The following is a 69193-nucleotide window of genomic DNA, read 5'->3' as shown; positions in this document are numbered from 1 at the left end:
AGTTGTTTATCTGACCTTCTGAGAAATCAGAAGAAAGAGAGACAGAAAGATAATAGCCAAATCTCCAAACAGGCAGTCTTAGCCAGCATGATTCAGAAATTCCCTCTGCTTTCACCTTTATAAGAAAAGTAACTGAAATGACCAATTTGCCTTTTGTGTTTTGTGTTTTTGTTTCTGCTTTCCTCAGTCCTTTTCTGCTTGCAAAATCTGCTCATTGGAACACTTATTCTGTTTTACAGAATGAAGTGTCACCCAATTCTACAATCACAAATAAAAGCCAATTAAGATCTTTAAACTCAATTTTGTTGAACATTTGTAGGATACTTGGTAGGGAGTGGGGCGGTGAGCAGAGAAGAGAGATCTCTGAAGGTACTGGGAAGCTCACTGCACTGAAAGGTCCTATTTTCTAATGTTTTGTGAAAGCAACAGAAGAAAGAGCCACAGACTGTGAGACATCAAAGAGAAATCGCACGGGAGCCTTATTAATGGTGGCAAGACAGATTTTCACCCGACTATTGCAGCAGGGAAGAGAGACTCCAGCATAAACAGTGCCCGACTCCAACTAAGACAAAGGTGACTGAGGTTTTTAAAGGAAAAACAAAGAGGAAATAAGAAGGGGTTATGGAGAAATTTAATATTACAGAGAGATATAAGTGAAGAATTACTGAAAGTTGTTTGGCAATGTGGGTTGGAAGTATGTGCACTTTGCAGTTTGGCTGCATTGAGTTTTTCTGAGCAAAGCCTCAGCACAGGGGGTTGGTTACCTTTAGGGTCGTGGTCTAGTGCAGGTGAAAGCCAGGCTAAACTTTGGTCAAGTTCCTTAGCATAATGTCTGGGCAAGTCTTTTCTGGTGCATGAGAGTGCACGGTTCACAGTGGCTGGGAATGCCGGTCCACCCCTCCCTCTTGCATGGTGTAGAAAAAAATATATATTCTTCAGTAGAAACTATGCATTATCAGCCGGGTGCGGTGGCTCACATCTGTAATCCCAGCACTTTGGGAGGCCGAAGTGGGCGGATCACAAGGTCAGGAGCTTGAGACCAGCCTGGTCAGCATGGTGAAACCTTGTGCCTCTAAAAATACAAAAAATTAGCCTTGCATGGTGGCAGGCACCTGTAGTTCCAGCTACTCAGGAGGCTGAGGCAGGAGAATTCCTTGAACCTGGCAGGCAGAGGTTGCAGTGAGCCAAGATCTGGACCATAGAGCAAGACTACAAATGAAGAAGTAAAAAGAAGAGGTCTAAGAGAAAGTGATAGATATAGAACAGATTCTTAATAGATTAGACTACCCGGCATGTAGCTAATAGTTCCCAAAGATGGGAGTGAAATGCAACACAAGAGAATGAAAATTATACAGAAATTATGGGAGGCCACTGTTTTGGATTGAGCTTCAATACACTAGGCTCCAACAAACCAGATCAAACCAAAACAGACACACTCCTGCTAAGTACCATGGAGTTAAACCAAAACCTTAAGACAACAGATAGATCTCGAAAGAGACCAGTTCTTCCTGAAATCAGAAGATTCCCCTCTGAGTCATCATTATAAGGAAGTCCCTTCTGCCTTAACCCTTAAAAAAAAGTAACCTGAAGTTACCCAATGTTAACCAGCATTTTTTTTTTTCATATTATTCTGTTCCTTGTTCCCACCTCATAAAACCCACGGTTCCGTTACTACCCAGTGAGAACTCTCAGTCTGTTTTATTGAGTGGACGCCACCCTGATTCATCAATTGCAAATAAAAGCCAATCAGATCTATAAATAAATTTGTTGTAATTTTGTCTTTTAACAGTTCTGGCGTTGTAGGACTTTTTCCTTAGTTCAGCTAAAAACGGGGTCCTTGTCATGCGACCAGAAAAGATTAGGCTTGTGAACACATAGAAGGGTGAGAAAAATGGAATTTATTGGGTGAAAAGGAAGAAAACTCAGCAAAGCCGGAGCGGTTCCTGTTCACAGGTCCCCATCTCAGACTGAATCCCAGGTTGCCCCGCAGAACCCAAGTGGCCAGACTCCTGCCCCCTGCAAACGGCACAAACCTCCTGAGGCTTCACCCCAGTGCGTGCTCCTCCCAGGGCACAGGCCAGTCAGAGGTCCTAAGGGAGTCCTTTTTACTGGGCTGTCTCACTGACAACCATAAAAGGACCCAAAGGACCCAGCTGATGGCTCCCAGGACCCCGTGCGGAGTTCAGGAGAGGGACTGCTGACCCTCTTGAGGCTCTCTCTTTGCCTCACAGAACACTGAGCATCTTAAGTCAGTGCCTCTCGGGTCAGATGCTGCTTTTTTTTGCATTGGACCACTTGATCTTTCTGGCTTTCAAATCCAGGGATAGTTTATGCTGTGAACTGGTGTAGGACCTCTTGGGGTTTGCAGTGGCTGAAGAGTCACTGGAAGAGCTGCGGTTTTAAATGTCACTGACAGCAGCTGCAGTACACGGTCATGACTGCAGGGCCACCAGCTCCAGCGTTAGGAATTCACAGAAACTTAAGTTCCATCCTCTTCCTTTTTCTTGCACGCTTGGGTAGGGGTTGAAATCATTGGCGAAGATGGCCAGGGGGATCTCAGTCCCAAAGCCACAACTTGACTGGTGGGCATGGATGAGGCATTTAGGAGTTATCAGAGCACTCACTGCCAAAACATAAGGCTTCCATCAGAGGGTAAGCAGGCCACAGGATGGGGCAGTTGACACCAGGCCACCCACCAGCCTCAAGAAAACGTTTATGCAATGAAGGAACACAGCCAAAGCATCCCATGATCCAACCCTCTGGCATTTCCATCTTGGGCTTTTTTCTTGGCCCTGAAAGACCCTGAATTTCTAAATAACTGAGTAATCCACCTTACGGTTACACTTGCCTTTACATGTATGAGTATTAGGCCCCCAAAGCCGCAAGTATTTACAAAAGTGGCCAAAATCTTGCTATAGATATTTCAGAATTACAATGGCCATTACATGGGACATTCCAGATGAACAACACTGCACTTTAAACAGCGCATTTTAAAACAAGGGCTCCCAAAATTAGTCTCACCCAGAGACGCCTACAGAAGCTTCTAAAAAAATTCAAAGAAAATATTTTTGCCTCTTTTAAGAGACTGTTTACAAAAGACAAAGGAAACACTTAAGGGACTAATAAGAAAGTTAAATCTACTAACCTTTTCCATATTTTTCTTTTTGCTTAGTTACTATCCTGTCCTGAAGGTGAGAAGAAAGCTGGGTAGACCAGAGGCGGTAACTTTCGCCTGTAATCCCAGCATTTTGGGAAGCCAAGGCAGGCGGATCATGAGGTCAAGAGATTGAGACCATCCTGACCAACATGGTGAAACCTCATCTCTACTAAAAATACACAAAAAATTAGATGGGCGTGGTGGCAGGTGCCTGTAGTCCCAGCTACTTGGGAGGCTGAGGCAGGAGAATGACTTGAACCCAGGAGGCGGAGGTTGCAGTGAGCCAAGATTGCACCACTGCATTTCAGCCTCGGCAACAGAGTGAGACTTAGTCCCCAAAACGAAAAGAAAGCTGGATACAATGTTTACAAAAGCTAGGCCCTCCGGTCAAGCAGTCATCTATGTTGAATCCAGATGTAGAAAATGCTGTACTTTGGGAGGCCGAGGTGGGCGGATCACTTGAGGTCAGGAGTTTGAGACCAGCCTGGCCAACATGGTGAAACCTTGTCTCTACTAAAAACACAAACATTATTCTTGTTGTTATTTCAAATAAAACAAAATTAAAACAAACAAACAAGAAAACCCACAAAATTAGCCAGGCATGGAGGCTGAGGCAGGAGAATCTCTTGAATCCAAGACGTGGAGGTTGCAGTGAGCCAAGATCGTTCCATTGCACTCCAGCCTGGGCAATAGAGTGAGACTCCATCTTAAAAAAGAAAAGAAAATGCTTCCACCCTGAACTCAGTAATCCAGGTAAGGAACAAAGCTAAATTGAAAAGCCATGTATCTAACTAAACTCATCTCCAAAATATGCCTTCCTGGCCTTCCGCTGGTTACTCTAAATAGGTTTCTGAATTTTCTCCTAGGCTCCCCTGTGTACTTCCTTGTAAAAGCCTGTAGTGAATTTCTGTGATTTTATATTGCCTCTGCGTCCATTTTGATTCTTCCTGTTTCTTGCCTGACTGGCACACCCAAATCCAAAGCTCCTCCCAGTCAGGGCTCTCCTAGAGAGTGACTAATCGGAATAAACTGGACACAGGTCAGACATAGAGCCACAAGGGCACCTGCCAGTACAAACAAGTTTCCTGTGGGAGGGACACTGGCCACAGGTCAGCCCACCAGGAAACAGAAGTATTCTGTAAGAGGCACACCAGAAATACCCACAGTCAGTTCCCTGGATCTGATCACGGCAGGGCTAGAATTCATAACCCCTCTCCAGAGAGAAATCTCAAGACCAAATTAAAGGAAAATGCATTAAATTCAGTTTTAGCAGAAATGAAGGTTTTGCCCACCCAGATGAGCTTTGGAGGCATTCAGATCTAAAATGCAGTCCACCACCTCTATCAAACTGACCTCTGATAATAGATAACATGCTCTAAGTTCTTTCTTGGGAAAAAACCATTTGAATTTTTTCTCTGTACCTCTGTTCTAGGGCTTTCTCCTTAGTTCAGCTATTGACAGACACTTTGAAGGGTGAGAGGAAATGGAATTTATTGGCCAAAAAAGAAAAAACAACACAGCAAAGTGAGATGGGTCCTGCTAGCAGGCTCTCCACCTCACCAACTGAATCCCAGGTTACCGCCCAGGAACAGGAGAGGCCAGGCTCTTCTCTGCTGCAAACGGCGTGCACTTCCCGAGGCCCAACCCTTTCCTTCCAGTGGGCAGGTGGGCATTATTCAGAAAGAATCAGTTGGGAAAAGGACAGGCTTCTTCCCCGACTGGCAGTCAGGTTTCTCAGCCTTCCGGCTGTTTTCAGCTTGAAAGAAGGGTTTCTAGTGGCTGGGGAGGCCTTGGCTGCGTCCTGTCTCTGTCACCTCCGAGATGTCACTTTTCTTCCTAAAGTCATTCTTTTAAAAGAACAACTTAGGATTTCTGGGCTAACAATTGCTTAGGGAAATAGAAAAGGTAATTGGAAGACTGATAGTCTTAAAGGGGGATGGACAGGCTCAGTGGGTCTGTGGCTCGGGCCTGTAATCCCAGCACTTTGGGAGGCCGAAGCAGGTGGATCACTTGAGTCCAGTTCAAGTCCAGCCTGGGCAACATGGCAAGACCCTGTCTCTATAAAATTTAGTCTAGCACGTGGTGGCGTGCGCCTGTAGTTCCGGCTACTTGGGAGGCTGTTGTAGGAGCGGGGCTGGGCACTTCAGCCTGGGCAACACAGTCAGACCGTGTATCAAAAAATTAATTAAAAGTCTTAGAGGGGGAGAGAAACAATTTGGAAACTGGCACATGAAGCATTCTTAACAAACGCTCTAAGATCTGCTTCTATCTGTATGTCTATGTCTGTATGTGTGCTCTGTATATGTAATTTTTTTTTTTTTTTTTTTTTTTTTTTTTTTTTTTTTTGAGACGGAGTTTCGCTCTTGTTACCCAGGCTGGAGTGCAATGGCGCGATCTCGGCTCACCGCAACCTCCGCCTCCTGGGTTCAGGCAATTCTCCTGCCTCAGCCTCCTGAGTAGCTGAGATTACAGGCACGCGCCACCACGCCCAGCTAATTTTTTGTATTTTTAGTAGAGACGAGGTTTCACCATGTTGACCAGGATGGTCTCGATCTCTCGACCTCGTGATCCACCCGCCTTGGCCTCCCAAAGTGCTGGGATTACAGGCTTAAGCCACCGCACGCAGCCTGTATGTAATATTTTTTACCTTGAATGATACCGTAATCGCCCGGCAGGTTAACCTTGCCTGCAGCCTAGACAGAGCCATTTGTCAAGACAGAATTGCAATAGAGAAAGAGTTTAATTTATGCAGAGCCTGCTATATGGAAAACTGGCATTTTATTATTACTCAAATCAGTCTTTCTGAGAATTTGGGGTTTGGGGTTTTTAAGGATAATTTGGTGGGTCAGGGCCAGTGAGTCCCGAGTGCTGACTGGTTGGGTCAGAGACGAAATCACAGGGAGCTGAAGCTGTCCTCTCGCGATGAGTCCGTTCCCGGGTAGGATCCGCAGGACCAGATGAGCCAATTTATCAATCTTGATGGTGCCGTCTGATCCATCACGTACAGGGTCTGCAAAATATCTCAAGTACCCATCTTGGGTTTTACCACGGTGATATTATCCCCAGGAGCAATTTGGGAGGGTCAGAATCTTACAGCCTCCAGGGACATGACTTCCAAACCACAATTTCTAATCCTCTGGCTAATTTGTGAGTCCTGCAAAGGCAATCTAGTTCTGAGGCAGGAATGGAGTTTGTTTTGAGAAAGGGCTGTTATCATCTTTGTTTCAAAGGTCAACTAAAAGTTCCTCCCAAAGTTAGTTCGGCCTGCACCCAGGAATGAACAAGGGCAGCATAAAGGTTAGAAGCAAGATGGAGCTGGTTAGTCAATCCCTTCCACCATCATAATTTTCTCTGTTATAATTTCGCAATGGCGGTTTCAATCTTGCCAAAATTTATAAAGAGTTCTATTTCATTGGCATAAAGGAAAAAAAAAAAAACTTAGATAAGTATTCTCTCAGAAAAATAAAAACTAACTCAATTCTGTTTTAGTTCATGTAATCTGTGATCATCTTTGGTAAATAAAGCTAGTTTAAAAATCGTTGGTAAAATAGAAATAGCTTTAAAATTGTCAGCATTAGTAATAATGCAAACATACTTTTTTAAACCCAGATTTATTTCTCAAACGAGAATGTTATCTTCCAGGTGTTTAAGGCCATAAAACTAACCTTGATAAGTTTAAAGTTTCAACCTAAGAGCAGAATGCGCAATGAAAATCAATTGCTTGGCTGAACTCAGTAGCTTACGCCTATAATCCAAGAACTTGGGGAGGTCAAGGTGGGAGGATTGCTTGAGCCAGGAGTTGAGGACCAGCCTGGGCAACATAGGGAGACCCTGTTATAGATAGTTAGACAGGCATGAGCAGGGCAGGAGAGAGCTCTCCTCCCACCTACTAGGAATGTCACGTGATGGTTCAGCAGTTATCACGCTGCCTCTCTGTAAGTGATATAAGTTGACAGCTGATGCAAGGGAGAGCCCATTTCCTGATGGTCCACACCTGTTGCACTAAAATGCCAGGAAGAAGCAACTTCCTGGGTATGCACATTAAGAGACAAAATGGCAGAGTGTGACCTTCTCGGGGCACTCCACCAGAAAGGGGAAAAAAGCCTTAGATAGCGATGCGTGCAACCTCCTAAACACACTGCACTTGCTCACCTCCCAAGAGTAAGGAGGGCACCGCGCATGTGGCAGGCCGCCCTAAGGGAATAATCAAGGGAAAGGGACCAGCCAGTAGAGTCCTAGGATCAAGGTTCAACATCACAATTGACCTTCGTGTCCACTTGGGACTCCTTGAAGCATACTTTTCTTTCTTTCCTGTTCTAATGCCTTTTTAAATAAACTTTCACTCCTGCTCTGAAACTTGCCTTGGTCTCTTTTTCTGCCTTATGCCCCTCAGTCAGATTCTTTCTTCTGAGAAGGCAAGAACTGGTGTTGCTGCAGATCTTTATGGTAACTCAGATAGATGCCTTCCACCAATAACAACCCCATCTCTACAAAATGTTAAAAAATAAATTAGCCAGGCATGGTGGTGCACACACGTGGTCCCAGCTACTCAGGAAGCTGAGGTGGGAGGATCCCTTGAGCCCAGGAGGTCTCAAGTTTTGCCACTGCACTCTATCCTAAGTGACAGAGTGAGACCCTGTCTGAAAGAAAGAGAGGGAGGGAGGGAGGGAGGGAGGGAAGGAGGGAATGAAGGAAGGAAGGAAGGAAGGAAGGAAGGAGAGAAAGAAAAGAGCTTGATGCATGTCAGTCATGGAAATAAAAAGGAGAAAAAACTATATTTAACTTTTTAATTTCTTTGCTTCTGTGATATTTTTGTTACTATGTCAAGAAATAACTTCAAAAGATGGCTAGCCTTGTTTCCTATGAGCAATTCAAATAGAAATGCTAAGAACAAGTAAATTGGATACATGTAAATGGGAGAAATGTTTATAAATAAACTCTTCATGGTTTCACATTTTTTCAGAAACTTGAAACCTTAAAGTTATGTTATACTAAGTAATAGAGATTTATCAAATGTCTGAGTCATTTCTGTGTTAGTTTCAATGCTGAAACACTAATTGCTGAACATCAGTTTAAAGTATACATACTTTGGCATCTTGCTTTTGTATGGTATAGAAAAGCTAAATATATTTAGATCTGTTAATAAACATAGAAATTGATGAAACATACGTTTTTAAAAATTATGAGATGGTGTTCATCTACAAAATGCTGACATAAATTGTTCAAAATTCCTTACTTCTTAGATTTTTCCTAGAAATCAAGGTTACTACAAGTTAAAAATTCTGATTAGTATATTGCAATTATAACTAGAAATAGTAAGGAAAACAACTCCTTATGCAAAGAAAGTAATAAGTGAAACTTACATGAAAGATGTGTTTCTATTAAGGGAAAAGGAGTAAATTTTGTCCTAAAGTAGAATGACTGGTGGTCCCACAGAGGAAAGAACAAAAGTATAGGGCAAATAACTACGGAGATATAAGAAGATTGCAGAAGATTTGTTAAAGATGAATCTCCGGAAAGAAATCTTATGTGTGATCAAATTGGGTAAAACTAGAAGGGAATTAGTTGTTAAGTTTTTCTAAAAACTGAGCATTAATATCAAAAGTACACTAATGCAAAACTACAATTTGGTTCTCTGTTATAGCAACAGTTTTCTTGAAGTATTATCTGCTCTTAGTAGGAAATAGTAAAAAGTTTTTCTTTACATTTTTAAGTAATTGTGAAAAGTAAAAAGTTCCTCTTCAAAGTTTCTCTTTTTGTTAAAGAATAAATGTTAGAAATAACAGTTTCTTTTAAAAACTAGCTTCCTTCAAGCTCCCTTGCTTTTTGCTAGTAACTCTTTGTTAAGTCCTGTGTAGCTGTTAAATATAATAAGGGAATAACTATATTCTATGCCCTTGTACTTTAACCAAGTTATTTGTTCTGGCCGATAGCCTGCTCAGACATGTCTGAATATGCCCAGCCATTTCCCAGCTTACAGTTCACACCTCTTCCTTATTTGGAAATGTTATTATTCTCCTAGTTTCCCATAAACAACCCGCTTCCTTTCTTTGTTCTCGATCACATGTTTACCTATTTAGGAAAGTTTTAAGTTTTAGCCAATCAGGATCAGTCTAGATTGTGCAGTCCAGCTATAGCCAATGGAGATAGGACACATCAGTAAGGACCCAATGCATCAGGAATGAAAACTTCTGCTTTTCTTCATTTGATTTGCTGTCCTGGCAATCAGACTTCCGAGAAGCACCCTTTCTGCAGAAAGTAAAATCACCTTTCTGAGAAAAGTTCTTTGTCTGAGCGCTGGTTCTTCTTTTCAGCACTGAGGAACAAGCATTTGTTTCCAACATAATTATTCTGGGAAACTGAAATTTCTTGTGCTTCATGTTGGCTTTATTAGATCTTTGATCACTTAAGAAAACTGAGTTATCTGATTCCATGAAAGGGTCATATATGCAAATTAGCCCCCAAATGCCAAAAGAACCAGGAAACCAAAAGAGGCAAACAAATCCAGTTTGTCAGTTTGGGGAGATTTATGAGGGGAACTTACAGACGGAAGTATGGTTTTGGCCAGCTGTGAGACAGGTAGCTCTCCATACCACAATCCCCCAGACTCAGGGCTTATATCTGGGAGAAAAAGCATGCCTGCTCTGGAAGGAATGTGTAGGTGGCTACAGAGGTCACAGTCCTATCATTTCTGCCACCGGCCTTGTTTTGAAGGAAATTTACAAGGAATAGGTGATCATACATAAAGAATAATGTGGTCAGAAGCCTCAGGATTACCTGAAGTCAGGAATTCAAGACCAGCTTGGCCAACATGGTGAAACATGTCTCTACTTAAAACAATACAAAAATTAGGCAGGCGTGGTGGCAGATGCCTGTAACCCCAGCTACTCGGGAGTCTGAGGCAGAAGAATCCCTTGGACCTAGGAGGCAGAGGTTACAGTAATCTGAGATCATGCCATTGCACTCCAGCCTGGATGATAGAGTAAGACTTCATCAGAAAGAAAGAAAGAGAGAAAGAAAGACAAAGAGACAGAGAGACAGAGAGGGAGAGAGGGAGGGAAGGAGGGAAGGAATAGTGTGCCTGCTAGACATTTTAGGGGTAGCCAGGAGGATTAAGCTTTAAAATAAAGTCACTCTTGTCCTCACACCTCTCTATGAAAGAGCTAAGGTTTTATCTACAAGTATGTAACTTTCCATATTTGCCTTTTGAGCCTCTTAATCATCACTCTGGTTAAGTAACTAATATTTCATAGCTACCTGTGATCCTATTTTGATCAAGTGCTTTAAATCTTTGCTTTTTTGACAAACTTCCCAAAATCAAATCCTAAATTACTTCTTTTAAGAGACAAATTAAACTAATTACGCTTATTTAATATGTTAATGATATGGAAAGCATTGTCAAATAATAAACATTTAATCTTCTTGGAGTTATATTTGCATGGCTATGTTATTAGTATATGTTGCCTGAATTGTACAAAATTTCTAGAAATTTGCCATTAGTCATAATTTTAGTTACTATGTTAAAATACAGGTCACAGCAATAACCACATGTTCTTGTAAGTTGTGTCATTATTATAACGAACTCCCATCAAATCTTTAACCACGGTCATTTTAAGTCTTGTTGTTCACAATTAATTACATTATTCTAATCCTTTTCTGAAAGCTTTTTGCAGGCAACTATAATTCTAAACTGTGTGGCTTCAACTCTAACAAGTACAAGTTTCTGATAACTTTCAGATCATATCGTTAAACTGGCTAAGAATTTCCAGAAATCTAATGAAGAAACTGGTGGGATGATGAAAGTGCTCACAAGATCATATAGACCAGACCAAAGCAAAATGGAGTCATAGCTAAACACCACATAATCAAACGGAAACTTTAAACATACAGTGGGTTTCCAAAACACGCCAGTGTTTCTCAACCTTCATTTCTTTTTTTCCCCTCTAAGGAGCCTTTTTAGATGTCGAATTAATTATATGAAACTGAATAAACTGATAAAGAAGAATTATAGGTTTTTACATTTTTTGTTTTATTTGAAACATTACTGGTTCTTTTGATATTTGGTTTTGCAGATTTAAGGAAACTTTCTGAATCTATCTATAACTTACAGCACGTTGGTAAAGTATACCTTTGTGAATAGAATTGAAATACTGACTATTTCTCCCTACCTGATTCCTCCAGAATTTGGAAGCTAATTGTGAGTATTCTTATTTTTATGGCAATGTAGTTGTTTGGATAAGTTCCATAAGAATCTGCTCCCTTTATAGCATGACACAATTGGAAATGTTGGTTATATTACCAAGGATGTCTTGCTCAGGATGTCATATTTGAGAATGTATGTGAGATGAACCTATAGTTTCTGCAGGCAAAGTCTGAAGTCTTCCTTGGGTTGGCTTCCTCACTTTAAGAAGTTTTAAAAAGTCCCATCTGAAATTCTTTATGAAAAATCTCTGCAAAGCAAACTTAAAAGCAGCCTATGTGGTCAATCCATGTTTTTGTTGTACCTATTCAGATAATTAGGCCACGCTTGATGAGGCTAAACCTATTTTGCAAATAAATTCATCGTATTTTGGTTATCTTTGGAAATGAAGATGACTGTGGATAGAAAAATTATGTTTCAAAAGAAAAACTACAATATACCTATTATTAGATTTTAGCCCTGTTCATTGCTTTCAAGTTTTTATTCTCTAGCTATATACTGGAATAGACCCTGAATTCTTCTAAGTTCCTTCAATCCAATTTTCTCCCATGAAATCACTAAGAACAAGAACTGCTCTGTTCTTGAAGCCCTAGAAGCTGAAGCAGGACAATTCAATGTAAATTTAGAGGGCAGGCCGGCACAGTGGCTCACGCCTGTAATCCCAGCACTTTGAGGGAGTAGTGGGGGTGGACTATGTGAGGTTATGAGTTCAAGACAAGCCTGGCCAATGTGGTGAAACTCTGTCTCTACTAAAAATATAAAAATTAGCCAGGCATGGTGGCAGACGCTTGTAATCCTAGCTACTTAGGAGGCTGAGAGGCAGGAGAATTGCTTAAACCTGGGAGGTGGAGGTTGTAGTGAACCAAGACCACACCATTGCACTCCAGCCTGGGTGACAGAGCAAAACTCTGTCTCAAAAAAAAACAATTTAGAGGGCAGCCCTATGCCTGATATGTGGGCTGCACAGAAAGTTCATTCACCAAAATGCCGAGTGCCATAATCAGAAACATTCAAACAGCAAACCAGGGTAAGAAATTGTTGACGTCTTGCTGTGGACAGCTTTTCCCAAGATGTTGGAACTAGACTCCCCGTTATTGTCCCTCTTACGTTTTCCTTGTTTATACATACCTCTTTCTCTTGGCAGGGTAATGATATAATTAGAGTTTCACAGTAAGTAGCTTCTGAGGGTAACTTGGCAGAGTGTTGGATCTGTCACATCAAACCTAAATCTTTACATGACCTAAGAAATCCTTTAATCCACCCAGTGGCTAACTTTAGCAACTTTCCCAATGAACCCGTTTGTTCAAATTACACCAGTGCTATAGGGTTAGATTTCCAGACCTACTTGTTCTTTTTTTTTTTTTTTTTCCCCAAGACAGAGTCTTGCTCTTTTGTCCAAGCTGGAGTGCAGTGCCATGATCTTGGCCCACTGCAACCTCTGCCTCCCGGGTCAAGCAATTCTCCTGCCTCAGCCTCCCACCTAGCTGGGATTACAGGTGTGTGCCATGGCACCAGGCTAATTTTTGTAGTTTTAGTGGATACGGGGTTTCACCATGTTGGCCAGGCTGGTCTCAAACTTCTGACCTGAGGCAATCCGCCTACCTCGGCCTCCCAGAGTGCTCCAATTAAAGGCATGAGTCCCTGTGCCTGGCCTTCCACTGGTTCTTACTCAGTGTCCCATATAGACCATAGCATAGCTACCTATTAGCTGAACAGGGAAGAGTCTGTGAAATTTCTGACACTTCTTATTGATACTTCTTGTAAATACATCGGGTATTATAGAGACACCATTGCAAAAATTAACCAACAGGTTATTAGGTTAAAATGAGTAGGTTCCTCGTCTGATTTATTCTTTTATCTACTTGATTTTAGCTGGTTTGGTTTATGGGGATCCTGGCTAAAGAGAATATTCCAAACTCTTGGCATTATCCTTCTGATAGTCATAATGGTAGTTTCCATGGTGCACTGTCTTCTCCCAAAAGTTTTAAATATTTGCATTCAGCCATTCATTGAATGTCATATAGTCTTTCTTCTACTGGAATGGTAAAAACTGAAATATGTGATTATGAAGACACTGTAATTTATGAATGACACATTGAAACCACAAATCCAAAATGATAATGAGAGTTAGTGCTAATGCCCTAAATTTTGGTCATGCCCTCAATCTAGGTAAGAAGGCAGGGAAACTGTTAAACAAAAATGATAGGAGGCTATTGTTTTTTGTTTTGTTTTGTTTTTCTCAAGACAAGAGTCTCACCCTGTCACCCAGGCTGGAGTGCAGTGGCACAATATCGGCTCGCTGCAATCTCCAAGGAGGCTGTTGTTTTAAACTGAGCCCCTCCTCTTCCCCAATCGGCCAGAGTCACTTGCTAAATAGCATGTAATCAAACTAAAATTTTAACAATGCAAATAGATCCCAAAATGTGACAGTGTTTCTCAACCTTCTTCTCATTGTTCCCCCTCTAAGAAGCCTTTTTAGACTCTTCCCCCCAACCACATTTTCTCATGAATTTTTAATATCACAGATTTACTGTGTATTTGTTTATGCATTCTATGTGTATCTATGTCTTACATTAGAAGAAAAAGATTCTTTTCTACTGCCCTCCAAGAACCAACTTCTGCTCCTGAGAGTCATTATTGCCCCAGCTGAGAATTCATAATCCAGACAATGATCACCAGTGATTTGATGGTGAACATTGGCATGCTGAGATCTGCTGACACCATCTGAAGTCACCAATCATTCTCTCCCTCTCTCTTTTTTTTTTTTTTTGAGATGGAGTTCTGTCACCAGGGTGGAGTACAGTGGCTCAATCTCGGCTAACTGCAACCTCCCCTTCCTAGCTTCAAGGAATTTTCCTGCCTCAGCCTCCTAAGTAGCTGGTACTACAGGCACACACCACCATGCCCGGCTAATTTTTGTATTTTTAGTAGACATGGGGTTTCATGATGTTGGCCAGAATGATCTCTGTCTCTTGACCTCATGATCCACCCTCCTCAGCCTCCCAAAGTGCTGGAATTTCAGGCGTGAGCCACCTTGCCCAGCCCAATCATTCTTAAAATTGTGGAACAGACCCTATGGGCCTTCTGAGATAAGGTAATAGGAAGTAAACGCCACCACCTAGTAAGCATATTTGCAAAACAAAGAACAACGAACTTGAATCTAATCAAGTTTCCAGCTCTAATCAATTTAGAAGAAACACAAGGATAAACTAGCATGTTAAAAACAGCAGGAGGAAACAATCAGTTAAACCCAGAATATACAGAGTTCTGCAGGATAAAGGACCCGGTTGACTCAACAAATGAAAAACACTGGATGGAAAAAAAAAAAAGAAGAGGAGGAGGAAAGGAAGAAACTAATAGATTAGAAGAGATTTAGAAGGCACATCAAGCAGACGAAGCGTGTGGGTTGTACTGAATGTGTTTTAAATGTGAAGGAATTGCTGAACACAATACAATTTCGTGGAGTGTGCTGATGCCATTAAGGTTTTGGTTTTTAAAAGTCCTCATCTCTCAGAAATGCATTCCATTGCATTTATGGGTGGATTCATATAATGTCTTGAATCTGACTTAAAATATTTTAATCCCCTTCAAAAATGCTTGGGATAACGCGAGAAAGGCAGAAGGTGAAGAATTGTCAAGGCAAGCTTGGTGGTGGTACAGCTGGATGGAGGTACCCTCGATACTATTCTCATCTCTACATCTTTATATGTTTAATATTTTTCACAATAACAAGTTTTTTATTATTTGTTCCACCTAAACATTCTCAGACGGACATAAAATAAAGAGGGTGGCTAATAAACGCCTTGTGGGAATCAGAGTCCCCCAGTCTAGGACCTCAGAAAAATGCCAGACTGTCAAAAACAGTCTTTTCTGCACTGGAAATAACTTGTCTGCTTTTACTTTTAAACCCTGTGGTTATTTTTGAAATGCTAGTTTATTTTCCCAAGGATGCCTGAAACAATGATTGATTTTAGAAAACTATTTCCAGGCCACATTTTCTAGTTGTACTTCAAAGTAGAGTCGTTGCTCAGGCCTCCATTTCCTCAATGTTTCCTCGTCCCCTGCCACTGACCACTCTGCCTCCTTGGGGCTCCTCCCCCTCCTCCAAATACTCTATCTCCCTCTTCGTTCCTCACTCCTCCTCTTCCCCCTAGTCCATACCAGACAGACAGGGTCGCCACTGTTCTGGGCTAGGCCCCTGTTTCTTTTCACCCAGGGACAGAGTCCCCTGACTTATGTTACCATCACTCTGCGGTTGACTCCCACGTCCCCCTCTCCAGCCCAGCCTACTCTCCTGCTGATTCTCCAAGATGTTTACAGCCTGCTGGGTGCCTCCATGACATCCCAGCATCACCTGTTCCGAACTGGGGCATCAGCTTTCTTTCCATGCTACTCCCTTCTCCTGAAGTGACTACCTATAAACAGGGCCATTATACTCAGACATTAGAAGGTGGGATATAAAATAGCTACATGGCATCAAACTTGGGTTTCTGTCCTTTGACCAATTCACTTAACAAATATTTATTGAGTGACTACTATGTTGTCAGGCACTGTCCAGACACAGCAGGCCCTGGGGACATAGCAGTGAAAAAGACAAAGTCTCTGCTCTTACGAAGCTGCCAATAAATAGGCAAGTAAATATGGAACATATCGGGGCAAGGCAGTAGAGAGTGATGGGGTCGATACAAGAATGGCTGCTCTGAGCATGTGACATTGGAGTGGAGATCTGAGTGAAGTGAGGAGGTGAGTCATCTGGACACCTGCAGAGCAGGATTCAAGGCAGAGGGAATAGCATGTGCAGAGGCCCTGAGGCAGGAGCATTGTGGCAGATCCTAAGAGCAGCAAGCAAGGCAGTAAGACTGGATTGGAGTAAGTGGGAGGTGGTAAGAGATGGGATCAGAGGAATATCAAGGAGCTTGCTGGTGCAAGAGTTTATCGGTCTCAAGAAGGGCTCTGCGTTTAGTCCTGGCACAATGGGAATCCATCCGAGGGTCTTGAACAAAGGAATAATATTATTTCATTGATGCTTTTATCACATCCCTCTGGTTTCTGGTTGGAAAATATCCTGTAGAACATAGAAGTAAGGAGACTCATTAATGTATATGTCCATGATACCCCATTCTCATCCTGGTATGTTTATCGTGTGATAGGAATGTTTGTTGTTGTCTTTTGGAAGTTAAGGCCAGTGCATCCTGAACCCCCTGCATGACCAGTTTAGAAGAGGGCACCTGCCCAAGGCTTCCATGCTCCTATGTGTGCTTTGTCCATGGTAGCCCCTAGCAGATCACGTCAGTTGTCACAAGCTCAGGAGGTAAGAAGCTGAGTGCTCCCTGGACCAGGGTCCTTGCATGAGCCATCGTGGGTGCCTGAATCTCTCTGCCCTCAGCTTCTCTCACGTCTGGCTCTTTCTCCTCTGATCCTACCTTAAATGTGAGGCCTTAGAAACGTCTCCTCTGATACCCTATGTAGGTGGCATCCCCTTGTTATTCTCCACCATTTTTCTCTGTCCATTTCTGTGGCATTTATTACACATCACATTCATGCTTGTTCTCTAGTTGGTGGCCCATCTTCTCCCCACTAGACAGCAGAACTGTGACTGTGATCTTGCAGCCATAAGCAGAAAGAAAGAGGTCCTCAGAGAGGCCACTTGGGAGTCCTGACAAAGCAGAGCCTGGAACCAGACTTCTTGTCAAATGACAAGGTAATAAACCCTGATGGTTAGGCTGCTGTTGTTGAGTATTCTGTTACTTGCAGCCAGAAGCATTTCAGTGGGGCACATTCTGTTTTACCAAAGAGAAGACAGAATCTCAGACTAGAGAAGTTACTGGAAGAGATACCTCGGCCTTCTTCCTTGCTGTTCTCCACTGACATGCCTTCCTCTCCCTGCTCCTGCATCCTCCTGGCAAGGACAGCCTTCTCATTTAAGGTCCACTCCAAGCCCCCTCTTCTAGGAAATCTTTGATCCCACCAGCCACAGGGATCTCTCCCCTCCCTCTGCATTGCAGTGGACGGTAGGTGGGGTGAGGAGGATGCAGGCAGGGATCCTGGGCAGAAAGAGCTGCTCCCAACACCTCCTGGAGAGAGAAGACTTAAACATTTGCCTTTTTAAAAGCTGTAATTATTTTTCATGTTGCAATTAGGCTTGGTTTAAAAAGAAACGTGTTAATTATTCTATTTCCTGCTGAGTCTTTGCCAGAGCAGCAGCTCATTTCCCGCTCCCCCAAAGTGCTCAGAGGTTTTGCCGTGCCCAGGATCTGCAGGGCACACAGGGCTTTCTCTGTGCTTGCTTAGAGATCACAGCCAGAGCAGTGCTGAGGTTGCTGCAGGCATCACTGCTCTCCAAGCCGCCAATGGAAAGTGAGGCTGTTGGATGCAGCAGACCTCCCTGTCCCAGTCTCGGGGGACACCATTCTAGGGTCCCTGAGGCAGCAAGTAACTTCCTATTGAAATCTGAGCCCATTTCTCTGGTCAGGGGTGCTCTCACCAGGAATTGTGGGAGACACGGAGGCCCAGGCCTGGGTGGAGCTTCCTGAGATGGCTGTCGTGGGGAACCTTCCTCTGGGCATGACTTTCCCTCCTGTTTCTCATCAGGTCCTCTCAAGAACCCTGGGAGATAAGAAAGGAACAGTAATTGTGCTGGAATAACTAGATATTCACATGAAAAAGACTGAAGTTGGGCACCCCATATGCAATAATTAGCTGAAACGAATCAAACACTTACACGTAACTGTTAAAACCATGAAACCCTTAGAAGAAGACTTCAGGGTTAATCTTTGTGATCTTGGACGAGGCAATGATTCCTTACATGTGACACCAAAGGCACAAGCAACAATGACCAAAAAAAAGTTGAGTTGGACTTCATCAAAATTATAAACATTTGTGCTTCAAAGAGTGCTATCAGGAACGTGAAAAAAAAACAACCCACAGAATGGGAGAAAATGTGTGCCAATCACATATCTGATAAAGAACTTGTATCTAGAATATATAAAGAACTCTTACAACTCAATAATAAAAGGACAAATAACCTAATTTAAAACTGGGCACAGGACTTAAATAGACATTTCTCCAAAGATGATATGCAAATGGCCATTAAATACATGAGACGACGCTCCGCATCTTTAGTCATCAGAGAAATCAAAACCAAAATCACAATGAGATGCCACTTCACACCCACTAGGATGGTTAGAACAAAAAAGATGAACAATGACGAATGTTGGCAAGGATGTGGAAACTTGGAACCCTCATGCACTGCTGGTGGGAATGTAAAATGGTGCAGCTGATTTGGAAAGCAGTCTGGCAGTTTCTCACAAAGTTAATTATAGAGTTATCACATGCCCCAGCAATTCACTTCTCGGACTATACCCAGGAGGATTGAAAGCACATGTCCACATCAAAACTTGAGCCCAAAGGTTCAGAGCAGTATCATTCATAATGGCCAAGAAGTGGAAACAACCCAGATGCCCATCAACTAGTGAATGGATCAACAAAATGGCATATCCATACAATGGGATATTATTTGGCAATAAAAAGAAATGATGTTTTGATTTATGCTATGACATGCATGAGTTGAAAACATCGTGCTCGGTGAAAGAAGCCAGACACGAAAGGCCATCTATTGTATGATTTCATATAATGAAACTTCCATAAAAGAACAATCCATAGAGATTGGTGGTTAGTAGGGCACAGGGAAAGGGGGGAATGAAGAGGGACTGCGAATTGCTATGGGGCTTCTTTTGGGGATGATGAAAAGTTTCTGGAATTGATAGCGGTGATGGTTGCACCACTAATTGTCCTTTTAGAAAGGGTGAATTTTATAGGATGTAATTGCACACTGAATTGTACTCGATTGTAAACTTAGGAAGGGTGAATTTTATGGGCTGTAATTGAATTACATCCCATAAATTGGGATGTGATTGAACTGTACACTTAGAAAGGGTGAATTTTATGGGATGTAATTTGTGTATCTATTTTAGAAGAAAGAACCCTGGGAGCTGCAGAGGCTCCCTCCCTTCCTTCCTGCTGGTACTTCCCTCTCCACCCTAGTCCAAGCCACCAGCCTTGAACTGAAGCCACAGCCATCAGCTGGGCCTGCGGCTCCCTCTCCTGCCCACCCTACCCCCAGCACCCAGAGAGCTCTTTTTGAAATGTAAATCACATTACGTGCCTCCCGTAGGTAAAATGCTCCAGCACTTGGATTCAAATTCAGTCTTCCATGGCATAGAAGGCCTGCGCGATTTGTCCCCTTCCAGCCCTGACACACCCCCATCCCACATCCCCCCGAATTGTTGTCCCACAGACAACAAGGGCTTCTCCCTGGTCTTTCGTGGGTGGCCCCCTCTTGTTCAGATCTCAGCGGCAATGTCACCTCCTCTGAGAGGGCACCCTTTGAAGCAGCTTCTTGGCTTCCCCCAGCGCTTCGCCCCATCTTCCTCCTTCACTTTCACAGCCTACACTCACCTGGTTCACTTGTATGTTCACCTATTACCTCTCTCCACGTCTAGAATGTAAGCTCCTGAAAACCAGGATCTAGCGTAGCGCTTGGCATGTACTAGAGTGTTGTCCAAAAGAACACCAGGAGCTTTATTGGTGATATCAGTTTGCAAACCAGGAAGAGAAAGACTCCAGAGTAGATTGAAGGGGCTCTCTCTTTGAAGAGGGAAAAGGCAGGTTGGTTTTATGCCTCACAGGGTCCATATTACACAATAAAGTCATACATATTCATTAGGTTTGGGGGAAAGCTATGCATATTTATGAGGAGCGCCGAGTACACGTAGAATGGGTAAAAATATATGTGACATGCATCCCATGTTTACTTGGAGCAGGTTTTGGCATTAAAATGAGGTGGAATCAGGCCGGGTGCAGTGGCTCACGCCTGTAATCTCAGCACTTTGGGAGGGCAAGGCGGGTGGATCTTCTAAGGTCGGGTGTTTGAGACCAGCCTGATCAACATGGAAAAACCCCATCTCTACTAACAATACAAAATTAGCCGGCGTGGTGGTGCATGCCTGTAGTCTCAGCTACTCGGGATGCTGAGGCAGGAGAATCGGTTGAACCCGGGAGGCAGAGGTTGGGGTGAGCCGAGATTGCACCAGTGTACTTCAGCCTGGGCAACAAGAGTGAAACTCTGTCTCAAAAACAAAGGTGAGGTGGAATTTGGCTCTTTACAATAAAAGATGAACTACAGAGCACAAAGACAGTCTGTGTGCAGTTCCTGTAAGCTACTGAAACTGGCTTCAGGTCTGCAGTTGCTTTTCAGGAAAGAATGTTTGTAAGGCAGGTCCACTATCCAATCAGTTATAGTGATCTTGGTGTAAGTCAGAGTTGAGAGGGGTCAGACCATTTTCCTGATGGCTCCTTAGGGAGTTCGGCAAGAGCGTGCTTTTCTTTTAGCTACTGTAGGAATTCAGGGAGTTGCCATGCCAGTTGCCCCAAACCCTCAACCCAACCTGTAGGTATCTTCTGTTTTCTTAGCCTTAGGATCCATCTTAGTTCATAAGGGAGTGTCTCAGATCACAATCTCAATACATGTGTGTTAAATGAATAAATGAATCATTGTGCCACTTAGCAGAGATGCATCGTTGTTGTCACGTTGCCTCCCAGACCCCCAGGATCTCTGTCTCCCAATCTGTAGAGTAGGCCATCATGGGACCATTTGTGGGAATTTAATGAGATGATGCATGTCAAGGCCAAATGGCAGCTTCTTTCCATATGGGGTGAAATATCCAGTAGGAGGGGCGTTTTTGTGGTTTGAGGAGAATATTTGACTACTGGACCTCCATAGGAAATTTTGGATTCGTGTTCCAGTCTCAAAGGCAACCCGTTCAGGGGGCCTGGCTGTTTGTGGACTTGGTGCTAGATAGCAAATCACAACCCCAGAAAAGAGGTGTCCACAGCAAGAAACACGTCTGATTCATTTCTGTGTCCCAGCAAAGCTGCTGAGACCAGGCCGGGAGTCCACAGTCTTCAGGGTTCGAGTGCCTGATGGCTACTCAAAAGTGGATTCTCCCGGGGAAGTGGTGAAGACCAGGGAAGTGCTTCCTGGAAGCATGCCAAACACCTTGCTGTAAACTTTCCTGCCTGGAACAGGCAGACTGGAAGGCAAGGCTTAAATTTCAGGGGTGCAGGGGAGGAGGACCTTTCTATAGACTTCCACCCAACAGTGAACCACATTGCCTGCAGTTGAGTCCGGGGAGCCTGGAGGCCAGGCTGCATCTGGCCAGGACCTAAAAAACAGCCCTGTAGAGTAGGAAGTTGGCCTGACTGACATCCAGGCGTGGTGTTCTGAGAACCCAGAGGAAGCTGGGTCACTGGGGCACCAGTGGTTTCCAGCTTGGCTGCCGCCTGCCCCATAAAGATACCGGTAGGAGGGGACATGGGTGCTTTTCGCTAGTCAGGTGATCCTGGGCAGACCACAGGAGCTCATTTCCCCTCTTAAAGCTTCAGCTTTGGTCTGCCGGCAAATGGAGTCGAACCAAGTGTGCTGGTCCGTGGTCTGCTGAGAAGGAAGTAAACTCGTAGCCCAAGGAGGATTCCAGAGTTGGTGCTGTGGAGCGTGGCTGGCAGGCCTTGATCTGACTCCATTTTGGCATTTAGCAGCTGTGCCACCTCGGACAAGCCACTGACCTCTCAGGACTTCTTTCCTCATTTAAACTGGGAACCTAAGGTTTGCAGAACCGTCTGAAGGACTAAGGTGCTCCACACAATGCATCCAGCAGGAAAAGGTTTAGAAGAAATTATGCAAAAACTAATTTTAACATTAGGATAGGAAAACATTTTTGGGAAAAGTTACAAAAAGCAGCACAAACCACAAGGGAAAGGAGTTGATTTGATTAAAATTTAAAACTTATGAGTGAAAATGACCGACCACCAACAGAAATCATCAGTCAAAGCCAGGGGGATATTTGTAATACATGTAACAGACAACAGATTGATAAACAGAATGTTATAAAGAATTCCCAGAAATCAAGGATAAAAAGACAAATAGCCAAGTGAAAAATGGGCAAAATGAACAAGAAACTCACAGAAGGAGAAACATTACGAGTCAAAACACAAATGAAAAAGCACTTGACGGCCGGGCGGGTAGCTCACTCCTGTCACCCCAGCACTTGGGAGGCTGAGGCAGGTGGATCACTTGAGCCCAGGAGCTCAAGACCTGCCAACATGGTGAAACCCTGTCTCTACCAAAAAAATAAATAAATTAATAAATACAGAATTAGCTGGGCGTAGTGGTTCATGACTGTAGTTCCAGCTACTCAGGGCTCTGAGGTAGGAGAATCACTTGAGCCTGGGAGGCAGAGCTTACAGTGAACTGAGATGGCAAGGAAGGAAGGAAGGGAGGGGGCGGGGGAGCGAGGTAGGGAGAAGGAAGGAAGGAAGGAAGGAAAAAGGGAGGGAGGGAGGAGAAGGAAACACTTGACTTCATTAGTTATCAGGGAGGTGCAAATTAAAGCAAGATACTGTTTCATGCCCATCAGGTTGACAAAAATTTAAAAGTCAGACCATACAGGTTGTCAACCTAAAATAATCAAAAGGCTCAGGATCCAGGCTACGTAAGCACCAAGTGTGAAAATCAGACCCCAAAGAAGAGTGATCAGAGCTCCCTGGTGTGGGTGAAGGTGAGGATGGCTTCTATAGGCAAAAACAGGTGCTGAGTAGAATTAGAACATCTTCCATATAAAGGCTAACATATTGATACAAGATTTAGTTGGCTACCGATTGGTTGTACTCTAAGGGAGTTGCTTAACATTCACTTGTAAAGAGGTAACAATCACCAGGGTCTCTGTCTCCCATGGCATTTAGTCTAGGTTTGAGTAAAGCGTAGTGAGTCAGATTCATGTGTAACATTTCAACCCAAAGGTCAGAAAACAGGAGTCATTTGCCAAGGAGGAAGAAGAGCTGTGTTATGTGACTCCGTTTCCAGGGCTTAACTTTTCCCCTGGGCATAATAAATTTGGAAAGTCCTGAAATGTTCTTTTCTTTTGACAAGGTGTGGGGAGGATGTGGAACACAGGAGCTGGCATACACAGCTGGGGAGTGTAAATTAGTCCAGCCACCGTGGGCCCGCAAACCATTCTTAGGTACACATCCTAGGAAATCTTGAGCAACTACACAATAGAAAGATATCGACAGGTGCAAAGCAGAATTGTCTGTGATAACCCCATACCAGAAAACAACAGCCCAACTCTCCATCAACTGTAGAATGCAGTGGCTAGCCATCTTTCTCTGCCGAAGACCAAACGGCAACTGTTTCGACTTTGGGGGTCCTACAACCGCTGCCACAATGATTCGATTCTGCCATTGTCGAGTGAAAACAGCCCTAGAGAGCATATGAAAGAATGAGTATACTTGTGTTCTAATAAAACTTTATTTACAAAAACACACATAGGCATTGGGTTGGATTTGGCCAATGGACCATAGCGTGCAGATCCCTGGTAGAATGATTATGCACATTGTGGCATATTCACACAGTGGAATAATATTCAACCATGAAAATTTTCTACAACAAAATGAAAGAATCTTAAAAATGTTGTGCCCAGGCACGGTGGCTCACGCCTGTAATCCCAGCACCTCGGGAGGCCAAGGCGAGGGAATCAGCTGAGGTCAGGAGTTTGAGTCCAGCCTGACCAACATGGAGAAACCCCATCTCTACTAAAAATACAAAATTAGCCAGGCATGGTGGTGCATGCCTGTAATCCCAGCTACTTGGGAGGCCGAGGCAGGAAAATCACTTTAACCCAGGAGGCAGATTTTGTGGTGAGCCGAGATGGCACCATCGCACTCCAGCCTGGGCAACAAGAGCAAAACTCTGTATCAAAAAAAAAAAAAAATGCATTTTAAGCTAAAGAAGTCAGATACAAGAGGATATATTCTTTTAATTCAACTTATAGAAATCTCAAAGCCAGACAAAACTAGTGTTTAGGGGTACACACCTAGATAACAGAAATATCAACAAAATTGATTAAGGGATGACCGTAAAAGCCAGGACCATCGTTATCTTTAGCAGGATGCAGAGAGTTGTGATTAAAAGGAGAACATAGGCTTCTGGAGCCCAGGCCACTTTTTGTTTCTTGGTTTGGGTGGTGGTTACATGGATGCTCATTTTCTTTTTCTTTCTTTTTTTCTTTCTTTTTTTGAGACAGGATCTTACCCTGTCATCCAGGCTGGAGCACAGTGGTGCAATCACAGCTCACTGCAGCCTTGACTTCCTAGCAGCGTCAACTTCCCAGGCTCCCACCTCAGCCTCCCGAAGAGCTGGGACCACAGGTGCTTGCCACCGCACTGGGCGAATTTTTACATCTTTTATAGAGATGGGGTTTCGCCACAGTGCCCAGGCCAGTCTCGAACTCCTAGGTTCAAGCGATCTGCCTGCTGAGCTTCCCAAAGTGCTAGGATTACAGGCGTGAGCCATTGCACCCAACCCATTTTAGAATAATTCATTAAGCTGTACTTTTGTATTATATGTACTTTTCTGTATGTTTATTATTTTTCACAATTTTTTAAAATGCGAGAGCTTTTTTTTTTTTTTTTTTTTTAATTGAGGCATCGTCTCACTCTGTTACCTAGGCTGGAGTGCAGTAGGGTGATCACAGCTCACTGCAACCTCGATCTCCTGGGCTCAGGTAATCCTCCCAACCTCAGCCTCCTGAGTCGCTGAGACCACAGTCACACACCACCATGCCTGGTTAATTTTTTGTATTTGGGGTAGGTACGGGGTTTCACCGTGTTGCCCAAGCTGGTCTCAAACTCCTGAGCTCAAGCAATCTGCCCACGTTGGCCTCCTAAAGGGCTGGGATTACAGGCATGAGCCACCGGGCCCAGCCAGAGAGCTTTTAATGTTTATTCTCACATCCCAGTGTTTTTCACACACAGTGAAAGGTGTTTTAGGAGCTAACTGCCCTCAGGAAGGTTCTCACCCAAGGCTCAGTGGAGAGTTTGGCTGGGCAAAAAGGCTTGGGATGGAAATGGGCAATTAACCGCCAAGGAAATTGCCCACTGTGCAGAGAGAGAAGAGCGATGGCTTTAGACTCAGGAACAATACCTTATTTAAAAGGGAAGTACCTTATGTAAGAAGAGGGGGTTAAAGCTAAAATCTAGTGTCCAAGCTAGGACTGGAAAGATAAAAGCCACCTTCACTGCCAATATGTTCCTGTTTAAACCTCCTCCTTAGATTGTTCTAACACGGAGCTGGGGGTGGTGAGTTTTTGAAGGGTAGTTTCCCTAGTTACAAAGACCCACTCTTCTTAGTCCTAGGAGTGACTCATGGCAAATGCTAAATATGTTCTGCACGTGTGTGTTTGTGCACATGCTAAGCATTTGAAATGGCTCTTACAGATACCTACAAGACCATAAAGTATTAAAATTATTTTGGAAAGCTCATTAGCAACCAAGAACCTAAAACGTGTCCCAACCCTTGTCTCAATATCCCTACGCCTAAGATTTGTTTTCACATGATGTTATCAGAAATTTGAAATAAGTTTTCACGGAAAAATTTTCATCACTCTGTGATAAACCTCAGTGAAAATTTGGAAACCACCTAGTGTCCAAATATAGAAAATGATTAAGTTAACTGATTCCAGACACATGATGAAACATCTTAAAGGTTATTAAAATTCTATTTAGGAAGAGTGGGTAATCACCAAGAGGGTAACCAGATACAAAACTGCAACTACAGGGTGATTACAGCAGTGGCAAAAACAAAACCTTATACACAGAAAAATATGATGGAAGGAAATCCAAAATAATGGTAAGCAGTTATCTTCAGGGGACAGAAATAAAATATGGATTTTTTTCTTCTACTTTTCTGGAAGGAATTTTCCCAAACTATCAAAAATGATGTAAGTAATTTTTAAAAATTGTAGAAGAGTAGGTGAATACAAGTATGCATAAGGAAAGCAAAAATCACAAAGTTTAGTGTCATGGGACAGGAGAGCCAGGAGGGAAACTGACGCACAGAAAGGGGTACCACTTGTTGAGTCCTTTTATAGTTGATATATCTCAACACTGGGTAGCTAGCAGGTACCTAGCCAGGGCTCAGGTGCAGTTCTATCTAAATTCTGTGCTTGTATTAGTCCATTTTCATGCTGCTGTAAAGAACTGCCCGAGACTGGGTGATTTATTTTTATTTTTATTTTTTTGAGACGGAGTTTTGCTCTTGTTCCCCAAGCTGGAGTGCAATGGCATGATCTTGGCTCACCGCAACCTCCACCTCCCAGGTTCAAGCGATTCTCCTGCCTCATCAGCCTCCCGAGTAGCTGGGATTGCAGGCATGCACCACCACACCCAGCTAATTTTGCATTTTTAGTAGAGACAGGGTTCCTCCATGTTGGTCAGGCTGGTGAGACTGAATAATTTATAAAAGAAAGAGGTTCAATGAACTCATTGTTCGCCATGGCTAGGGAGGCTTAGGGATATTTACAATCCTGGTGGAAGGTGAAGGGGAAGCAAGGAACCTTTGTCACTTGGCCGCAGGAAGGAGAAATGCTGAGGGAAGCGGGAAGAGTCCCTTATAAAACCACCAGATCTCATGAGAACTTACTATCGAGAGAACAGCATGGGGGAAACCACCCCCCATGATTCAAGTACCTCCACCTGGTCTCTCCCTTGGCATGTGGGGATTATGGGGAACTACAGTTCAAGATGAGATTGGGGTGGGGACCCAAAGCCGAGTCATATCTGTGCTCTTCCTGAGATGGAGTAGTGACCCCATTTTAAGGGCCTGCAGCCCCCCACCACCAAGCATGAAATAAAGAAAAATCTTGAGTTCCTTCAAGAGAAATGTTAGGCACCTAGCTAGCTGTGAGAAGTAAATGAGCAACTTAATAAGCAAGAAGGTAATCGTAGCTTAAAACAGTCGCCAAGAAAGTTAGAGTCAGGAGATGTTTTGTTCACTGTAGAAACTAAAGATAACATCTTAACATATGTCCCTGAGTTGTTTTTCAGAATCCTGGACCCCCACCAAACAGATCCACTGGCACACAGGCCTCAGAGAAGGGGAAGCTGAGGACTGAACGTGGACCGCCATTCTGTGTTCTAAACTTCTTCCTGAGGGGCTTGGAGGAGGCCACACCCACAAGCCGGAGCTAATACTTTTTTCTGCTGATCCCAGACTTTTAGACAGAGCTTCACCTCGTTAACCAATCACAAATCAGAAAATCTTTGAGTCCACCCATGACTTGTGGCCCCCACTTTAAGATGCTCCACTTTTTTAGGTCAAACCGATGTATAGATGGTATGACTTTGCCTGTGACCTCTGCCTCCCACCTTTGAAACCCTTAGGCCATCTGAGAGTTCCTGTCTTATGCACGAGCTGCCTGATTCGCCTTGCTTGGTGCCCTGCAACATGTGCCTCACTTTCTCTGGTTGCGGTCCCGATGTCAGCGTTTGGCTTTGCTGCACCGAGTGAGGGGACCCCAGTTGGATTTGTTAGCATTGTCCACTGACCACCTGCCTCCAGATTCTCACCATCATTCATTTCCTCAATTCCAAGACACTTTCTCCCCAGCATTTTAACATTTCTTTGATCAAGGTATTTCCCACAACTGACAGGGCAGCTTGTTTTTTTCACTCCCAAATGTCATTAAAGCAACGGTTCATTTATAATCAACGCTCTCACAGAATCAAGGAAATATTAGGATTGCTACATTTTACTGAGTGGTTAAGTGCCGAGGACTTTGCATAAATTCCCCAATTCCCTACAGCAACTCTCAGAAGGAAGCATGTTATTTACCAGTTTGCATATGAAAATCGTCACCCAGAGAAATGAGCACATGTCCAAGGCCACCCAGGAAATAAATCCTTCAGTCTGGACTTAATCCTCTATGCCTCATGCACTCCAGTGCGTCTGCAAAACATTCCTCTTCTGCGACTTCCACTGCCTTCATCTGCACCTTCACCTTCCCCAGCACCTGGTTCCCAGCACAGGAGTTCCCACCTCTCCCTCACCCAACACACACATCTAAGAGCAGAGCAGTTCGCTGCAGATATTAAATAAGTACTTGTAATGGAGTCATCTAATCTCCTTCTAAGTGACCACCTATCCTTCAGTCAGGCCCTTTGTTTCTTGGAGAGCCGACTCCATTCCTGCTTTCATCACAGACAAGTGCCTCAAGCCTGGCCAATCAAATGTCATATTCCCTTAGTCCTAGTGATTGCATCAGAGGTGGGCAACAGACGCAAGAAAAGCAAATGAGACATGCTTTGACCCTTCCTGAGAACTTAAGAAATCTACTAAGGCTCTTCCCACCTAGAGAGGAGTAAGGGAGAAAGTGGAGGAGCTGGAGCTGCTGCGGCCATCTTGTGACATGAGGCTTGGTCACCGTGTCGACACTAAGGAAGTAGAGAAGGGAAGAGAAAGAAACCGGGTCCTGGACTAAGCCATGCCAAACAGTAATCTTACCCCAGCTATGTTGGTTTAGGTGAAATCTTCTGTGCTGAAAGCTCTTCAACAAATCCTCAGTGTCTGGCAATAACATCCACATTCCATTATTTGGCATCCAAGGTCTTCCTGATGTAGTTTCAACCTGCAATTTCAGTTTCTAGGCTCCTCAAATCTCCCGTAACCCAGCCCTTCAGTTGCGTTGTATCGCTTGCTCTTTAGCAACAGACCATTTTCCTTCTTAGAAGCTTTTGTATATGCTGTGTTTTCTATCTCAAATGGCATTCCCTGCCCACCCCCACTCCCACCACTGCCACATTGAAATAAAACTTCCTAACAGTCTTAGATGTCCAAAAATTGTGCATTTCCATCACTAAGGGTATCACAGAGGGATGAAAGGCCTTCAGAAGGAATGTTACAGAGAGAATTCTAAGTATCAAATAGGGTTCGGTTCAGTTCATGGTTTCTATGGTCTAGTGTCAGTGACCACCTGTGTCAGAATCACCAAGGGGTGATGGTTAAAATGCAGGTTCAAACATCTAAATTTCACCCTAGACTTACAGAATCAGAATCTCTGGGGATGGGCCCAGGGAATCTACCCCTTTATCAAGATCTTCAGGTGATTCTAATGCTTGTGAACACTTGGGAACCCCTAGCCTAGAAGAAAGCTGAGTCCCTTTAGCCCTGCAATCTTACAAAGTCTGGGTTTTTATCAAAGTTCTCAACTTCCCTTCCTGCCAGTTGCCTTATCTTGAAAATTTCTGACTTCCTTCTCTTTTCCCTATGGCCTCTAATCCTTGAAAATTATTTCTATTGTGCTGCTTTAGGTAAGGAGGGATGCTTATTGTAAGAACTTAATTAGTGGAACTCTGTTGCCTCAGCTATTCCCTGCGATAATTTGTGTGCATGTCACATGCAGTCTTACTACCATAAAAAGAGTTCTGCCCAGCGATTCTCCCAGAATGGAGTGTGTACATTTGTTTAATGCAAATCAAGTCTCCACACTTTCCCCTATACTACTCCTTCTGCCACAGATGCCACTGATTTCTGCATTCCTTTAACACACGTTCTTCAAACACCTGCTATGTGTTGGCCATCAGCTTGGTGCTAGGAATACCGATATTTTACAAAGAGCCAGTCCCTGTCCTCAAGGAGCTCAATTTAGCAGGAGAGATGGTTACGTAAATAATCCAGCAAATGCAAAAACTAAGACATGTGCTTTTCATTCATTTGTTCATTCACTCATTTTGTTGTACACCAGAAATATATGAGCACGCACTATATGCAGGGTGGTGGTGACACAGTGACAGACAAAAGGACAAGACCGTTCTCTGCTGGAGCCCTCATTGTAATGGGAGACAGACACCCACCAAGTGAACAGATGAATGCAGTGACAGCTGGTGGCAGGATCTGCGGCGAGGAAGATAAGACTGAACAATGTGAGAGAGTTGCTTGAAGCGGAGGAAACCGTACCCGGTATGACCGAGGTGGTCTTCACTAAGGAGATGACCTTTAAGTTGAGCCCCTGATCCACAATGATGAAAGGCGTCACCAAGAAAACATGGGGCGGAAGTGGAGGACAGGTCCTGAGATGACCTGGGCCGGCTCAGCTCTTCCCCCTCTTGCTTGCAATTCTTGAGCAGAATGTGCCGAGACTATACCATCCTGAGATAAGAAGGAAATGTCCAGAACAACCTGGCCTGCGTCTGCATTCATCCTAGGACAGGATGTCCTGCAATGCTAGAGCTCAGAAATCCCAGTGACAACAGAGTATATAAATCCAGGGTGAAGTTCTTTGGGGTTTCTCGACTGTGATGCAAAATGGGGTATGTGCAGATGCCCCTTCACCTTCTCTGAGTCTCCCACAGGGTCATGCTTCCGTGAGCCTTGGGAGACTGGCTGGCCATGAATATTAGGCTCTGTCTGTCCTTGCTGCCTATCTCTGAGTCAGTAATCTGCTTTGCCTAACTTATGGAAGTGTCCTGTCTCACTAGCGTCATCCAATGGCAGAGATCCGGGGGATCCTTTGTCCCTCGCAATGGTCTCTGCGGTGTTAGGACTGCTCCATCAGGTGGGTCTGCTCCAAGCCCTGCCAGACCTAAGAACCCTTGTAAGAACACCCCAAGGAGATGGACCTGCCAGTGTAAAGACCCTGAGGGGCTCTGTGGGTTCCAGGAACAGACAGAACAGTCAGCTGAGGGTTAGACACAAAGAAGAGAGGTAGGAGGTGAAGACAGGGAAGTGGGAAGGGGCCAAATAGAGCTAGATGCTCAGACTGCAGTGGGAAATCTGAATTGTATCTCACTTGCAATGCGTGCCTTAGAAGAGTTTTAAGCAGAGGAGTGTATAGGGGAGTAGAATTTAAGATTGGATTTAAGAAGCTACTGCAGGTCCTGGGTGAGGGTGGATGCCTCAGTCTAGGTTGGGGGCATCCATGTGGGGTTAAGAATGTGTTCCAAATAGAACTGGGGTGGAACCAACAGGACTGGTGGATGGATAGGTGTTAGTCTGCTAGAGAGTGGACCAAGTAGAGAGAGTTAAAGGCTTGAGCTAAAGGCTGGATGGTGATATACATCATTCCTAAGACGGGGTAGATGTGGCTGATTGGTGGGACAGGGGAGTGGGTATGGAGATATGTGGTCTGATGTATAGTAACAACCAGGTGGCCATGTTAGTGAGGCACCTGGATATTACCTTAGTCTGTTTTGTGTTGCTACAAAGGAAGACCTGAAACTGGGTGATTTATAAAGAAAAGAGGTTTATTTGGCTCACAGTTCTGCAGACTGTACAAGAAGCATGGTGCCGGCATCTGCTTCTGGTGAGGGCTTCTGGAAACTTCCAATCATGGCAAAAAGGGAAGGGGAAGAGGCATCATACGACAAGAGAGGAAGGATAAAAAACAGAGGAGAGAGGCCAGGCTTTTTTTAACAATCAGATCTTTCAGGCACTGATGGAGGTGGGAGCTTACTCATGACCTTGAGGATGAGGATGGCACCAAGATGTTCATGAAGGATCCACCCCCATAACCCAAACACCTCACACTCGGCCCCATCTCCAACACTGGGGATCAAATTTCAACATGAGACTTGGAAGGCACAAATATCCAAACTATATCAATGTACAAGTTTGGAGGTCAGTATCAATCAAACTATATCAATGTACAAGTTTGGAGGTCAGTGGAGAACTCAGGGATGAAGATGTAATATGGAAGTCATGGCATCTGGCTCTGACTGAGGGATGGCCATGGGTCTTGTCTTGACAGGAAGGAAAGATGGATTCTTCCTCGGGGGAATGGAGAGCAAGGTGCTTCCCATCTATTGTACCACTTAGGATTGTGAGCAAGAGAAACCCACGCTGGCTACTGAGCTGCTCGTAAACCCTAAAAAGGACTCTTGGCTGAGATACCAGAAGGAAAGAACCCAGGTAGGGCCTGAATCTCAGTAGCAGAATCTCCAGGACAGTCTGGGGATGTCAAGGCTGCAACTGCCTTCTGTCCTTGTAGGATGCTGTGGCAAACTGAGATTTTCAGGTGTAAGTTCTGAAGGACCCACATCTTGCTGGTGATGTGGGGGTGGAGGGCACAGCTGGTTCCATCAGGACCTCGTGGGATGGGGGATGGGAGGGGTGCTGTCAATGAAAACCTGGGTTCTATTATCAAATAAGGGAGAAGGGAAGCTGATCAGGCGAGATCAACAGACATCTACCACATCTGGCCTACCAGCTCAAAAATCAAATTCCCTCTGAAGATTTCTGTGACCTTCACAAATGAACTGAATGGCCCCTCCTCTGTGCTCCCTGACAATCTCTGACTTGCAAGCAGTGGCAGGTTTGTGTGTCCACCGCCCCTCCTCTCCACTGGACTGTGAGCACGCCAAGGCTGAAATGCACTCTGAGTCATCCGCAAAACCCCGGTAGCTCCCACAGAGCATGGCACATAATTGGAACTCAGTACAAATCCTGTTACTTTGAATGCGATGCTGCCCGTTGAAGATAATCTGGATCACAACCCTGAAACTTTTTCTAACGTATCATCCTCCATTCATTTTAAAGTCCAGGGTGAGCTGAGTGACAAATTACAGAGATTTTTCCCAAATGCCTTTCAAGTCACACAGCCAAATCAGTTCAACAAATTATATGTAATCAACGAGGAAATCAATAAGGACTGCAAATGCATTAAAGAGTTTAGCAGATTCATTATGTATTTAGCACATTCCGTCCAATTTGCAGGAAGTTCAGAGAAAAACAGGCTTTAGCATGTCAACAGTGCCTCTGATTGACTCTTTAGAGAAGCAGCCGTGGCGGCACAGCCTTCTGAGGTGAAGGCAGATCTGGAGAACCAGCCGCCTCCCACCCCTCTGGTACAGACAACCAGGGGTTTCATCTCCAAAGGCAATGACAGCAATCTCAAAGGCTCTTTCTGCTTGGAAATTCTACAGGAGATGACAGATGGGAGGAGAAGGAGGGAGGATGGGAGGGAGGGAGGGAGAGGGAAGGAGAGTAGAGAGGAAGAGAGAAAGGACGGGAGGAAGAAAGGCAGGGAGAAAGGAAGGAGAGAGGGATGGAAGAAGGAAGGAACAGATCAGGAGGGAAGCGGGAGTGAAGAAAGGAGGAAGGAAGGAAGAAGGGAAGGAGGGAGGGAGACAGGGAGGCAGGGAGAGAGGGAGGCAGCAAGGAAGGAGGGAAAACCAAGAAAACGAAGGAGGGAGGAAGGGAGAGCAGGAGAAAGGGAGAAAGGGAGGCAGGGAGGGAGGGAGGGAGGGAGGAATAATTCCTCAGGATCTTCCTTTTCCCTCCATTTCTCAGCTGCCTCCTGTCAATGTAAAGTGGTCATTTACCAGCTCATTCGGCAGACACTGAGTTCTCATTCTGTACTAGGTCACTTGCCAATGTCTGGGGCATGAGCCGAGTCAGACCTGGACCTGACTTCCGGTAGCTCATAGCCTGGTGGCGGTGACAGACTCAGCCATGGCATAGCCTCAACCCAAGGGCAGGATCTGACAGCCCCTGCTTGAGGTAGAAGGGGGGACATTTGAGAGGGCCCTGAGGATTGATGAGGGTTGCCGAGGGTAACATCTCACAGGGAGACAAACATCCTCAAAGACACAGAGACAAAGTATGTTTAGGGAATGGCAGGGAAGTTGATGCCCTCGGAGCGTTAAGTCCAGTGGGAAGGCTGTGCAGGGCAGGGTTTCTGGCAGGAAAGTCGGGTGGGGGCCTCAGGTTCAATTCCCTTTTATTACAGACTCAGTCAATAGGGCCCCTGATAAAGTGATTTGCCCACAGGCACCAGCACCTGAAAAAGGCTGAATGCGACCTCCAGCCATCAGCCCCAAGTCCTTCATGAACTCTCCTCCACCACAGGTGCCTCAGCCACCCCTGGCCATACATCTCCCTATGCTCCAATTCCTGAATTGGGCCGAGGACTGGCACCACTTTGGGAAACCAGTTTGGGGAAGTCATTATAATTCCCTTTTACCGACTTGGAATAAACGACAGCAAAGGCTACTTCGCGCTGGCGAGGACGCAGCACCCACAGGCGAGGACGCAGCACCCACAGGCGAGGACGCAGCACCACACTCATACCGCTCCCATGGCAGACATCGCTAATCACGCACAGCATTCTTCCACACTAATTTCTGTCTTTCTTTCTTTCTTTCTTTTTTGAGACGGAGTTTTCGCTCTTGTTACCCAGGCTGGAGTGCAATGGCGCGATCTCGGCTCACCGCAACCTCCGCCTCCTGGGTTCAGGCAATTCTCCCGCCTCATCCTCCCGAGTAGCTGGGATTACAGGCACGCGCCACCATGCCCAGCTATTTTTTTATATATATATTTTTTTAGTAGAGACAGGGTTTCACCACGTTGACCAGGATGGTCTCGATCTCTTGACCTCATGATCCACCCGCCTCGGCCTCCCAAAGTGCTGGGATTCCAGGCGTGAGCTACTGCGCCTGGCCCACACTAACTTCTTAACCTGCTCCAGGCAGCCAGTTGAAAAAGAGAGTCAGTTAGACAAGAGCTACATGCCTTCTCCACACAAGCATTCAATTCTGTGGGCTGTGACCACGGGTCAAACCATGAAATAAGGGAAAAGGGCAGGTACTCAGCTCAAATTCTAAGACGCTGAAGAGGATCGCAAACAATTGCCAAGCGCTAACCAGACGGCAGTGGTGCACTGTTTCGCAGCAGACAGAAGCTTCTGATTTGGTAGCTGCCACTTGCTTTTTAGGCCTTGTAACACTCCTTCAACAACAGAAAACCAGCTCTAATGAACGTTAACAGGAAAAGAATCTGCTGGCAGGTTATGTATGAGGTAGGCCTGGTTTTGAGGTCTGATTGCATCCAGGAACTCACTGGGCGTCAGCCGGAGTTTGAGCCTTGATCTCTTTCCTCTCAAGCCTCCTCTCCCCTCCACTGGCTTCCTTCCCAGGCAGAATTTCCCTTTGTGGAGAGAAGCCGGCCCCCAGCCTGCAGCCCCACAGCTCCCAGCCAAGGGGGAGAATACCTCTCTTCCAGGTGTTTTCAACCAAAGGCCTGGTCCGAGCTTTCACGGTCCTCAGCTGACTCATGGAAGGACCCAAGCCACAGGCACTTCTCGTGGGAAAAGGGCTCCTCCCAGGAAAGGGGAAGTGATAATACCAGAGGAGAGGAAATAGCGGAGACACACCGGTAAGTGTTTTGATGACATAGAACAGCTAACATCCATTACACTAATGACTGCCCACTTCATAGGGTAAGGAAACCGGGATGTGAGGGCGAAGCAGCTTATCCAGGGTGGAGTGAGGAAGGGAGCCCATTGTGCCTCATTCTCTTCTCTTATGTTTGCTGTTCCCCCACCCCAACCTAAGAGAAATAGAGGGTTAAGAGAAAGGCCTTCCCTGAAGCCCAGGGTTAGGCCTGCGTGCAGGAGATGCCCTGGCAGGAGTTTTTTCCAAACTGCCCGTGGGACTGGAGCCCTGCAGAGCCCAGCAGCCTCTGATGAAAGGTCTTCTACTACTTCCACACCTTCTTTAGAGGGCTGAGAGGAGCAGATCCCTGGCCTGTGCTCTAAACTGTGGGGCCGACAGAACGCAGCCACTCCCAAACCTTGGTATACAGCAGGATCACCAGGGAGTCTGCTGAGACGCAGAGTCCTTGGGCCCCTGCCTTAAGTTTGGTGCTGTAACTTTGGAATGGGCCCTAAGAGGTGACTGTTTAAACAGGCTCCCTGGGCAATGCGGATGCAGGTGGCCACTGGGGCACACTCTGAGAAACTCTGGTCACATGGGTTTTGGGGTCTGATACATGCAGCATTCAGTAGGTGCTCAGGAAGGGACAACTCAAGGCTGACTCTGTCTTGCTAGAGTCCTGAAGGTACCAATGCAGGTTAATGATAACCTGTAATAGACAGCCCCATATGGAGAACCACTCTGGTGACCCAGAGACCCCAACCGCCTCACCAGTGGCCAGAACTGGTGGGTCCAGGAGGGCATCATGTCATGAGGTCAGCTCTTCTGAAAGCAGGTGGTCTGGACACATCAGACACTCTCTTAAAAAGGCTGAGCCAGGCATGGTGATGCATGCCGGTAATCCCAGTTACTCGAGAGGCTGAGCCCAGGAGTTCCAGGCTGCGGTGAGTCATGATCACATTGCTGTGCACCAGCCTGGGTGGCAGAGTAAGACTCTGTTTCAAAACAAACAAAAAAATTAATTAATGAGTTTTTTTAAAAAAAAAGGACTGGAGTCCAGGGTAATGGACTAGACATCCACAGGGTTCCTGCAGACAACCTGAGAGAGTGGGGAGGAGGGAGGGCAAGGCCCCTCGTAAAGGGACAGCTACTCAGTTTCAGCCAAAAGCTGCCTTGTGGAATGAGGGGCTGTCAGGTCTTCTGCATTTTCCAGAGCAACCAGATATCGAGGTTTATTTTTATGTACTCTGATAACATGTAAGTGTCTAATGACGTTCTTAAAAATTAAAAATTGTCTACCAGGCACGGTGGCTCACGCCTATAATCCCAGCACTTTGGGAGGCCGAGGTGGGTGGATCACAAGGTCAAGAGATCGAGACCATCCTGGTCAACATGGTGAAACCCCTTCTCTAATAAAAATACAAAAATTAGCTGGGCATGGTGGCACACGCCTGTAGTCCCAGCTACTCGGGAGGCTGAGACAGGAGAATCGCTTGAACTCAGGAGGCGGAGGTTGCGGTGAACCGAGATCACGCCATTGCACTCCAGCCTGGGTGACAAGAGCAAAACTCCGTCTTAAAAAAAAAAAAAAAAAAAAAAAAAATTCGAAATTGTCAAGGTCAACCACAATATATCTGCAGGCTGTATTCAAACCACAGTCTGGGTTTTCCATTTTGCTGTAATCAGTCTCATTTCCCAGCCTCTCTGACATTTAGGGATAGCCATGGGACGAATTTCTGGCCAGTGGAAGTGCTGCATGGGACTACCCGGAAGACTTCTTCTTTAGAGGAAGTATGTCCTTTCCTTCCTCCTTCCTGATGCGTGGAATACAAACATGATGACTGAAGTTTCAGCAAATTAGATATGATATTGAGGTAACTTTGAGAATGGAAGTGTGCTGATGATAAGAGTGGAAAAACAGGAGGAATCCGAGTCCCTTATGACATTGAGATTCTTACTTCTGTATTTATTTTATTTATTTTATTTTTTTTTGAGATGCAGTCTTGCTCTGTCACCAAGGCTGGAGTGCAGTGGTGCAATCTCAGCTCACTGCAACCATCACCTCCTAGGTTCAAGTGATTCTCCTGCCTCAGCCTCCCTAGTAGCTGGGACTACAGGCACCTGCCACTGTGCCTGGCTAATTTTTGTATTTTTAGTGCAGAGGGAGTTTCAGCAACTTGGCCAGGCTTGTCTCCAACTCCTGGCCTCAGGTGGTCCACCCACCTCGGTCTCCCAAAGTACTGGGATTACAGACATAAGCCACCGTGCCGGGCCCTTTTATATGAGATAAAGAAAGTTCAGTTTATTTTTGTTACATGCAGCCAAACTTAATTGCATGCCCCATTCCCAGTTTAGATGGAGCCTGACCATAAGAGGGCCCTTGTCTTTTTAGCAAAACTCCCTTTAGCTGGACTTGTTTGGACAATGCTCACAAACCAAGCATTCTCTAAGATTTTTCTCGGTCCTTCTCCACCCATCACAGAGCGTGCTAGCCACTGTTTTCAAATTAAACAACTGCTAGAGAATCATTTTTAAAAGGGAAGCTCATGACTGTGACACAAATGTAAAATGGATACGTGTCAAAAATCATACTTAGCTCATTAATAATGAGAGAACCAATAAACTCGTACAACAGGTTCAGAGGAGAATCCAAGGAACAGACCCTTGAATAAGCCACCGGGAACGCTGAAATGAAGTTGTCAGCAATTGCGGATCTGACCTTCCACAGGGCAGAAATCAATTCAATCTCCACAGCAAAGTTCATTTGTATCGCTACGGACAAGAGTCACTTGCTTCAATGTCGGTTTTCTACAACTTACAGACTTGTAACTAGCTCAGTCAAAGACCATGAAAAGCACAGACTCCTATAGAATCCAATAATCCTGAAGAGTCTACAAGACAGCATTATTTCTAAACCCAACAATTCTTCACCATTCTCTGAACATCCCTGGGTACTGAAGGATAGAGTGTCTCATGTCTCATGTTCCCTGAAACATTCACCCACAACCCCCCAAACAATTGTCCCCAATTTTCCTGTTTCAAAAAGTACTCGGAGCCTGGTACAGCAGCTCACACCTGTAATCCCAGCACTTTGGGAAGCTGAGGCAGACAGATCACCCGAGGTCAGGAGTTTGAGAATAGCCTGGCCAACATGATGAAACCCTGTTTAAAAAAAAAAAAAAAAGTACCCAGAGAAATTTTTCCAACTGAACTGAAGTTTGAAGGAGGATCAGGAGCTCTCCAGACAGAGAATGTTCTAGACTAGTGACAGCACTTACTGGAATCACCTGAGGAGCTGCTGAAAACACGCAGGCCCAGCCTTGCCCTGAGTTTACTGACTATGCTGCATTTGCAGCACAAACACAGTGTTTTTACTGAGATTGCGTGTGATGTGACAAGACTGTGGGTGGCTAATGGAGATGTGGGAACAGATATTTAAGACTCGCCCACCCACTCCCCTACACCCACTCCCCACCTTCTTCCAGACACCCCTGGCACCATCACTGCTGGATCATAGCCCCGTACATTTATTTTGCAAATACAAAATAAATGCACTTTTATTTTGTATTTGCAAGTTAAATTGTATTAAATCCTGGAGATTCTGCTATTTGGATCCCACTTCTGCCACCCACCCCACCTCCGGATACCTCTCCTTCTCTCTGTTTCCCTTGGTAGGCAAGCTCCTGCCGACCACACTTGTGGATTCCAATTTTTCCCTTCGCCTTAAACCCACTTCAGTCGGGCTTTTTCCCCAAGCCTACACCAAAGCTATTCTTGCCCAGGTCACCTGTGACTTCACATCAACAGGCCCCAGGTGGGGGCCCGGTTCTCCCCTTGCAGGACCCTCAGCTGTGCTGAGCATCACCCCCACCTCCTAAAAACACTACCCTTCCCCGTCCATACCCCGCTCTCCTGGCCCTCCTACCCTTCTGATCTCTCCTCTCAGCCTCCTTTGCTCTAAGGATTTTCTTTCCTCCTCTCTAAATGTTCTTGTGCCTCAGGGCTGGGTCCTTGGTGACTTCTTCTCTGCCAACACTTTCTTCCCTAGAGCTCCCAGCCAGATTTGAGGCTTTAAATGTCATCTGTCTGACAGCTCTCGAGTTGATGTCTTCAGAGCACTTTCCTGAACTCCCGCTTCGAGTCTAACTTCCTACTTACCATCCTCTCCTCGGTTATCTGATAGACAAACTTGAGATGTTTAAACCTAACTCAGATCTTCACTCAAAACACTGTTCCTCCCACAGCCTTTCCTGTCACCATTTGTAGCGACCCCCTTCTTGCACCATCTCAGACCAGACTTTGGTATGTCATCTCTGACTTCCCATTTACTTTCTTATATTTTTCTACCAGCCCCCCAAAAACCCCCCCACCCCCCACGCCCCGACCCCGAGATGAAGTATCACTCTGTCACCTGGGCTGGAATGCAGTAGCACGATCTCAGCTCACTGCAACCACCACCCCACAGGTTCAAGCGATTCTCCTGCCTCAGACTCCTGAGTAGCTGAGACTACAGGTGTGAGCCACCATACTCAGCTAATTTTTGTATTTTTAGGAGAGATGGGGTTTCAGCACTTTGGCCAGGGTGGTCTCAAACTCCTGACCTCGTGATCTGTCCTTCTCAGCCTCCCAAAGTGCTGGGATTACAGGCATGAACCACTGCACCTGCCACATTTTCCTTCTTTTTCTTTTCTTTTTCTTGTTGAAAATTAAAGTGGAACTGACAAATAAAAATTATATATATTTATGGTGTACAATAAAATGTTTTGATATCTGTATCGTCATAAAATGATCAAGCGAATTAACATCTCCATCACCTCACCTACTTATTTTTTCTTGTGAGGCTATTTAAGAGCTACTTTTCTAGCAATTTCGAAGTGCACAAGATGTTATTATTAACTCCAGTTGCCATATTGTACAATGCAGCTCCAGAACTTCTCTGTGCTGTGTGACTCAGTCTTTGAACATTTCGCCCTTCCGTTCCCACCTGCATCTTCTCTGCCAGGAAAGCCTATTGCCTCTGCCAAACCCTATCCTGTAACCTGCGGCTCCTTACCTTGGTTCAAGCTGCCGTCTTCTCTGGCTTGGACTCTACAGCAGCCCCCTGAGAGGCCCCCACCTACCACCACCCTCACCTTTTCTCAACACTGCACCCACTCCAAGCCTTTGCAAATGTCAGTCTCATCAATGCCATTTTTCTGCTCGAAAAACTCCCAGTAACTCTCATTCCACTCAGAGGAAAGTCTCAGTTCTAAGTAGGGGTCTACCAAGCCTGCAAGGTCGGGCCCCGTTCTCATCCTGACCTCCCGTTCAAGCCAGGCTCCCCTTGCTCACTCTGCCTGGTCCGCCAGCCACCTGGCCGCTACGCCAGCAAGCAAGATGGGTGCTCTCGGAGGGCTTTTGCTCGGGCCCTATGTCTGCTCCTGCTGGGGACACCCTTCCCCAGATGTCTGCTGGCTGATGCATCCCCTCCCTCAAGTCTTTACTCACATGTCTCTGTCCCCACTCATCCTATTTAACAGCAAAACCACACAGTCACACCTGCCCACTCACCACTCCTGATCCTCCCCACGGCCCTTCCCTGTTCTTTTTTCCATAGTCTTATCATCCCCCAACACGCTGTCATGTACTGAGGTACTGTATTTCGGGGTTTCTTTTTTTGTGTGCTCTTTATTTCCCAACTAGACTCTAAGCGCCACAAGGCAGGGATCTTTATTCATGTTGTTCATAGATTTATTCCAAACACCAATAACAGTCTTTAGCACATAGTAGCTGCTCAATAAATAGTCACCATTGTTGAATTGCTCAGCATCGGGCACCAGGCCATCCACCCTACACAGTAAGCTCACTTAAACTAACAATCCTATGGAGCCAGTATCAGGACCACCTGCAGGGCATGTGAAACACAGATTTCTGGGCACCATCTCTGAGTTTCTGGGTCAGTAGGTCTGGGGTGGGGCCAAGAATTTGCTTTTCTAGCAGGTTGTCAGGTGCTGCTGCTGCAGCGGGTCTAGGGATCTCATTTTGAGACCCCCTGGTGTAGGCAGTGGAAAGCTGCCAAAGAGCTGTGACCAGGAAAGGCAGAGTCCCCTGGAGAAGGTCACGTGCAGGCTGGGCGAAAGGGAAGGGACTCCAGCAGGGGCGAGGCCTCCAAAGCCCAGGGAGGGGAGCGGAGGGTGGAGGGAGTGGTGCGGGGAAGAGCAGCTCAGGGGTAGCCCAGCCGTGTCCTCTCAGGCCCTCTCCCTGGTTGCACAGCTGCGGCCCTCCCTTCAAGCCCATTAGCACATCTCCTCCAGAAGATGCAGGCCTCCTGGCTCCTCACTCATTTGAAATTTTAATTATCTGCCAGAGCACGATTCCCACAGCCACCCCCACTAGGGGTGGGTGTGAAAGAAGCCAGATAGCTCCAAAATGCATGACTTCAGCAAAAACGGAATCACAGTCTCGCCTTAGAGGCTCCAGCAGTGCCTGGGAGCATGGTGATGAATATGGAGGTGATCCCTCACCCCCCGCCTGCAGGCAGCGGGAGGACTCACCTTCTCGGTGCCTTGGACAAGAACTGGGACTCAGTTTCCTTGATTGTCAAATCAGTGAAGTACTCAGCAGTGCCTGCTCTTCCTTGGGCCTGGGACGCTGAGGACTCCCACATAAGCCTTTCTTTCTGAGATGGAAGGGACAAGATTTATCTACCCTCTCGACATGTGATGTGTAGACTGCCAGTCTTCCTTTGAATAGTCATGTGCTTATTTGAAAGTAAATGAGAAAAATATACGATTAGCAGCTCCAATCTGTGCTGTTATGGGGAATTATTTCTTAGAGCAAATCTAAACTTAAATTTTTAAAAAGTGAGCTGATCTCAAGAAAATATTAAGCCGTGTGTATCCAGACATTGCATAATGCTTTCCACGGGCTGGACACTGTTCACAGATTAATTCATTAAAGCCAGATAGTAACCCCAGTAAGGTAGGTGCCATTATTATACCCATTTCCCAGATGCAGAAGCAGAGGTACAGCATGGTGGAGTCATTTTCCCATGGCCTCAGAGGAGGCAGCTGAGGGAGGATTTGAACCTAGGCAGCTTCCATCTAGAATCTGTGCTCCGAACAGCCTCCTCATGACATCGGCAGGACATGGTAAATACTACCTGATGGGTCTCCACACGCTGACATTTGGCCAGCACTGAGCAGGGCATCCTTCCTGCCTCAGCCGTTCCAAGACCCCGGAATGCACCAGGTGATGAGGCAGGGGCAGGACATAAGGGCTGTCTGGATCCCTCCACCCACAGAGCCTCCCCAGAGCTCAGAGGCGGAAGCAGTAGCTGAGCCTGCCTAGTCCAAACATGAAGTGCTCATGCTGTCTACACTGAATGCCCTCAATGACTGCTGGTAAGCAGGGAGGAACGCGGTGAGCCTGTCACCCTGGAGTGCTGCAGGGGAGCAGGAGAGACTTGAGGCAGAGAGGGCAGCAAGGAGACAGGTCTTTAGGATGGATGCTGTGGCTACAGGACAAGACTTCTGTCACAGAGCACCAATGTCATCAGGGTCCTCTGGAGACGTGGATCTCAGCCCCTTACACACAATGCAATCAATATTTGTAATCAAATTTTTTGTAATCAATATTTGAAAGCAAATCAGAAAAAATGCATTTCTAGTGTATCCAATCCGTGCTGTTAAAAAAAAAATTATTTCTGAGGGGGACGTTAAATTTGTTTAAGTTTTTAAAAAGTATTTCCTTTGGCCAGGCTCAGTGGCTCACGCCTGTAATCCCAGCACTTTGGGAGGCCGAGGCAGATGGATCACCTGAGGTTGAGAGTTCGAGACCAGCCTAGCTTGCATGGTGAAACCCCATCTCTACAAAAAATACAAAACAATAGCTGGGCGTGGTGGCGGGGCCTATAATCCCAGCTACTCGAAAGGCTGAGACAGGAGAATTACTTGAATCAAGAAGGCGGAGGTGGTGGTGAGCTGAAATTGTAACACTGCACTCCAGCCTCGGGTGACAGAGCAAAACTCTATCTCAAAAAAAAAAAAAAAAAAAAAAAGTGTTCCCTTTACTATCCTGAAATTTTAGATAACATAAGGTACCTACACCCATGATGTATAGATATATATAATAACACACATAAAAATATACATACACATATAAAAGAAAATATTTAAAAATCCATAATCCAACAATGCATATTTCAATGTATGACTCAAGCATGACTATATAGAAGACAGAGTGAAGTAGTCAGATGCTGGTTCCTATTTATAACGTATAAATTTGGATTAAAGAGGACAAGGTGCTGAAATGCCTTATAGAAGGTATAAGAAGTACAGAGACATGAAGGGGTAGATATCAACTTAAAAGCCAGCGTTAAGGTCAGTATAAATAGGCTAGACTGATAGACATATGATAAGGAAAGGGAAATAACCTTCATTAGAGTTTGATTAACATGCCAAGACCAATGGAGAAAATCGGGATGCGTGACATTCTCGAAAAGTTGGTGGGCTCTATTTATAAGCATAGATTCAAAATAATTCTCCATGTTGTGACAAAGGACAGGGTAGTGACGAAGCATCCCAGCAAACATAACTTTAGTCTTGAAATTTTAGTATACGCCGAGGCATTCACTCAGTCTCAAGACCTGGGAATCTGTATCCTTAGAGAGGAGTGTTAAATTTTAAGTTTAGCCTGAAGCTGCCTCCTTACATATTTTAAGCTCTGCCTAAAGGTTTCTCTATAAGTAGTGAACTGTAGCCCAGCTGGATGTGTGAACAGACCTAACCTACACTTGTAACATGTAGCCAAGTCTCAGCCAATCCCAGCAGCCACCTTCAACCACTCACAGGCAGCCAACTGTTCAAACCGTGCTCAAATAAGGCAAATGCTCAGCTCTCATCAATCCGGCTGTTTCTGTACCTCACTTCTGTTTTCCGTATGTCATTTTCCTTTTTCATCTATAAATTTTTTTCCGTCCACACAGCAGTGCTGGAGTACCTCTGAGCTATTCTGGCTAGGAGGCTGCCTGATTCACCACTTGCTCCTTGCTCAATTAAACTCTGTTAAATTTAATTTGTCTAAAGTTTTTCTTCTAACAGGAAACAACACGTAAGATACGGTTTGGAAAAGGAAAAATAAAAATAATAACACTGAAGACTTAAGAAAATCTCTGTGGTCAACTGAAAACCCTATCAAATTAAAAAGGAAAAATACGCCAGCCACTGTGGCTCATACCTCTAATCCCAGCGCTTTGGGAGGCTGAGTTGGGCAGATCACCTGAAGTCAGGAGTTTGAGACCAGCCTGGCCAACATGGTGAAATGTTGTTTCTACTAAAAATACAAAAATTAGCTGGTCATGGTGGTGGGAGCCTATAAGCCCAGCTACTTGGGAGGCTGAGGCAGGAGAATTGCTTCAACCCAGGAGGCAGAGATTACAGTAAGCCAAGATCGTGCCATTGCACTCTAGCCTGGGCAACAAAAGTGAAACTCCATCTCAATACAGTAAATAAATAAATAAAAAGGAAAAATATCTGGCAATCCTCAAATAAATCACTTTCACGTGCAATTTCTAGAACATCAATTTCTTATCACTATGCTATAAGGAAATTAAAATTATATTGAATAGCAATCATTTTAAATATTTTGAAATTTTTATTCAGTAAAACAGTATGATTTCTGCATTTTGTGTATTTCCATTAATTTAGTACAATTTGGCTCTAAGTCTGTTGTAAGAAATATCAGGCTAGACGTGGTAGCTCTCGCCTGTAATCCCAGCACTTTGGGGGGCGGAGGCAGGTAGATCACCTGAAGTCAGGAATTCAAGATCCACCTGGCCAACATGGTGAAACCCCATCTCTACTAAAAATACAAAAATTAGCTGGGCATGGTGGTGCATACCTGTAATTCCAGCTGCTCGGGAGGCTGAGGCAGGAGAATTGCTTGAACCCAGGAGGCAGAGATTACAGTGAGCCGAGACTGTGCCATTGCACTCCAGCCTGGGCAACAAGAATGAAATTCCGTCTCAAAATAAAAAGAAATATCAAATTTCTTTTGCTACCAATATTCAATGACTGTTTTTGTAGTAACTATGCTGTTGATTGGAAACCCTTTTCAACTGAACATGAGATTGGAAATAGTACATCTACAATGAATTAGGCAGATGCACAAAAAAGAGAAATTGATCAGTCATCTCAAGACAGCATTTTTTTTCCATTCAAGCCTCTCCATCCATAAGAACCTTCTCCTGGGTTACTGAGATTTTACGCATCATCTTGTGAAAGGTTTTCCCTATTAAATATTGAGGTATTATGAATCTGTGTTTGTACTGTTTAACCTGGTGGGAGGGAATTTGGACAGTTCTTCCTCAGGCCTCATTGTGTGATACTGTTGTGCCCACGGCAGAACCCAGACATCCTTGTCCCTCTCCCCTAAATGCTGAAAGCATTCACAATCCTCCTGGCAACAAAAACACTGCTCCTCATTTCCAAATACCCCCAAGGAAATGGTATTGTAGTGGGACCAGAATGGAGAAGCAAGGGTTGGTAGGGGGAAAAGCAGTTTTAATTAGAAAGCCAGCAAACCAAGAAGACGGTGAACTAGCGTTCTAAAGTACTATTTTATTTTATTTATTTTTGCCTAGGCTGGAGTGCAATGGCATTATCTTGGTTCACTGCAACCTCCACCTCCTGGGTTCAAGTGATTCTTCTGCCTCAACCTCCTGAGTAGCTGGTATTACAGGCATGTGCCACCATGCCCGGCTAATTTTTGTATTTTTAGTAGAGACAGGATTTTGTAATGTTGGCCAGACTGGTCTCAAACTCCTGACCTCGGGTGATCTTCCTGCTTCAGCCTCCAAAAGTGCTAGGATACAGGTGTGAGCTACCGTGCCCGGCTAATTTTTGTATTTTTAGTAGAGATGGGGTTTCACCATGTTAAAGTACTATTTTAAATTTTAAAATTTACCGTCGGGTTTTTAAAGGGAAACTTGGTATAGGAGACATGTGGGCGTGGTGCACGGTGCAGGGTCTTTGGTACCTCTTGTTCTGTTGTCTGTCTGGGTTGGAGCCATCTTGACTTTAGCCTGATGATGTTGAACTAACTGTTTGCGACTCTCTCCAAGAAGGATTCCATGATGGGGTCTCCAAGCCTGGTTTGTTTCAAGATCAGCCTCTAGGATCTCTTAAGTAAGAGTATAATTACATAAGCATGCATTCCCTAGACAGGGAAGAAATGGAGGGGCGAAGAGGGAGGAAGGAAGAAAAACAAAGTGGGTAATTTTTTAAACTGAGGTCTCCAATTATGAACTCCAGGTCTGCACAGTAAAGGAAAACTCAGGTTAGGCTGCCCTGCCCTGTCATGTTTTAGCCAGTCCCTACCATATGCCAGATTCTCAAGGAAGCCTCCCAGAAGACCAGTAAAGCCAGTTGTACTGTTCTCATTTCACACTTAAAGAAGCCAAAGTCGGCCGGTCGTGGTGGCTCACGCCTGTAATCCCAGCACTTTGGGAGGCCGAGATGGGTGGATCACAAGGACAAGAGATCGAGACCATCCTGGTCAACTTGGTGAAACCCTGTCTCTACTAAAAAAAATACGAAAGTTAGCTGGGCATGGTGGCACAAGCCTGTAGTCCCAGCTACTTGGGAGGCTGAGCCAGGAGAATTGCTCGAACCTAGGAGATGGAGGTTGCAGTCAGCCGAGATCGCGCCATTGCACTCCAGCCTGGGTAACAAGAGCGAAACTCCATCTCAAAAAAAAAAAAGAAGCCAAAGTCCAGAGGGATGAAGCGACTTGCCAAGGCAACTGGCTCTCTGAGTCCAGTGTCTTTATTTGTGAAGTGGCTTGGAGCAAGCGCACAGTATGCACATTTATTGAATGAAGAAACGTGAAGAGATTGTCAGAATTATCTGGAAGGCTTTCTTCGCTCTAGCACCCAGGCTAGTGTATTTCTAGAAGGTGCAACATCAAAATTGTAAAAAGAAAATAACATTTCAGGACTTCCAAATGTCTTATGGTCAGGGGAAGATTTAAACCTTGGACAGGAGTCATTTAACACTGGCTGTTTTTGGACCCTTGCTTCCTGACCTTTGTGTTAAAATATATATTAACCAGATCCCCTATTCCTTATTCAAACGTAAATGACCTTGGAGACAGAGACCCTGGGGATTGTTACCTTTTTACAAGTGAATGCTAAGCAATCCCCTTAGAGTGGAATCAATGGTGGCCAAACAAACCTTAGATCTGTACGTTAGCCTTCGTACGGAAAACCTTGTAATTCTGTTTAGCACCTCTATTTTTACCTATGTAACATAGGCCATCCTCACTTTCCCCCACACTGCTCTGGAATAAACTCTTTTAACTGATATTGAGCTTTCTGATTATTTTACATTGACAAAATAAATGTCTAGAGTCCAACAAATCACAGAATAAGAACTCCTGGCCGTGCGCAGTGGCTCATGCCTGTAATCTCAGCACTTTGGAAGGCCAAGGCAGGTGGATCACTTGAGTTCAGGAGTTTGAGACCAGTCTGGTCAACATGGTGAAACCCTGTCTCTACTAAAAATACAAAAATTAGCCAGGCGTGATGGTGGGCATCTGTATTCCCAGCTACTTGGGAGGCTGAGGCAGGAGAATCACTTGAATCAGGGAGGTGGAGATTGCAGCGAACCGAGATCAACTCATCTAGACTCAAGCCTAGATGACAGAATAAAACTGCAGGAATTAAGCAAGACCCATGTTTCTAAAGTACCTGGTACATAATACCTCCTTTTCCTCCCTACATTCTTTACCCCACCCTCGCTCTCCAAGGTCAGGGTAAATATTCACCTTAATAAAAACAAGCCAGTATTCTACTACGGCATTTTACAGATTGCAAAAGCATTTTTCTATATATTATCTCACTTGGTCTTCATTTATTCAAAGAGTTGGTTTCAAGCATCCACTAGGCACCGGAGACACCAGCCGGGGAGAAAGACAGATCCCGTTCTTAGCCCCTCTTGGATACCCACACTTCCTCCTTCCACCCTTCGAGACAGAATTCTGCTTCATTAGCATTGGAAACAAGTCTTTGGCTAAACCCTGCCCTGTGCAATCTGGCTTTGTGTTAAAGATTACGCTTTAACCAGCTCTGCAGCCTCTGGTGAACCTATTTCTCTTCCAAGTGAGGATTTGGCTTTCAAAGGAGCTATTTCCCCACACCCTCACCGACACCCAAAAATACCTTGGAGATATGTCTTGCATGTCAGGAACAGGTTTATTCTGAGAACACCAGCTCCCCACTCTGGCTAGCTCAATCCTGGGGTCCCATATACTAAGAGAGAATCCAGCAGTCACAATAGGATCTTAATAAATATTCGTTATTGGAACAAAGGAGGGAAAGAAGCAGAAAGAACTTTTCTGGTTAGGTCATCCTTTCTCCTTGTGTTTGTAGTGAGCTGTGAAATAGGTGCATTTTGCATGTATGATTTTGCTGCCCTCCAAGAGTCACCAGAGCTAAACTTTTAATTACAGCTATTGTGTTTTCGATTAAGGAGCTTTAAAGCATTCTTTGCAGGGAGTGCAACGAATAAACCCTTGAGAAATGCAAAATTTTTCAGCTTTTTGAGGAATTCATTCTTAGAAGCCATTTACTTTAAAGGGAGAGAAACCCCTCATAAATTAATGAATGTAGACCAGATCATCATGTCTGTTCCCATCAGTAAAAAATATAGTCTTGCAAAAGAAAGAGAAAGAAAAAAATCAATCCCCAACTTGATTCACACAACTGGATCCAGCTAGCAATGAACAGAAAATGCAGGGGGACAGAGGAACGTGGTAACCAACACGAGAGGGAGAGGGACGCAGTCAGCAAAATTCTGACTTGGGGAAACTCTAAAAGACAGATGCGCACATTCGTTTTTGTAATTGCTTTTAAAACTTGAGAGAGAGAGAGATCAACCAATCATCAACCATTGTTATGTGTCAATCTCATATAGATCAGACTAGTGCATCATTTTTCAAGGTTGGGGGGGGGGGGGGACATTGTCACCAGTGTAGCAAAAATAACTTCTTGGTTGATGAAAAAGCCTTAGCTATTATCATGCTTTGTGGCTCTCCAAAGAGCTGCAGTACCTAAAGAAATATGGAGTATATCTGTGCTGCTAAAATTTCATTAGGAAAACGAAGACTGTGGCTGGGAAAATACGTCGACAAAAGCTACTTAGGGGGACCATGATGAAAAAAGGTTTGAAAACACTGAACTAGAACATACAAGTTGATATATATATATATATGTGATATATATATATATATCTCATGTGTGATATATATATCACATATATATATACATATATGTGCATATATATTGAGATATATATATATATCTCATATATATATGAGACAACAGGGAAAATGTCAAATACTGGGTATCTGATGAAATATTGCTAAGTTTTTAGGTATGATAATGGTATTACGGTTATGTTATAAAGAATGTTAGTCTTTCAGAGATAACTACTGACATCTATACAGATGAAATAGAACGTAGAGTCAAAGCAGAGGAAGAGGAAAAGCAGATCTAGAGAGACAAAGATAAAAGAAAAGAGAGATTAATTGATGTTTCTCAGAGGAACAGACTCTCTTCCCATTGTATTTCAGGACCCGTCTTTTCTTAGACTGTGGTTGTTAACCAGTGGCCCATAGATCGCATTCAGCCCACACATGTGTCTTGTTTGACCCTCACAGTGTTTTGGAAGTATTTGAGCCAACATTGCAAAATGAAAGATTTCACTGAAAACTCCCCATCTCCAGCTTCACTTGAGAAATCAGACCCTCCAGATCTTGGACCTGAGCCCATAGACAGAACGTCTGTCAGATCATCCCAGCCACCAGGGGTCACCCTGGAAATGCCCACGCGTACACCCTGTTCTGCCTCTGCAATAGCTCAGCAGCCTGATAGGTTCATCTCGCCTGCTGCCCAGAGAAGCCAATGCACTGGAGAAAAGCAGGTTTTGGCAACAAAAAAAAAGTTTAATAAATGCAGAGCCAGCTAAGCGGAAGGACGGGAGTTTTATTATTACTCAAATCCGCCTCCCTGAAATTTCAAAGGCTAGGTTCTTTAAGGATAGTTTGGTGGGCAGGGGGCTAGGGAATGGGGATGCTGATTGGTTGGGTCGGGGATGAAATCATAGGGAGTTGGAGCTTGTCTTCTTGCGCTGAGTCAGTCCCTTGGTGGGGGCCCAAGACCAGATGAGCCAGTTTACCAGTCTAGGTGGTGCCAGCTGGTCCATCAGAATTCAGAGTCTTAACAATACCTTGAACGCCAATCTAGTGTCTTAACAGTAATGTTATCTCAAGAAGCAATTGGAGAGGTTAGGAATCTTGTGGCCTGCAGCTGCATGCCTCTTGAGCTGTAATCCTTCTGGCTAATGTTAGTTTTACAAAGGAAGTCCAATCCCTGAGCAAGGAGGGGGTTAGTTTTGGGAAGGGGCTGTCATCATTGTTTTTTCAAAGTTAAACTATAAACTAAATTCCTCCCATAGTTAGCTCAGTATACATCCTGGGATGAGCAAGGACAGCTTGGGGGTTAGAAACAAAATAGAGTCGGTTAGGCCACATTTCTGCCGCTGTCATAATTTTTGCAAAGGCACTCCTAATCGTTTCCTTTCACTCCTAATCGTTTCCTTCCTTGCCAGCCCTTGATGAACAGAAATTACACCATTAACAATGGTCAGGCTGGGCACGGCGGCTCACACCTATAACCCCAGCACTTTGGGAGGCTGAGGCAGGTGGATCACCTGAAATCAAGAGCTCGAGGCCAGCCTGGCCAACGTGGTAAAACCCCATCTCTACTAAAAATACAAAAAATAAGCCAGGTTCAGTGACAGGCACCTGTAATCCCAGGTATTCGGGAGGCTGAGGCAGGAGAATCATTTGAACCCAGGAGGCGGAGGTTGCAGTGAGCTGAGATCATGCCATTGCACTCCAGCCTGGGTGACAAGAGCAAAACTTCATCTCAAAAAACAACAAAAACAAATGAAAAAACCAGTGGCCACCAGTCTTTGCACACCAACTGTGGGCCAGGCAGAATTTGGCAACATCATCTCATCGAACTCCCCCATCAAACCAGGAGATAGATAGTGTTAGCATCTCATATTTTACAGATGACTAAGGTTCGGAGAAGTGAAGTAACTTACTTAAAGCCACACAGCCATTTAGAATTCAGACCTGGTCTTTCTGATTCTAAAGCCTGGGTTTCCATGTCATAGCAGCGACTTCCTCCTTCATGAGACCACAGCACATGGCCTCAGTCCCCTAGACCATTGGACAGCCAGTCCTGATCTGAGCAGGGAAGCAGAGGCTGCTCCAGTTCCCCAGGGACCTGGCCTCAGTCTGGTTGTTCCTTGGCAGGGAGTGCATATCATATCTGATCCACAGTGAATGATTTTTTAAATCTCCTTTTTTATATAAGGGGAATATTAAATATAATACTCTGAAATAAAATAATAATGAAATCATGAGACATATTTTTAATGTATAAATGGAAGTTACACTATCAAACAAAAATATGGCATCTCATAGTGTGTACTTTGCTCTGCTGTTTGAGATTTTAAACGCAAATAAGAGCTTCAGGTGGTTATGCAGAATGGCAGAGTTAAAGAAACTCAAGGTCAGTCTCTTCACCTTTATAATTACTCTGCTATTATTTATTTCAAATCTATCATTCAAACAGAGAAATATACAGTATCACAGGGGTAGAGACATAAACTTCATCCAAAGCGAACTTGAACACCACCACATCTTTACAAATTTACACCCAAATGAAGAATGTACAGCTGAGTCTGAGTTTGTCAAGCTGACTGTGTGTCAAGGAGCACTCAGAATTAATTTCCACATAGAGGCTGGGTGCAGCAGCTCACACCTGTAATCTCAGCATTTTGGGAGGCTGAGGCGAGTAGATCACTTGAGGCCAGAGTTCAAGACCATCCTGGACAACATGGTGAAAACCTGTCTCTACTAAAAATACAAAACCAGCAGGGAGGCTGAGGCAGGAGAATTGCTTGAACTGGAAGGTGAAGGTTACAGTAAGCTGAGATCACACCACTGCACTCCAGCCTGGGTGACAGAGTGACACTGTCTCTAAAAAAGAATTTCCATGAAGAATAATGTTTTGAAGAGTAAGCGATCAAAATGTGCTCATCGGAAGCTGATGTACATTACTCTCACAATACGTTAGATTTCATGCCTTACTCACATGCACAAATTCTCAGTAACAACCACAGCAATTGTTTCGACATAGACTGATAACAGTTTTTCAAGGGGAGTATTATATCATGAGCATTGTTTAGAATTGCAGGCACACGGTTATAATTTAAAAAGCAAACTGACTTTTAGTTGATTTTCTTATTGTTGTTAAATTCTCAGACCATGTGCCCCTCGCTGCCTCTTCCGGTGAGCACTCCCACAATTTTGGCACCACTCTGGCAAGTGCTCTGGAAGCTAGGCCCTGCTGGACCCCAGGCCCCCTCTCCTGGAGCTGACATCCTTTGTTGAGCTCAGAAGGGACCCTGAAGCCTGGCCCCTAATGTGAGCTGCCCACAAGAGTGACAGAGAGGGGAGGGAGCCAAAAATCTGGCATCAGAAGGGTGGGCTGGAACCCCAGCTCTGACACTTCACCTTTTTTTTTTTTTTTTTTTTTTGAGACTGGGTTTTGCTCTTGTTGCCCAGGCTGGAGTGCAATGGCGCGATCTTGGCTCACCACAACCCCTGCCTCCCAGGTTCAAGCGATCCTCCTGCTTCAACCTCCCAAGTAGTTGGGATTATAGGCATGCACCACCACACCTGGTTAATTTTGTTATTTTTAGTAGAGACGGGGTTTCTCCATGTTCGTCAGGCTGGTCTTGAACTCCCAACCTCAGGTGATCCACCTGCCTCCACCTCCCAAAAAAAAGTGCTGGGATTACAGGCCTGAGCCACCACACCAGCCCCAACACTTCACCTCTTTAAGCCTCAGTTTCCTCATCTGCTGAAAGAGGTTAAGCAAGCAAAACAGGTGTGCAGGGAGAGGTAAGTGAGATTGCAAACCACGAGGTGGGGTTCAGAGCATGGACAGGGTTATCAGTGGATGAGAGCTTCCGAAAAACCTAGCACAGTCTGAAGGTGCATCCATGGAGGTAAAAATAGCTGTCGTTTATGAGCGCTCATTATACGTCTGCCACTTTGCATATATTATCTCATTTAATGTCACCCTCATCATGATTCCATGAGGTGGATGCTGTCATCCCCATTTTATTTGTGAGGAAACTGAGGCTCAGAGAGGTGAGTGGACTTGCCCAAGGCATCACAGCTGAACCAGAATTCCAGCCCAGACTGCATATTCCAGAGCCCTCCAGATCTAAAGAGGGGACTGCTTTACCTGCTCTGTGTAGGATAAAAAGGAGACAGTTCCACTCTGGGCATCACTGTGAAGCCAGGGGCACAGGAATCCAGGCCCTGTTGATGGAGCTGGTGCTGCTGGCCCTGGTGAGAAGTTACTGGGAAGCTGCCCTGAGTTCTAGGAGAGAAGATGGGTGTGTTTGCCTGCTCGGTTCCTCTCACTTGCTTAAAGGTCTCTTTAACAACAGAGTGAAAGAGGGATCAAGGTGTTCCTGTGCTTTGGGTCAGGCAGCCAGGCAGCTTCTAGATCAAGGAAGAGGTGGCCTTGGGCCTCCAGGGAGACAGTCCAAGCACTTGGCCTTGGAGGAGACACCGTGACAGGAGGATGGGACTGCATCCCTATCCTGCATCCCTATTTTAGGTTTTTGGAACGAAAGCTGAGAGAGGAAAAATGACTTGTCCAAGGTCACACAGCCTAAAAGTGCCAGCATCGGGCCTTGAACCCCGGTCCATGAGGCTGCACGGTCTGTGACTTTTCCGCCGAGTGGGGCTGCCCCAAGGGTGGTTTAGAGCAGTGGGGTCTGAGAACCTTCCTCAGAAGCTACAGCCTCTGTGATCTCTCACCGCGAGAAGCTACTGCAGGAGTGACGATTCTGCAGCCTCTGCCTACGACTTTTTCTATTCTGGGTGTGGGGTGCGTAATTAGCATACATCTGAATACATTTTCCATTTTTAACAGGAAAGAGAAATACATGGGAAAAGAGATAAAAAGCTCCTGTTAACTAGTGAGGCTGTGTGTCATGCTCCTTTAGATTCTGCCTCACGTTCCTTCCTCCCTGCTGCCGTCGAATAAACTCCACTCCATCCTCCACGCCCTGCTCCCAGACCTTGTCCTCCTGGCAGCCTGTGTGGGGGCTCCCAGGGCACCCACCAGCTTCTCCCCTCCAGCCTCCCCGACCGACTGTGTGCCTCCTTCTTCCCAACTCAGTCACACTGTGCTCTGACTTACCCCAGAAGAGAGCTGCCTGGGGTTGTCCCGCCTCCTGTACGTTTGCCTCAGGGGAATTGCTGGGCTAAATGGTTCTAGAAATTTCTCTCAACACTGCAGTTGCCTTGGTAACTCTGCCTGGAACAGCCAGCCTGGAGTGGAGGGACTACACAAGGACCCCAGGGTTGATTTCAGACTCTGCAATGACTCCATTCTGGCTTTGGGGTCTATTCTGAAGGTCCACCAGCCCAGGGCTGTTCTCCCCAACACTGTGAGGACACTGTTCTGTCTCAGTGCTAGGTTGGTGGCTAGCCCAAGCTGCAAAGGATTCTCCATAGAGCACAAAACTACCCCAAATGGAAGTCAGATGGCAGCCACCTGGAGGCCCTGTGTCCCCTCCAACCTGCTGGGCTAAACCTATATTCTTTGAAAATAACTTGGCCAGGCGCAGTGGCTCATGCCTGTAATCCCAACACTTTGGGAGGCCGAGGCAGGTGGATCACAAGGTCAAAAGATCAAGACCATCCTGGCCAACATGGTGAAACCCTGTCTCTACCAAAAATACTAAAAATTAGCTGGGCGTGGCGGCGCATGCCTGCAGTCTTAGCTACTCAGGAGGCTGAGGCAGGAGAATTGCTTGAACCTGGGAGTCGGAGGTTGCAGTGAGCCAAGATCGTGCCACTCACTGCACTCCAGCCTGGTGACAGAGAAAAAAAAAAAAAAGAAAAGGAAAGGAAAGAACTCACACTCCCATTCTAGACATCTCCCTCTCCCCCGGTCAGCCTTGGCTCTCATCTCCTCTTCTGAGTTCTCACTCTCCACGCTACCTTTGCTTCCCACTCTCTCCCATGCTGAATGCTGGACGGATCATTTCACTCCCCCACTGCCAGGAACACAAGCTTCTGTACGTAACAGACTTTTGCTGAAGTTTTAGGGTGGTGGAGGGTAGGTATTGCACATTACACAACAGAGACAACAGCTTCAAGTTGAATATGATTCCAAGTTCCTTATTATCCTAAGATCTATCTGCCACTTTCCCACCATGGGGAATCTCTCACTGGCGACATTCGTGATTTGGTGTTAGCTTGTTGCCACATTTCCCTGCTTCTTTCTGAAAAGAACTCAAGCCCAGCTGAGCCACAGCTGACCTGAAGACCAGTGTATGAAAAATAACTGTTAGTGGTAAGCCACTAAGATTTGGTGGAGTGGGGATAGGGTGGGACTTTTTTACCCAGCACAAGTTGACTAATACAATCATCTAATCCAACCTCCGTGCCATGCATAAAGCCACCCCTCACCATCTCTGCCAAGTTGAAATCAAACCACAGCTTGCACACCTCCAATGATGGGGAGCTCACTACTTCACAAGGCCGCCCGATCCCATCTCTGGACAGTTAGATCCTAACCTACCTCCCGTCCAAATTTGGCCATTGGCTGCAGCTCCTTCTGCCTCTCCTCCTTGGCCTCACAAAGTGCCCCCCTCCCCAGCACTGGCCAAGACCAGGCAGTGACAGTGTTGTTCCCCCAGTCCCTCCTCCTCAGAGCCCCAAGTGCTCGTATGCAGCATGGTCCCCTGTGCCATCTCCTCTCTACTTAGTCTCCTCCACAAAGGCAGAGTCTGGAACTAACCACCATGCCCAATGAGTGTGGCCAGTGGCCAGACCCTTGTGTCTACTGGTCTTGACAATACGCCTCCGTGGGAAATACCTAAATTCCGGAAAGAGACTCTGGAACTCACCGCCCTGGCGGCAGATCCTGGCCCTGCCATCTCCTGCTGTGCCTCCTTGGACAGGCCATTCATTTCTTGAAACCTCGGTATGCTCATCGGTCAAATGAGGACAACCATTGCCTGCATGCTCTGCATCGTACACTGAGTGCAATGCCTGTCACCAACCGCCCAGTGGGGTCTTCTTTCCCACCGCCCAGATAGAGCTGATTTTATCAAGGCAGGAGAATTGCAGTGGAATTCAGGGGCTAGGGTTTTTCACAGGTAGTCTGGGGAAAGGGGTGGGTGGCTGCTGATTGGTTAGGGGGGCATAATCCAAACGGTGTGAGAAATGATCCTCCTGCCCTGAATCACTTCTGGGTGGGGACACAGGAGAGTGGGTGGGTCCAGATGGAGCCCCCATCAGGTGTGTGGATCCTGGTGGAACCCTAGGTGTCAGACATGCAAAAAAATCCGAGAATCTATTTCCAAAAGGCCAACATTAGGTTCTATCATAGTGATGTTATTTGCAGGAGTGATTGGGGGAGTTTCATACTTTATGACCTCTGGAATAATGGCTGGCAATTGTTCACGTCTACACCTTAGCAGATTTCAGGTTCCTCTCCTCCTAGTCTCGTGGCCCCTCATTAGCTTTAGGAAGGTGGCTGGGTTTGGGGAAAGAGCCATTATCATTTTTTTTTTTTTTTTTTTGAGACAGAGTTTTGCTATCTCAGCTCATTGCAACCTCCCCCTCCCGGGTTCAAGCAATTCTCCTGCCTCAGCCTCTCAAGTAGTTGGGATTATAGGTGTGCACCACCACACCTGGCTAATTTTTGTGTTTTTAGTAAAGATGAGTTTCACCATGTTGGTCAGGCTGGTCTCGAACTCTTGACCTCAAGTGATCCACCTGCCTCAGTCTCCCAAAGTGCAGGGATTATAGGTGTGACCCATTGTGCCTGGCTGGGCTGTTTTCATTTGCACTATAAACTAAATGTCTTCCAAAACTAGCCCAGGAATAATCAAAGGCAGCTCGAAGGCTAAGGACACAAGGTGAGTTAGTTACATCAGATCTTTCCCACGGGCTACAGTTTTCTCCTTGATGCCATTTTGCAAAGGTGATTTCATGCCTGCCACATTAAAAAGCACTCCGCCTCAGCAGAGCAATGACAAGAGTAATGGTTTACTCCTGACTCCCGTGAAACTTACTGTTACCTACAGTTCTTGAATAATATATTCTTTTTAAAACATTTTCTAATAAAAAAGATATTAAAATACTCAAACAATATAGAAAGAACAAAGAAGAAAGTAAATCACTCAAAGATAATACTGTTAAAATATTAGCTAACATCCCTGAGTTTTTAGAGGGACAAGGCCTCTTCACTTGTCCTTGAGGAAGGTAGCACAGGAGAGAGGAATAAGGCGGCCCTTGAGGCCATGCAGGCTAGTCTTGGGTTCCAGCTTTGTCACTTGCTCGTTGTGACCTTGAGTCAGTAACTTTGCCTCTCAGAGCACAGATGCATCTTTGGTAGGTAAATATATTTTTTCTTAACAGCTTTATTTAGACATAATTCAAATATCATCTGTATTAGTTCATTTTCACACTGCTGATAAAGACATACCCAAGACTGGGTAATTCATAAAGAAAAAGAGTTGGGAGGCCGAGGCGGGTGGATCACGAGGTCAAGAGATCGAGACCATCCTGGTCAACATGGTGAAACCCCGTCTCTACTAAAAATACAAAAAATTAGCTGGACATGGTGGCACGTGCCTGTAATTCCAGCTACTCAGGAGGCTGAGGCAGGAGAATTGCCTGAACCCAGGAGGCGGAGGTTGCGGTGAGCCGAGATCGTGCCATTGCACTCCAGCCTGGGTAACAAGAGCGAAACTCTGCCTCAAAAAACAAAAAAGAGAAAATAAATAAATAAATAAATAAAAATAAAGAAAGAAAAAGAGGTTTAATGGACTCACAGTTTCTCGTGGCTGGGGAGATCTCACAATCGTGGTGGCAGGTGAAAGGCAGGTCTTACATGGCAGCAGACAAAAGAGAATGAGAGCCAAGTGAAAGGTTTCCCCTTATAAACCATCAGATCTAATGAGACTTATTCCCTACCGAAAGAACAGTATGAAACCACCCCCGTGATTCAATTATCTCCCACCGGGTCCCTCCCACAACACATGAGAATTAAGGGAGCTACAATTCAAGAAGAGATATGGGTGGGGACACTGCCAAACTACCACCATCCATTTGCCCATTTAAAGTATACAGTTTAATGATTTTCATTGCATTCACAGAGCTGGGCATCCATCACCACAATCAGTTGTGGAATATTTTCATCACTCCAGAAAGAAACCCTGTACCCCTCAGCTGTCCCCCCTGCCCCAGGTACCAACAATCTACTTTGTCTCTCGATTTGGTTGTTCTGGACTTTCATCTCATACGTGGGCTTTTGTGACTGGCTCCTTTTCTCAGCACAGTGTTTTCAAACTTCACCCATGTTAACTGATGGGATTTTTATTTAAACTTACTAACGTGGATTGTTTTTACATCTCAGCCCCCAGCCCTCTCCCATAGACAGTGCTGGTTTTGCCATTATTGCTGCTTCTCCAGGTCTGCCATGGAGAAGCATGACATGATTCAGGCCCAGGAAAAACAGCAAGTAAAAGAGCACATCAGAAAGGAGTTCATCTGTGTTCAGAGAGTGGAGGAGGGAGGAGAGCATGCGCCTGCTGGGCAGAGGGCATTGGGGAGGCTTGCTGAGGAAGGGGCCGGAGCCCTGTGCACTGGCTGAGGACGGAAGGAAAACGGGCATGAGCAAGTGTCCGATGGGTTAGGAATCGGATCTTCTTTTATCTTTCCTAGTGCTGTTTGTAAAACTGAGAATTCCTTTTTTTTTTTTTTCTTATTGGGCCGCACTTCCATGGAAGAATTGCTTGCAGAAATTGGGCTAGTCTAAAACCTTCGGGAGTTCTCTAGCTGAGGCCCTGCACAGCTCAGAGCGACCAGGGCCTCAGACACTCAGTAAGGGTCGGTTGCTTTACATTCCTTCTTATTTAATCCTCACAAATCCATGACGCAGGTACATTTTACTGAAGGGAGAACCAAGGCCCCTCAAGTGGGGATGTAAGTAGCTCCTGGACAGCATGCCCACTGCCTGCCTGGCATTGCTCTGCCCACAAACTGGACACAAATGATCTCCAGTCACAAGACTCTTGGCTTTGGGTGTCTGAGTCAGAGGACTCCAAGCTGCACTGAGATTGTTTCACATTTTACCATGGGTTGTTTTCTCTTTTTTTTTTTTTTTTTTTTTTGGCTTTTGAAATAGTCTGGAACTATAAAACTCTTAGAAGAACACACCAGGGAAAAGCTTTATGACATTGGATTTGGCAATTTTTCTTGGCTGTGACATCAAAAGCACAAGCAATAAAAGTAAAAATAGATAACTTGGACGACATCAAAATGTAAAAGTTCTCTGCATCAAAGGACAAAATCAACCAAGTGAACCGACAACCTACGGAATTAGAGAGAGTATTTTCCTGTCACATATCCGATGAGGAGTTAATAACCAGAATATATAAACAACTAGGATTCAACAATAGCAAAACAACTGGTTAAAAAATGGACAAAGGATTTGAATACGTATTTCTCCAAAGAAGATATCCATATGTCCAACGAGCACACACAAAGAAACCCAGGATCACTAATCACTAAGGAAATGCGAATCAAAACCATGATGAGCTATCACCTCTCACCCATGAAGATGGCTACTACCGAAAAAATAGAAACAAGGAAATGTTGGCGTGGATATGGAGATATTGGAACCCTTGTGTACCATCGGTGGGAATGTAAAATTGTGCAGCCTTTGTGTAAAACAGTATGGCAGTTCCTCAAAAAAATTAAAAATAGAATTACCATATGATCCAGCAATTTCACTTCTGGGTATTTATTTAAAAGAATTGAAAGCAAGGCCTCAAAGGACTATTTGTACAGCCATGTTTATTTATTTATTTATATGTTTTTTGAGACAGAGTTTCACTCTTGTTACCCAGGCTGGAGTGCAGTGGCACGATCTCAACTCACTGCAACCTCTGCCTCCTGGGTTCAAGCAATTCTCCTGCCTCAGCCTCCAGAGTAGCTGGCATTACAGGCACCCGCCACCACGCCTGGCTAATTTTTGTATTTTTAGTAGAGATCAGGTTTCACCATGTTGACCAGGCTGGTCTTGAACTTCTGACCTCAGTTGATCCACCCACCTCGGTCTCCCAAAGTACTGGGATTACAGGTGTGAGCCATCACACCTGGCTACAGCCACGTTTACAGCAGCATCAGTCACAATGTCCAAAAGGTGGAAACAACCTGAATGTCCAACGACAGATGAGTGGACAAACAATATGGGGCATATATTCAATGGAATAGTATTCAGCCTTAAAAAGGAAGGAAATTCTGACGCATGCTACATGGATGCATTCATGAGGACATTACGCTGAGTGAGTGAAATAAGCCCATCACCAAAGAACAATAATTTAATTCTACCTACATGACATACCTAGAAGAGTCAAACTCATAGAGACAGAAAGTAGAATGGTGGCTGCCAGGGGCTGTGAGGGAGGAGAACGGGGAGTTAGCGTTTCATGGGTGCAGAGTTTCCGCAGGGGAAGATGCGAAGAGCTCTGGCTCTAGATGGTGGTGATGGCAGGGCACATTGTGACTATACTTAATGCCACTGAGCTGTACCCTTGAAAATAGCTAAGATGGTAAATGCTCTATGTATTTTACCATGAGTGGATAAACAACACCACTATTGTATGCTATTATATTTGTATTATAATTGTATACTGTTACACCACTAAAAACATAAATAGAGCCCAGAGTCATTTATGTTTTCTTAGAGGCCATGGTTGCAAACTCCCAGAAGACCCCAGGTGGAGCTGTGAGTTGCTTTTTAGGCAGGCGCAGGGTCTGCGGACCCTGACAGCCTTTTGGCTCAGCCACCTGTGGCAAAGCAGCACAGAGTCCGGGACAAACGAGAACAACACTGCCATCCCCACACCCTCATCAGCACACAGAGCACTCACACTCACTCATCAGATTCTATCTTCCCCGAACACCACCCACCTGAGTAATGATTTCACAGATGAAGAAGAGGCTCAGAGAGAGTGAGTCACTCGCCCAAGGTCACACAGATAGTAAAGCGCGGGAAGGCCCGGGAGCAGAATCATTTAGAAACCTGGAGGTGGCAGTTGCAGTGAGCTGAGATTGTGCCACTGTACTCCAGACTGGGTGACAGAGCAAGACTCTGTCTCAGGGGAAAAAAAAAAGGAAAGATGGAAAGATGCTGTTCTAAGATATGTGTGATGTACTCGTTCGGTCCCTCCGCAGCTGTGACTGGCACTTCCTATGCTCTAGGCACTGCTCTGCCCCTACAGAGGCAGCGGTGACGTGAGGGAGGGACAAGGGCTCAGGCCTTATGGAGTTTACACTGGGACGGGGGCAGACTATAAACCCACAGAGAGAAGACTCCTAGAATCAAGGTGCCCGGCAGAATACAGAACAAGGTCAAGGGTATCTGGGGAGTGCCGCGTTCGCTGGGGTGACCTCCTGGAGTAGAGTGAAAGGGGCCGGCTTTAAAAAGAGCAGCAGAGAACATCCGGGCAGCATTATCAGCCAAAGTGGTGCGAGCAAACTCGGCTTCTCAGGAAAACAGAGAAGAGTGGCCGGGTGCACAGAGTCAGGAAGGCTGGCGGGCAGGAGGCAGCCACTGAAGACGGAAGCCAGGAGCAGGTTCCGTTGTGGTTCTCACTGAGAAGGAGGGTTTGAGGAAGCAAGCGGCATGAATAGGGAAGAGACCTGGCGGTGAATGAGCTATGTGAACCATACAGCACCGCACACCCGTGAGCTGTTTGAACTACAGCACCGCACCCCATAAGGTATAAAAACTACAGCACCGCACACCCGTGAGCTGTGTGAACTACAGCACCGCACACCCGTGAGCTGTGCGATCTACAGCACTGCACACCCGTGAGCTGTGAGAACTACAGCACCGCACACCCGTGAGCTGTGCGATCTACAGCACTGCACACCCGTGAGCTGTGAGAACTACAGCACCGCACACCCGTGAGCTGTGCGATCTACAGCACTGCACACCCGTGAGCTGTGAGAACTACAGCACCGCACACCCGTGAGCTGTGCGATCTATAGCACTGCACACCCATGAGCTGTGTGAACTCTGCAGCACTGCACACCCGTGAGCTGTGTGAACTCTGCAGCACTGCACACCTGTGAGCTGTGTGAACTACAGCACTGCACACCCGTGAGCTGTGTGAACTACAGCACTGCACACCCGTGAGCTGTGTGAACTACAGCTCCGCACACCTGTGAGCTGTGTGACCTGTGCAGCACCGCACACTCGTGAGCCCTGATGTGCTTGCTCTCCAAACTCTTGAGAGTTCTGTTTCATCCTCTGGGCAAACAGGTATACCTTGATGCTGACTCAGCACCAACCTCTTCTCATTTCTTTCCCTGTTTGCCTTTCTGGGCTCTGGCAGGCCCTGCACCCAGATTCTGACCTTACCCAGGACCTTCCCATTGAGGCACTGTAGGGCAGGCCACAGTGGCATTCACCAGTTGGGCAATGGGGTCACAGGGCAGGCACCCCCCCACCACCCCCGGCAGTCTTCAAGGGAAACAAGGCTAGGAGGGAGAGAGCAGTGAGGCAGCCCAGAAGAAAAGGGAAAATGAATGCTGGATGGAGATTAACTGGTGATTGAGTGGGGAAACTGAGGCCTGGAGAGAGGAATGGACTTACCTAGAGTCACTTGACTAGTCAGAAACACTTGGGACTAAATCCCAAATCTCTAGCAGACCCCAGTATGAGGCCTTCTCACCAAGCCCAGAAATCTGTGGTCTGGCCGGACATGGCAGCTCACACCTGTAATCCTAGCACCTTGGGAGGCTGAGGCGGGTAGATCACCTGAACTCGGGAGTTCGAGACCAGCCTGTGCAACATGGTGAAACCCCGTGTCTACTAAAATACAAAGAATTGGTGGGACATGGTAGCATGTTCCTATAGTCCCTGCTGCGCAGGCGGCTGAAGCTTGAGAATCACTTGAGCTTGGGAGGCGGAGCTTGCAGTGAGCCAAGATACACTACAGCCTGGGTGACAGAGTGAGACACTGTCTCTGAATAAATAAATAAATATAAAATAAATTTTAAAAATAAACAATAAAAGTAAATCTCAGTGGTCCTGGTGTGTAATAACAACAATAGCTAATCATCATTAAGCTCCCACTCTGTGACAGTATTGAAGGCATTTTCATGCTTAGTTCCTTTGCTTCTCACAACAACTCTATGAGATAGGTGCTATTAGCAACTCAGTTTTATAGAAAAGACAACAGGTGAGGTTACACAACAGGATTCAAGCTTTAGTCTATTGCCTCTAGGGTCTCACTCCTAACAGCCAGGCTGGCTGCACTATTAGAAAAGTAAGCCACAAGGCTCAGAGAGGGGAAACGGCTTATCAGGATCACTCCAGCTAGCACTAACACTCATGTTATACTCACTGTCCCCCAGAGGATGTGTCTTCTTTGTCTTTATCATTATTATATTATTATTATTATTCTTTTAGAGACAGGGTCTCTGTTGCCTGAGCTGCAGTGCAGTGGCACCATCATAGCTCACTGCAGCCTCCAATCCCTGGGCTCAAGTGATACTCCTGATTCAGCCTCTCGAGTAGCTGCAAATACAGGCATATGCCACCATGCCCAGCTAATTTTTTTTTTTTTTTTTTTTTTTTTTTAGTGATGGAGTATCTCTATGTTATCCAGGCTGGTCTTGAGCTCTTGGCCTCGAGCGATTCACCCACCTTGGCCTCCCAAAGTGCTGGGATTATAGGCGTGAATCACCAGGCTCGGTCATTTGTCTTTATACTGATAACACCAAATATGGGAACGGGCTTGGCACAGAAAATATTGCTTGAGCTGAAATTAATTGTGGTAACAAGTTTTGCTTAACTGTTGCAGATTCATTCTATGTATTTAGCAAGAAAAGAGGGCAATTTCAGGAAGGGAGGGGACAAACAAATATCCTGGCTGATCCTGGTTGTCCCAGAAAGAACATGAGCTTTTTGTGAAGTCAACATTTCCTTGCTGCAAATCTATGGGATCTGCACCAAGCTATTTCACCTTGCTCAGTCTCAGTTTCCTTATCTAGAAAAATAAGGATAAAATGCCCAGCCTCACAGGACATGGATTAACTCAACTAATGAATATAAAGCAGGGGTTGGCAATATTTTTTCTGCCCAGGGCCGGAGAGTAGATCTCTTCAGCTTTGTAAGCCACGCAATCTCTGCCACAACGTCTCAGCACTATCTTTGTTGCCCAAAAGCAACCATAGGCAGTATGTGTTTACAAAAACAGGCAGCAGGATGGACTTGGCACCCCTCACGCCATAATGTGCTGATGCCTGATCAAAATCAGTTCAAGCCAGGCATACACAGGACTTTGTCATGACGTTCATGGTCCCTAGGGACTTTTGCCTTCATGGGTTCTTCTCACTATAGCAGATGTTTATGGGCCCTAGAAATATGTTTTTTTATGTGCAAAAATTATCTTATGATTTTTAGAAGAAATTAAAATATTTTGAGGGTCCCTAGAAGTATTGTGGGCCTTCGGTCTGTGCCCGTGTGCCTGATGGATGAGTCAGCACTTGGGCAAGCCACAGGCAGGTGCTCAGGAAATGAGACTTCCCTCCCCAACTCCTTCCCATTACTGAGTGTACCTGTGTATTTGTCTGCTCAGGCTGCCATAACCAAATACAACAGACTGATGGCTTGAACAACAGAAATGTGTTTTCTCAAAGTTCTGGAGGCTGCAAGTCTGAGATCAAGGTGTCCACGTGGTCGCTTTCTGGTAAGACCTCTTTTCCTGGCTTATAGGTGGCCACCATCTCACTGTGTGCACGTCAGACCTCTTTGAATATGTGCAGAGAAAGAGCGCTCTGGTATCATTTCTTGTAAGGAAATTAATCCTACAGGAGCAGACACCCATTCTTTTTTTAAATTTTTTCTTTATTTAGGACAGAGTCTTGCTTGTTTCTCGGCTGGAATGCAGTGGCACGATCTTGACTCACTACAACTTCCATCTCCTGGGTTCAAGTGATTCTCCTGCTGTAGCCTCCCAAGTAGCTGGGATAACAGGTGTGTGCCACCATGCCTGGCTAATTTTTGTATTTTTAGTAGAGACTGGGTTTCACTATGTTCGTCAGGCTGGTCTCGAACTCCTGGCCTATGATCTGCCCACCTTGGCCTCCCAAAATGCTGGGATTACAGGCAAGAGCCACCGCACCTGGCCCAGAAACCCATTCTTATGACCATCTCATTTGACCTTTATTACTTCCTTGATATCTCCAAATATAGCCACACTGAGAGTTAGGGTTTCAATGTATGAATTCTGGGGAGGGGGCAGGGAACGGTCTGTCTATAACATCCTGGAATTGGATAAGGGGAGGAGGCAGGATGACTTCTACATGGCAGCTTACAAGACAGTACCTGTGAGTGCAAGCTCTGTAATGAAGTCGCCTGGGCTTTAGATCCTGGTGGACCCTCACTGGAGTTTACCAGCGAAGCCATTTCACTTTTCCTGCCCTCAAGTTCCTCAGGTAAAATGAGGATAGCTATGGTTTCCACCTCACTGGACTGCTATGGAATGTGTAGCAGAAATTCGAGAGGATCTGGCACATGGTGAGCACTAGATCAACATTAGTGATGGTGATGGTGAGGATGATGCTAGTAGTGATGGTGGTGATGAGGATGATGATCATGGTGATGATGATGGTGGTGATGGTGATGGGGATGGTGATTAGGATGATGATCATGGTGATAGTGATGGTGAGGATGACAATGGTGATGGTGAGGATGATGATAGTGATGGTGAATGATGATAACTATTACTGTGGTGATTGTAATTATGGTGATGATGATGATGATATTGATGAGGATGATGACAGTGAGGATGATGATGGTAAGGATGATGATGATGATGGTGATGATGTTGGTAATGGTGATGATGGTGATGATAAGGATGATAATGGTGATGATGATGATGATGATAGTGATATTGATTATGGTGATATTGATGATGGTGAGGATGATGATGGTGATGGTGATGATGTTGGTAATGGTGATGATGGTGATGATAAGGATGATAATGGTGATGATGATGATGATAGTGATATTGATTATGGTGATATTGATGATGGTGAGGATGATGATGGTGATGGTGATGATGTTGGTAATGGTGATGATGGTGATGATAAGGATGATGATGGTGATGATGATGATGATAGTGATATTGATTATGGTGATGATGATGGTGAGGATGAGGATGGTGATGATGATAGTGATTGCTACGTTTTAAATGTTTTTGTCCTCTCCAAAATTCACGTTGAAACTTCATCCCTAAGCAACAGTATTGGGAGGTGTAGCCTTTGGGAGGTGATTGAGTCATGAGGGCTGTGCTCTCATGAATGGCAGTTAGGTGCCCTTGTAAAAGGGCTTGATGGAGGGAGTTCACCTCTTTTTGCCCTTTCCATCCTTTCCACCATGTGAGGACGTGGCATTCCTTCACTCTGGAGGCTACAGCAACAAGGTGCCATCTTAGAAGTGGTGACTGGGCTCTCACCAGACACCAAACCTGCTGGTGCTTTGATCTTGGATTTCCCAACCTTTGGTACTGTGAGAAATAAATTTCTATCATTTATAAATTACCCAGGCTGTGACATTTTCCTATAGCAGCAAAAATGGACTAAGACAGTGATGATGATGATGATGGTGATGTTGACACTGGTGATGGAGATGATAATGGCAAGGATGATGGGATGATGGTGATGGTGATAGTGATGATAACATCATGGTGATGATAAGGCTGATGTTATCAGAAATGCACAGACAGTAGTTGGATGTCCCTAGTAGCTAGGGCCTTTTAGCTGAACCTATGTCCTTCCCATTACCAATGCAAGGAAGACCCACCAAAAGCAATAGATGATGGCATGTCTGGGTGAGAACACTGACACTTAATCTCTTTTTCCGGGCTCCTTGCAAACTATCTATTCAAACTCTTCTTCCAGATGGACAAATAATTCTTCCTTCATTTATCTCCAATACTCTGACACCTACTAAATGTCTTAAAATTAGCATCACACTCACAGGTTTAAGAGCTCGGGACACCACATGACTGCCTCCACTGCAGATGCCAGCCACACATTTCAGGTACCACTCACGCTTCTAAAGAGCCAGCTATAAATTCATGGGTCCCAGATCCCCTTGGGTTCAGTAGTTCTCATAGAACTCATTGAAAATACTAAATTACAGGCTGGACGCGGTGGCTCACGCCTGTCATCCCAGCACTTTGGGAGGCCGAGGCAGGTAGATCACAAGGTCAAGAGATTGAGACCATCCTGGCCAACATGGTGAAACCCTGATTCTACTAAAAATACAAAAATTATCTGGGCATGGTGGCGTGCGCCTGTAGTCCCAGCTACTCAGGAGGCTGAGGCAGGAGAATTGCTTGAACCTGGGATGCGGAGGTTGTAGTGAGCCGAGATCACGCCACTGCATTTCAGCCTGGCAACAGAGTAAGACTCCAGCTCAAAAAAAACAAAAACAAAACAGACTAAATTACAATTAAGTTTTGTTACAAAGGATACAGAGAAGGACCAACTGAGTGAAGAGGCACAAGGCAAGGTTTAAAGAGGCGGGTAAAGAGCTTCTGTGACCTCTCTTTGTGGAACCCAGACACATCGTTCTCCTAGCACATCAGTGTGTTTGCCAGCTAGGAAGCTCCACCAATCCTTGGTGTCCAAAGTTTTTATTTGGGTTTGATTTCGTAGGCATGACTGATTAAGTCACTGGCTGTGTGACTGAACTCAGCCTCCAACCACCTTCCTTCCCCAGAGCTTGAGATGGTCCAAAATACCAACCCTCTAATCTCAAGGTTAGTCTTTCTCATAACCAGTCCCCATCCTAAAACTACCTAGGGGCCGACAGTAGGTCACCTCATTAGCATAACAAAGACACTTTTGTAAGTCAGAAAATTCCAAAGATTTTTGGAGCTCAGTGCCAGAAATGGGAACGAAAACCATACAGAAAAGTGGGAACGAAAAACATATTTATTATAGCACACTTTCCTTGGGCAGTCCCCTCTTCCCCCCCCCCTCAAAGTCTTGATTGAATTTCAAGGCTCTGAACTTTTTCTTTTCAACTTGGGAGACATCTTGTCCCTGGAAATGACCTTGTCAAGAGCCGATCTTATCCCTTGGCTGTATGGGGGCTCATTCTGCTTATGTTTAGATAACCACAGACACTCCCTAAACCTCCTGATCTGGATTTGGAGCTTCAGATCAGTTGTGCTGGACCCCTGTTGACTCCAGTAGGGATGGCACCATATCCAAGGGGCCAAGGAAGAGCCAGTGAAAAACACATAGGGTTTTCTGAGGACTTACATATGGGGTAGTCTAAGGGCAGTGGGCTGGACAGGAGAACCACTGCCATTTATCAAAACACATGGTTTATGTAGCAATCTTCACTTAGCACACTCTACCTAGCAACCTCCATTTAACCCAAAACAAACGGACTCCATCTCCTCTATAGCCTTCATTCCAAGGAATGGGCCTGGAGTTCAGATGTTCTTTGTAGATAAGGAGTGATTCTCGGGGTTGGCGACTCTTGGATTCCTTAGCTCAAAACTCTGAACCAACATTCTTCTTAGACCATAGGGTCATTCTCA

At 45.3% G+C, this 69193-nt stretch overlaps 1 long non-coding RNA gene across 3 annotated transcripts; it reads right to left on the bottom strand.

The window, feature by feature from the left end:
- Positions 1–8558: 8558 nt before the first annotated feature.
- LOC141582440 (uncharacterized) lies at positions 8559–35322 on the bottom strand. Of its 3 annotated transcripts, none has more exons than XR_012515283.1 (3): positions 35234–35322; positions 17195–17963; positions 8559–16422 (listed from the first exon to the last, which is right to left on the bottom strand). It is a non-coding gene; the product is annotated as an uncharacterized LOC141582440 (long non-coding RNA). The 3 variants fall into 3 exon arrangements; XR_012515284.1 differs by having other exon boundaries at positions 8559–17431; positions 17842–17963; XR_012515285.1 differs by having other exon boundaries at positions 17842–17963.
- Between the last annotated feature and the right edge of the window lie 33871 nt (positions 35323–69193).

The sequence above is a fragment of the Saimiri boliviensis genome, chromosome 20 (genome assembly GCF_048565385.1).
Source record: "Saimiri boliviensis isolate mSaiBol1 chromosome 20, mSaiBol1.pri, whole genome shotgun sequence".
Taxonomy (NCBI): Eukaryota; Metazoa; Chordata; class Mammalia; order Primates; family Cebidae; genus Saimiri; species Saimiri boliviensis.
Note: the sequence above shows the minus strand (reverse complement) of the source record. Positions and strands in the feature narration are given on the sequence as shown.